Below are 72,089 nucleotides of genomic sequence, written 5' to 3' on the forward strand. Positions count from 1 at the left end.
TCGAGGCTATGATAATGTGCTGGTTCAAATGGATAGTCTTGAAGTGGCTACTGCCGTATAGGAGGGACTCACAGAATGATCTAACTCTGGTTTGATTAGGAGAATTCTTCAACGGCTTTCTCGACTTAAACATTGGAGCATCTGTTATATCCCTAGAGAAGAAAATCAGGAAGCTGATAGACTGGTTAAATTGTCCCATTTGAATAGTCAAGGATTACAAGTTTTTGAAGTATCTCTACTTGGGGAAACGAGTCTTTTGTGATGTAATTTGTATTTTTATTTTCTTCTTTGTCACCAAAAAATATATAAATATTATTTTACTTTAAAGATTAAAAATCTCGAAAACTAAAAAAGTATAAATTTAAAATTATATGAGAATATAAAATTTAGAAATATATATTAAAAATATAAAAATGAAATTATATATAGTTGGAAACAAATTATAAAAAGTAGTTAAAATTTTAGAAAATTTAAAAAAAGTTGGTAAATTCAAAGACATATAATTCAATTATATTCTACTGTTCCCAAATTTAAAAATAATTGGGGAGAGATTTGTGAGTTGGGTGGGGTAATATCTTATTTAGGCATGAAATAAAAAGAAAAATATTTATCTATTTTTTATTTAATATAGAAATAAAAAAGGAAGTAAAGTTGAATCTAATCACATTTCGTGGAGGAATTGAATATTTTTATTTTGGAAACCTTTATTTTTAAAGTTTATGCCTAGGTCCTTCCATACTTTACATTTTTTTTTTCTGAACAGATACTTTACATGTTTATATAATGGTTTTCAATTTGGTTTTAATTTAATTTGTTCTATTATTGATTTTCGTTTATATTTCTTTTATTTTTTTATGTTCTTGTATGTGTTTAACTTCGCTTTTTTATTCGAATAATATAAAAAATAATTAATTATGAAAAAGTATGGAAAACATATTAATTACAAAAATAAGTATTTGCTACAGTGTTTTGACAGTGTCGCTTGATATATTGACAGCACCAGATTAAATGTGATGACCTAAAATATTTAGGGACCTAATCTGTAAATTTCTCATTTTGATTGGCAGCTGAAAAAAAAAGGGTTTCAAGGGTGCCGTGTAGGGGTGTGCATAATTCGGGTAAAACCGAAAAAATTCGGTTAACCGACCGAATTCGGTTAATCGGTCGGTTAACCGAATTTTTTCGGTCGGGGGTCGGTTAATTTTTTTATGATTTTTCGGTTAACGGTTAATTCGGTTCGAAACCGGTCGGTTAACCGAAAATTTTCGGTTAACCGAAAAAATTAATAAATAAAATTATCCAACCCAACCCAAACTCAATTACCCAACCCAATAAAACTAAAACTAAAGTTTACCCAATTACCCAATCCAATAAAACTAAAACTAAAAGACAACCCAATTTACTAAAGTCTAAAACCCAATTTACTTTAATAATTTATAAATTTTTTAAATTTTAAAAATAAAAAATAAAAAAAATTCGGGTATTTTTCGGTAATTCGGTTAATTCGGTTAATTCGGGTAATTTGGGTAATTCGGGTAATTCGGGTAATTTTTAACCAAAAATAAAAAATACATAATTTTCGGTTAATTCGGTTAACCGACCTTATTAACCGAAAAAATTTCGGTTCGGTTAAATTTTTTTTAAAAAAAATCGGTTCGGTTAACGGTTAAAATTTTTGGAAGGTCGGTTAATTCGGTTATAGTAATTTCGGGTCAGTTAACCGAATGAACACCCCTAGTGCCGTGCGTAATCAAACTTTAAATAGGGTAAATTGCTTCATAAATCCCCCCTTTTTTATTATTTTCTTTTGTTCTCTTTTAACACCAAATATAGAGAGGTCTCTTACCAATTAGTCCAAAAAAATTTCTCTACCAAAAAGTATTTTTTATATAAAAAAGCCAATTCCAACTAAAAATAAATCTTATTTATTTTTCAAAAAATAATTATAATTTTATTATCAGTTTGATTTATAGACACGATATAAAGTTATAATTATAAAAGCTTTAGAAAAATCTTATTATGTATACATTATAATTACTAGTTAAATTTATTATTTCCAAATATAATGTGAACGAAAAAAAACTACTATCAATATCGCTAACTGCTATATCAGACATAGTTTAAACAAAAAAATATTTTTCTAAAAATAAATCAAATTTATTTCCAGTTGGAATCGGTTTTTTTACAAAAATATTTTTTGGTAAAATTTTTTTTGGACTAATTGGTAAGAGGCCTCTCTATTTTTGGTGTTAAAGGGGAATAAAAATAAAAATAAATAAGGGGAGTTTATGAAGCAATTTACCCTATTTAAAGTTTGGTGACGCCACACTGTGAGGCGACGCCTTAAAGCCTTTTCTCCAACTACCAATCAAAATGATAAATTTACAAAGCAGGTCTTTGAATATTTTAGGTCATCACATTTCAATCTGGTGTCACCAATATGTCAGACGGCACTGTCAGAACATTGTAGCAAATACTTATTTTCGTAATTAATCTATTTTCCATAACTTTTTCGTAATTAATTATTTTTAAATTGTTTGAGTAAAAAACCGATTCAATTATTATATAATTTAGCTTAAACTATGACGAATATATAAATGTTTATGTGTGATTATTTAATTTAATTTTTATAATTGAATGATTTTTTCAAAATCATTTTGAAGATGCTTAAATAATTATTTGGTAACAAAATTTGAAGGTGTTGAAGCAGAAAAAAATAAAGATATTCATCAGGTTTAAGATACATTCATCCAATATCGAGTATCAAGAATGTTCACAATTTTTTGTACTGTTTTAGCATCAATTTCTAAAGTTGTATAAAATTTTAAAAATAATTAAAACAAAGCTAAATAATAGAATTTGTAATCACTTGATTTTAATGGAGAAGTTTATGAGACAAATACGACTTAAACCAGAGAAATTAGATTAGAGATTAAGCGAGCCCTTTAATGTGAAATTTGAACAAGGACTTGGGTGCAAATTGACCATTATTAATAATTGTAGACATCCATTTTTATCCGAGCCCAATTGGAGGCTCTTATAAATTTTTGTTTTCTCTTGGACCATTCGAAGCCTACCCGATTTTGGTCAATTTAAGACTTTTATTTTTCTTTTCTTTTTTAGCCTGTTAAGGGCCTAAATTATTATTATTATCATTACTACTACTACTATTATTAAATATTATTATTATCTTTTTTTAAAAATAAACAAGTTTAACAAAACAATATATATAGATGAAATAAAATGAAAGAAAAAAAGAGGAGGCTTTTCATAGTTTTTTCTTAAAAGAAAAGGTAAAAAAAAAGCATTCTATTTCTTTTTCTTTTCATATACATATATTGAGGGATCGGGTTTGGGCTCCGATGAAGGGGACGTCACCGGAATGTTGGTCCTCCGCCCCTAGGAGCCTCAAAAATCCCGTTTTTTCCCTTCCCCTTTCTAAAATAAAGGTTTTTTTTTTGAAAAAAAGGCTTGATATTAGGAAAAGTTTTGATTTTTTTTAAAAAAAATAGAAAGTTTAGATTTTAAAAATAAAAATATAATTTTTTAGTCATTTCAATGGAAAGTTTAAAATTTTAAAATAAAATTTTTATTTTTTGTAACTATTTCGAAATAAAAACTTTGATTTTTAAGAAAAATAACGATTTTTTTAAAAAAGGAGAAAATTTAGATTTTTAAAATAAAAATCTATTTTTTAGTCATTTTTAAGGAAAATTTTAAATTTTTTAAAATAAAGTTTTTATTTTTTAACTATTTCGAAATAAAAGCTTTGGTTTTTAAGAAAAGTAGTGATTTAAAAAAAAATTTAATTTTACAAAAAAAAAAATTCCGACCACTATATGTGGCGGCTCCACCACCGGAGGCCGGAAAGCTGTTGGGCTCTCTAGTGGTGGAGTCATGACTAACATAGAAGAAGGAAGAGAAAGAGGAAGATGTTTTTTTTTTGAAAAAAAAAAGAGGTTAAAATTAAAGAATGGATAGTTTTTTTTCATTTATAGGTGCTAAAAATGGGTAATTTATTACCACCCATTATTTTTTAAATTTACAAAAAATACCCCTTTTTTACAGCACCGCCTTTACTCTCTGACCTATTTACACCATAATATTTTTATTTATTCAAACCTTCGATTTAATCCAAAATTTATAAATTAAAAGAAAATTAATTGCTACATCAGTCCTCTGTCTTCTATATTTTTTTTTATCTTTTAGTCCCCAAAATAAAGTTATATCATTTTGTTTCCATCTTTAATAAATTATTTACATTATATCTTCCCTTTCATTTGTATTTATACATTATATATTTAATGTAAATTATGCATTTTATTTTAATGTTTTACATTTATTCACACTTGTATAATTTTTATTTATTCTTATTTCGTCTTTATTTATTTTCATGTCTATTTATATTTATGTTTTTTACACATTCCCCTTAAATACATTTTAATATTATTTATTTATGTTACTTTGATTCTTTTGTTGTATTATGAATAAGGTGTAATATTGTTATTATTATCATCATCATGTCAATGTCTTATTTATTTCATTTATTTAAGCGTTCTTTTTATTATTATCATTTTGAAAGAGTTTTAACTTTTCATTAACTTTAGCCAATTTAATTAATTTTTCTATTTTATTACTATTCGTTTTAAAAGAGGGAACTTTAGGTCATTTTTTCATCCTATAATTATTGACATGAAGTTAGTTAAGTAGGTGTTACATTTTAATGAAACCATAAGATTTTTACATTTGGATTTAGGTTAGTCTTTAAGATCTTATCTACCATTTACCCTAAAAAAATATAAATAATATGTAGGAATTTTTTTTAAGATTTTAAACTAATTTTAAATATCGTATAGGATTCCTTTTTAGAATCTTAAATTAATATGTAATATTCTTTAGGACTTTATTCAAGATTAAAACTAAAGAATTTTGTAGGTGAATTGTAATCATGAGTAGGTCTTTCTAAGTATTTTATTTTAGAAACCTTTTAAGAAAGCTAATAATTATTATTTAAGATATATTATTTTAGAATTTTGACGAATTTAAACCCTAGATCAAGAATTTTAAAGTAAAATAAATCATAAACCCAACATAGGATACTTTCGTAAGATCTTGATAGGTTCAACATTATTAATTAATTAATTAATTAATTAATTAATTATTAATAATAATAAAAGATCGAATAAGTTGTAGATGAATTTTAATATTTCTCTTAATTCATTGGTAATTTCTAGTTTTTTTTTAGAATTCTAAAATAGAATTAATTTTAGGAATTGAAGGTATTTTACTAGAATTATTTAGGTATCTTTTAGGGTTCCCGTTAAAAGTAAAAATCTCTAATTTAAGTTTCAAATTAGATAAGTTTGGTGAACACATCTTAATTGAGTTACAAGTAAATCGGAGGCATTTTCTTTAGAGTTTTTATTTAAGATTTCTATAAGATTTTTGCTTAGATTAAGACATTAATATGCTTAAATAAAAAATCCTAGCTCCTAAGACCATGTAAGACTTTCCTTGAGAGGCGTTGTGGGGGTGCTATAACCTTCCCCACACGTAACTATACTCTCGAACCCGAAATTTGGTGATGAGATTGAGTCTAAACTTTTAGGATTTTTCCGTAGTAGTAATTCTAAACTTTTAGACAATAGGTGGCTAGCCAACCTAGCCCTAATTGGTTAGTGGCGACTCTACGTTAATTTAGGCCCTCCGTGTCTAGTTTTGCTTACTAAGCCCCTTCACTCTTATGTAGGAGCGTTATGACAATAATGACTTCGTTGATAATCATAATCATATCCATCAATTTCCACTAAGATTAGTAATACTAAACCATGTCCATTGATTTATTAACTAAGTTTAAATTAAGTTTTATGATAATGATAATAATATGGAAACATGAAAGAAAAATGAAAAAGATGAAGTTAGTGGACTTATTTTTTTTCATCTTCTCCAACGGCAACAAGGGAAAAAAGAGAGAGAAGATTTCGCATGCTTCCAAACACCATGGCCGTGAACCATCGATCTAGGTAAGAAGGTTTTTTCTTACATCTTTTAGTTAGATTATTAGTTTAGGAGATTAGATTCAACTAGCTTATCCATTAATGCTACATTTGGTAGGAGTGTTATTTTTTTACGTATATTTTAGTATATGTATTAACAATAAACTAATTCAATTGGTAATATTTAACTAATCTTATGATTTACTTTTAGCAAAGAGAAAGAAACTTTTTCGCTTATTTTGAATAAGTCTTATTTTTTTACAAAAGTTATTATTCATCTTTCTAATTTCAAGTTTATATTTGTAGTAACTATTCTTTATTTTATATCTAATTATTGCAATACATGTAATAAATAAGTTCTTTCCTCATGTTATTACATTAATAACCAAACGAGACATTATGATGAAATTGAGTAAGGTTTTGTTTAGATAATCATTGATGAACATATAGAAAACAAGAGAGAGGAAGCTTGATCTTGGATATTTAGTTGTTTCAAACTTGAATTATGTGGATATAAGCTTATATGTTAATGGGTTATGTTGTAGACAATGATATATTAAGGTTTGGTTATGTAATACCCCGAAAATTATTACAGTAAGAAAGTAAGATAATATCCTTAATATAGTAAAATAAGAAAATAAAGTGACAAAAAGAGAAATTTTGAGTTATGGCAACATTGGAAAGTATATTATGACATATTTATTCAAGAAAGGATTAAATCGCAAAACTGAGAAAAGTTTTGTTGCCCAAGAGTAAATACTCAAAATTTGAGGGGTCAAAGTGTAAATATGAAAAATTTGAAGGACCGATAGTGTAAATATTTTAAGGGTTGAATGATCTAGAAACTAAGAAAAATGAATGAATTAGGACCAAATTGAAAATGTGAAGAATTTTGAGGGACTAAATCACAATTTTACCAAATTAAGTGATGATTCAAGGATGAAATTTTAAAAGATTATAAAGGGCAAAATGGTCAATTAGAAGAGAAAGAAATCTAGAAGGCAATGATGATGTTAGTGATATTTTAGATTAATTAATTAAATAAATATTAGTTTATTAATATTTTAATGAGATTTTTATTATTTTATTATTATTGTATTTAATATATAAGGAGAGAAAGATGAAGAATTATCATCATCTTTCCCATGCACCAACGTGAGAAGAAGAAGAAAAAGAAAGAAAGTTTTCTTTTCTTTACAATTTGGTCCTTTCACCAAATACTCACCATTTCACTTAGAAATTAAAAGAATTTTCATATCCATCAAGAGAGAAAAATAGCAAGGAGACTATGTGGAGCTAGAATATCAAGTTAGATTCAAGAAATAGAAACTGGAGGAGAGAGAAAATCAAGTTAAATGTTGATACTAATAGGACAAGGTTAGAACATCAAGATTTCAATATATTTGTAAGTTTGATATTATTGAAAAAGCATAAAAATGATGTTATAGTAGAGTTTTCTTATATAAGGTCTTATGTTCTTGATATATTAGTGAATGGAAATAAGTGAAAGTGATGACAGATATTATAGAGAAAGGGAATAAGGGAGTTATAAACTTAGTAATTAACATCTTGCACTAAAACAGTTTTGGACAGCAGCAGTAGGTTAACTTTGAAAAATCACCATAAATTATGAAGATCGAATTAGAGGATGAAAAAAATATGAAATTAAATATTATTGAGTCTATTTTCTCAAAGAATAAATGGTGTAAGTAATGGAATTGTAAATCATGATATATAATAAATTTTGTGATACAAGGTCAAAATGAATTTAGGTTCCCCTGTTCTGAATTTGGAAAATCATTAAAAATTGTATAAAAATAATTGTGGGTTAGAATTTATATGTTTAAAATTTTTAATGAGTATATTTTCAATATAAACAAATGGGAACATCATCCGAATCCCGTACGAGGAGATAAATAATTTTTAGTGAAGAAGGGTCGAAACTGTTAGACAGCAGAACAGGGATGACTTTAAAGAATAAAATGTATTTATTGGCTAAACCATAAATTCTGAAAATTTTATGTTAAGAATATATGTTAGTCTAGTTTCATATAAATTTAATAGATCTTAATTCGGAGTTCCGTAGCTCAAGATATTAATAATTTAGTGTCTGTGACTCAAGTGGACAACTTTGAATGAACATATAAATAAATAGTGAAATTATAGATAATGTTACATATAAGCATGTTATATACATTAAGGATGTGGAATGGAGAGGAGGAGGAAAATATATGATTATTCAACTAGCATGAGTTTTCATTAAAAATGGCTAATTTGCATGTTTTAGATTTAGGGACTAAATTGAATAAAAGTAAAATTTTAAGGGTAATTTTGTAAAAATGTCAAAAAGTGACCAAATTGCATGAAATGAATTTTTTTATTATTTAAATTAATAAGTTCAATGAAGTATTAATTTAGATCAAGATCGGGTGGAAATTCGAGGAAAATAAAAAATTATCGAAATGACCCTGAATTATGGTATTTCTGCAATTTAGCCTTATAAGTTTGTATGAACTATATTCTGTATAATTTTAATTAAAGTGAATGTTATTTGGTGATGAATATTATATAAATATGTGTTTTATTATTGGAATTGAATTATTATTGGTAATATGTATAATTATTAGATGCATTGAAATGATTATCGAAAGCTCGATTAGGTTGGAAGCTTGTCGGAGATATATCACACTATCCATTGGTACTATCGGTAATTTTGGATGATTTGATTCTGGTTATAATGGCATGTATAAGTTAAATGGGCCAACGTTAGCTCATTAATGTTTTGATTTTGATTGGTTATAAATATGAATGCTTGATGAAATGAAATGTCTGTAAATTAATTTCTAAACTCCGGTAATACTCTATAATCCTATTCTGGCGATGGATACGGGTTAGGGGTGTTACAGGTTAAGTGGTTATATGGATGAAGCCGTAAGAGGTAAAGAGAGATAGATAACTTGAGGACTCTAAATTTCAATTCTAAAATCAAATTTTGATTTGAACGGTAAGATCAAAAGTTACGGGAAATCCAAATGTTAAAGCACTAAATGTTCAAGGTTGAGATATATATATATATTGTTAAATTTGAATGTAATCTATGTATGATTATATGAATCTAACATTGATTCCATACACTTTATTTTTTCCTTAGTGACCTCTTCAGCCAATTCAACATTTTGTTCAACAGAAACTAAAGTAGGCACAATCGTCTAAACATCCACTCCAACACTAATGTCTTCACTTTTATACAACTTCTCAAAATAACTACAAACCAAGTGTTGTATCTCACTTTCATCCTCCACACATACCCCTATATCATCTTTCAGTCCCAACATTTTGTAGGCTTGTCTCCTACATAAAGTTTGTCAATGGAAAATTCTTTTTGTATTACTATCACCTTCTTGCAACCATTTAACTCTTAAACATTAATGACAAAACTTCTTCTCATAACTCCATATTTTACCAATTTCCTCATTTAATTTAGTAACAACCTTCAAATCCTCAATATTTTTAACCTTGGAAGCTTTAAACAATGGCTTCTTATGTTTCTTGCTCTTGTTTTCGGTGGAAAGGAGAAAAGATGAACAATGTTCATCTTATTTTACTTTTAATGTTATTATTATTATTACTTACTTTAATTTTAATTAAAACTTTAATATAAAATATAAACAACTATACTTACCATCCATTATATAGCTAAATTGGTGAATTTTTCCTTTTAGGCCTTTGATTAATTTCTATTTAGTCCTTTAACACTTAAAAGCTCTAGCGATTAACTTTTACTATTATTATGATTTAGTCTTTGTACATTAATTAGCTATTCGTTCAATAAAATTATTAGACTGAAATCAGTATAACACTATAATAGACTCGTAAATATTATTATTGACTTAACCACTGAAAAATAGGATTCCGAGACCACCGTTGCCAGCACCACTAAAAAACAGGTTGTTACATCTCACATCCACTAGGCCAAACATCATGTACACTGTAAGTGTTTTGTCTAGATTTCTCCATTGTACAAGTAAAATTCATATGATTTTTGCAAATAGGGTATTAAGATATTTGAAGGGGATACTTGCATATGGAATCAATTTTAGCAAATTTGAAAAGTTCAAGCTGCAAGGCTATTCTGATAGTGATTGGGCTAGATCACTAGATGATATGAGAAGCACTTCTCTTGGTGTTCAAGAAAGCAAGAGATGGTGGCTCAATCAACTATAGATGCTGAATTCATTGTAGCTAAAATTGTTGTGAACCAAGCCTTATGGCTGAAGAAGCTAATGAATGACCTGCATTTGAAGCAAGAGGGAAGTATAGAGGTGTTTGTGGGTAATCAAGCTACTCTAGCTATTTCACTAAATCTTGTATTTCATGGAAGATCAAAGCATTTTAAAGTCAAGTATTATATGCTGAGGGAAGTACAGAAAATAGGTGAAGTGAAGCTAGTTTATTGCAGATCAGAGGACTAGATGGCAGATATTTTTATAAGTCCTTCCATGTTAGTCGATTTGAGGTTCTTAGGAACAAACTTGGTGCCTACAACACTTGAGTCAGGAGGAGAATGTTATTGTCTCAAAGGTTGCAAAGTCTTTTTTTTTTCATTTAGATGACTAAGTCATAAGGAGACTGTTAGCTTGTTAGTAGGAGTTGTTAGTTTGTTAGTAAGAGTAGGAAGCTAGGAGTTGTTAGCTTGTTAGTAAGAGTAAGAAGCTAAGTTTGTTAGCTTGAGTCATGTATATAAGTATTGCTTGGTTAATGAATTTATCATCCTTCCCCATTATTGATTTCTGTGCTTCAGTTAGTTCTCTGCTAAATTATCATTATATATCCCCTACCCTTTTTACCCCTCTGTCTACTACCAATCCGTCTATTACCTTAACTTTTCCTTCTAACTCTTTTATCCTTACCACCAAAATCATCCTCACGTTGATGATTTTCTAGATTTCTTCTAACTTTCTTACCCTTCCCCTTATCAACAAAAATATCTTCTTCATATCATTTCCTCTTCTATTTTAAATCCTCAATACCACTAGTAATAGAAATAATCCTTTCACTTGGACATAAATTTACCATTTCATCACCATATAAGCCCACCTCCTCTTCTAAAATCTCTACGAAGTAAGGCAAAAACTTTTTTTATTAACTTAACTTGCACCTACACCACTCATCCCAACCTCAAAACTACTTTGCCCCTTATGACCTTCCATTGTAGTCTCCCCCAGATCTTTACCACTGTTATTAATTGCCTTACCTTCCAACATTAATCCATCACAACTTTCATTAATACATTTTCTATCATACTAGAATTATACTAAAAAAAATCTTCCTTTATTCACATACTCAGAACTTCACCCCTCCTGAGACCCCACCCATAGTAAAAATTCATTAATTGCCTTCCAATTCACCCTTACCCTCCTAGAGGTATCAAGTTTACCACACTTTCTCATTCACTCCCTCATACACCACATCCACTGAGCTTTCTCTTCTGACACCCACTGACACATTTCTTTCTCTCTCCCCATAGACCTATCACCCTCTTACACACCATCTTTAGGCAAGAACTAAATATTCTCATTAAAAACTTCCCTACCTTCCATTTGTATCCCATAGTGGGGTTACCTTTAGAAAAGACCATATTTATATTATCAAACCCTTTCCTAAATAATTTTCTATCCTTAGTACATACTTTATCCCCATGCTTCAACCTACCACTACTAAAACAAAAGTTAGATAACTTCTCATATTTTACAATCACCCACACTTTCTCTTTATCCTTTTTATGAAGCCAAAAACCCTCTATAAATGGTTCCTTCCAATCCATTTCAACCCTAATTTTAAGAAAACATCTATTCATCCCCCTTATTTATTGGATCTTCAACATTAACAACCTTACCCAACATATTTCTTATTTTCTCAATATTATGTTTTGATAGCAACTCCACAAGTAAATGATGCACTTGAATCCAGAAAGAGACCTTTGAGAAATCAATATCCTTGATCGCAACTTCTAGTGATCAACATCTCAGAACCATACAACATCCCATAATCAACCATAGATAATTCTTAATTGTTGCCATCAAAGGCTCTTTTTCCCTAAATTGAATCCCATGCAAATTCTATCCAACATAGCTAACCGAAGACACCTTCTTAATAGATCACATACCCCTCAAAATAGCTAAAACCCCTCTTCGATTTTGATTTTTTTTATCATATATAATCTTCCCAATTATCATCAAATTTGAAACCCCAAAGCCTCATCCCTATCAATCTCCAATTCAATCTCTAACTCCTGTATGACATAACTCAACCTACTCAAGAATATTGAGAAGGTTTAGGAACAATTTCCTGAAATATGAATTTGATAAAATGTCAAAATTAGACCACGAATAATCTTAAAAATCTGGATCCAACTTAACAACAAAAACCAAGAATAATCAACACACTATGCAAGAATAATCAACACACTATACATACAAAATTAGAAATAATCAGAAACAAAAAATAAGGAATCAAGATTACTTATAAAAACACCTAAAAATCTAAGGGAGAAATCAAGAAAGACAAAAAAAAAAAACTAAGACGACTTTGGGAGACTCGTAAAAAGGTGAGAGAAAAATAGGAGAAGCATATGGACATGAATGTGTCTTTTAATTAATCGGTTCTTCAATAACTGATTTAGGGTGTTACATTGTTACTGTGCAAACCATCATAACCTTGTAATTAATTTTCAACCAACATCATCTTTGAATTTTTTTTTAAATCAATATATTGTTATAAGTTTCCCGAAACTAGTTATTAGTTGACCACTGAAAAATTCAAATGTTGCAAAGCCATTCTCTTAGTGCCATATATGCCTATTTGAAATGAAAATTATAAGATCTTATCCAAAAACATAAAAATTACAGGATACAAATACTAATTTCTTTATCAATATTTAATGTTGTCTAATATTGCATGACAACAAACATAGGACATGGCAGTAAAAGTACTATGAAGGTACTTTTACTAGGAGTTAGATTTCATTTTGCCCATCTACTCTAAAAATGGGCAAATTAGTCCTTGTATATTAGTTCAAAGAGCAAATTGCTCCTTTTTATTGAAAATTTCATCCATTTGTACTGTTAAAAACTAGCATAGCTGACGGTAGGGGTGAACGTTCGATTGAATTGAGTTGAATCGAGTGAAAATATTTTTAGTTAGTTGAGTTGACGAACCTTATTTTATCATCCTAACTTTATTTGAAATTTTTTTTCAAGTTGAGTGAAATTGTTCGAGTTAAATTAAAAATAAAAAATAAAACATGTCAGATTAAAATCTTGTTACAATATAACTAACTTCATGTTAGATTGCATAAATTTGAAACCATATATATTTGAAAAATCTTTCAAAGCAAAATAAGAGAAAAATAAGATACTTTAGTATGATAAACTTGAATTGGTAATTTACATGTTTAGGTCCTCAAAATTATTATTTTTAACTTCTTGTATATATTCTTTGCAATTTTTTTTTAAAAATTATGATAATTTTAAATTTTTTATAAATATTTTGAATTTTTGAAAATTATTTTGATTTTTTTGTTGAAAGAGATCAATTTGTTCATTTTTCAAAATTGATAGGGACCAAAGGGGTATTTTCACCAATTTGTTATTTGAGTTACTTGAATTAATCAAGGTATTCAAATTGTAAAATTCAACTTGCCTCAAACTCGAAAAATCAAATTACTTCTTTGAGTTTACTCGAAAAAAACGAATAAATCGATTTGATTAATTCAAATTTTAAAAAAAATGACTTTTTTAGTTTAACTGAGTTTTGCTTAGCGCTAGCTAATAGAATAAGCAAAGAATGATACATGGTGTGTAAGATCCCTAAAATTTCAAGAGTTTGGAACAGTGAACTAAATGATAATTCAGTTATAATATGAGAGAGTCAGAAATTAGAAATTGACAGTGTTACAAGATAGTGAAGACAAATACAAAAGATTATTGAAAAGATTTGTATTATGAGAGAAATAAATTCGGGGTATTGACTAAATTATAAGAGAGTGAAAAGTGTTGGGGCCAAACTAAGAAAATCAAGAGATGAAAATGATTAAATTGAATTAAGGAAAGAGGAAGAGGGACTAGAGGTGAAAATATACAAAAAAAAGGCATGAATCATATATGGAATTATAGGAAAAATTCAAAAGCAAAATGGTAAATATTTAAATGAGATAATTATGGAGACATAATGGTTAAGGACGAATATGTGTAAAAGTATAATTGGTGGGGCAAAATGGTAAATAATTAATTAATAGATTTTTTTATAGATATTTACATGGAAATGTCTAGAAAAATGTAGAAAAAGGTGGGACAAGATGATAAAAAGGTATCATCTCCATTTTGTCTCTCACTTCATTTCCATAGCTATCATCGTCAACTTTTGCTTTTCTTTCAAATCAGTCATTTTCACTATTTCTAAGCCAATTAAAGTAAAATCCTCCTATTTTCTTCCTGATCAGTGACTACCAAAATTTCATGTGAAGACCAACTATAGTTGTTTTGGAGGAGTGATAAAGTAGAGATTAGTGTTGAGTACAAGAAATTGAGGTAAGAAATGATAAATTTTCATGAAATACATGCTAGTTTTACTTGAATAACATAGATTATGATATGTGGGTATGATTTTAATGTGTAAATATTGTATGTTTTGATATGGAAAATGAAGAAAAAGTGAATAAATGTGGGAAATAAGTGGAGAATTAAAACAAGTGAGGAGCCAAAGAAAGAAGAAGAAGAAGAAGAAGAAAAAAGCTTGATACCAAACTTTGAGTTGTAAGTACAACTAAAGTTTCATTTATTTTAAACATGTTAATTGTTAAGGTCTATTAAGTGAATAAAAGTCTTGTTATGATATTTAATTATATACTTACTTGAAGAGTAAGACATGATAAGGGTTAAATATACGTAAATAATGAATTCATTTTATTTACTAAGTAATATGTAAAAGAGAAAATGAAAGAAAAGTAAGTAAAAGGACTAAATTGTAAAAAGATGATAAAGTTGATGGAATTGTAATCAACATAAGTAAATGAGTATACGAAGTAAAATATGAGAATGATTGATGTGTGGAATGATATAGTAATATTATGAGTATATTTGATGAAGTATGAAAAAGAAAGGACTAAATTGTAAGATATGTAAAAGTGACATGTGATAAATTTGATAAGAATCAATAGGGAATTATGGAAATTTTATTAAATTATGATATATGCTATGTGTATTAAAAATAATGAAAGTTCGGAATATTGTGTTACATTACAATGACTAATTTGAAATAAATGTAAAGTATTTGAATTCTGTTCTGAAATGTGAAAATATAATCGAATATGCCCAATTAGACAAGATAAGAAATAGTGGGATGTAGATGGCATGCCATTAAGGAAGATTTAGTACGCTATCTATTTATGCACTTTGGTGTTGTCCCATTACACGTTTCGACGTTGTTTTACTCTGTTCTGTATATCTTATGTGTTCTGTTAAGTCTACTGGGCTTCTATAAAAAGGTAAAAGGTTTCCTATGTTAAATGTTAAAGTATAGTATCTGTTAAATGAAGGAATAAGGATTAAATATATTGAAATGGGACTAAATTGTGATACGATAAACAATAGCAATAGATGAAAACATGTAACAATTGAATGGTAAGTTAAAGTTAATTATGAATACAAGTTCTGAATAATATTATGAAAATGATCATAAAAAAATTATTTTTTTAGTGTGGATAAAATGTTATTTATCTTTAGATTGTGCTTATTAAGCTAGCAATAGCTTAACAAGTGTTTTATATGTGTAGGTAAAGAGTAGAAGTAAGGACTTTTGAAGACCAAAAGTATCTCATCACATCACATCAGCTAATTCAAGGAAAAGAGTAAATTTTCTTCTCTGTTTTGTTTCTATAAATGGCGTGTACCTAGGTATGTTTAAAGGTTAAAAAAGCTTGAGGGACTTAAGTGTAAAACTTATACTTGTTTAAATTTGTGGTAAAACTTACTTGATTATGAGCAATATATTAGATTATAAGGAATTGAGCTTGAAATGCATAATGGATATGTGATTTGGTTGGTTTAAATTGTCAATTAAACAAGGGCTAGAATGGATAAAATATGAAGGATTAATCTAGTAAATAAACCTTTGTTTGAAAAAGAACACAGAACCTCATTTTGGTACCGATACTAGGTATAAAGTATCGATACTGAAGAGGAAGTATCGATACCTTATCCTATGTATAAATACTTTGGGTATTTTTTCTGAATTTTTCAAATTCCAAAGCTCAAAACGGTATCGATACCCAAGCCAATGTATCGATACCACTGGTAAAGGTATCGATACCAATCCCCTGAAACAACTCAAAAATTTCAAAAATACTGATATGTAAAGTTATTTGAAGATTTAACTAGTATTATTCAAATTGTTTCGAAAATGTTGTGTTAGTAAAATCAAATTGATTGCGGTAAATGAATCGGTTTATTAGTTCCAGACATGGTTGCTCTGCCATCAAATGTGACATTCCTATACTGTGACCCAATGATTAAGTCGGGTATAGGAATGTTACATTTAGTGGTACCAGAGTCTAAGTTTTTTAATCCTAAGGACGAAAATGAGTCTAGAGGTACATGCCATTTGATATATTTATGTGATAAAATGTGAATTTTGCTTATTGATAATGTTAAACTATGTTATATAGATTGAATATGTCATAAAATACTAGGGAAACTTCGAGTAAAGAAGTAGAGAGTAAGGCTTCTAATTCTAATAGAGAAGAACATATATCGAGATAACCTGTAAGAACAAGATCAGAACAAAGACAATAAGTCTAATAGAGAAAGAAGAAATGAACCAGAATTAGTAAATGTTAGAGGACAGACACAAGAAGCATTCTTTCAAACTTTAACTCAACTTCTGCAACAATTTATAAGAAGTAATGTCCCTTTAGTTCCTCCTCCATCTCTTTCCCCTTCTACACAAGAACCTTGGCTCTAACAACAAGCTTCTGTTTCAAGTCAACGACCTCCTTTCAAGAGAGTTAGAAAGCATGGAGGTAAAGACTTTCGAGGTAAGAAACAGATGATCCTATTATAGTTGAGTACTGGTTAGAAAACAGTTAGAGAATATTTGAATAATTAGAATGCTCAGATGAAGATAAGCTAAGATGTGTTGTGTCATTACATGATATTTCTTTTTATCAGAATTTAAAAAAAATTTTGTAGGTCGGTTGTATTTGGAAAACAAGAAGCGAGAACTCATTGAATTGAAGGAAAATTAAATGAATGTATCAAAATATGAGAAGGAATTTGTGAGATTGAGTAAATATGCTCAAAAACTGGTGACTACTGAATCTGATATGTATAGAAGATTTGAGTGGGGGTTGAATGAAGATCTTTATGTATATGTTGTGGGGCTGAATTTTGAAGATTTCTCATCTCTAGTTGAAAGAGCACAAAGAATAGAAGAAGGGATGAAAAGACAGAGTGATAAGAACTTGGGACAAAGAGTAGCAACAAGTTCTAAAGCTCCATCTGTAACAAAGAAAGTAAGAGATCTTCGAGAGTCTGGAAACATATCTTTTACTTCTGGGCAGAGATCGAAATGACAAGAAAGATGAAGTCAGCAAACTACATTAGTTAATAGTACTAAGGGAGTTAGAAGAAGGCCTATTCCGACATGTGAACATTGTGGCAAATCATATTATAGAGAATGACGATTGATTACAGGAGCTTGCTTTAGGATTGTCCAATAATGACAAAGAATAATGCCGAATACCCTATGAACATTGCCCAAGTTCAGTCAAAAGGTAAACAATCAGGAACAGTAAGTGAGAAACATGGAAAATAAGCAACAAATCGATCAAAGTTTCAAATTATACCACGAGCTTATGCCATTCAAACTTGAGGAGGAAAAGATGATGATCTTGATATGATGACGGGTATTATTTCTTAAATTGATACTTTTATGCTTGCATTAATTGATAATGATTTTGTTCATTTATACATATTAGTGCTGCATTGATAAAAGCATCATTAGTAGAGTATGCTAGAAAGGATGATCTGAATATTAATCTTTCTGGGTGAAGTGAAATGGAAGGAAAACATATGAATAGTGGTTTTGAGAAGTTTTAGATTATGAACTCTTTATTAGTCTTACGGATTTATTGCCGTACTTGACATGATTTGAACATTGGAATGTGGATAAAGACTTGGTTGAAATTTTATTTCTGCTTGGAAATTCTTTCTATAATTCGATGGTTAGCTTAAATTAGTAAATCAAATACAGGTATAGAAATTATATTATTGAATCTGGGGATTTTTAGACTACATGAGAATTCTGAAGTAAATGGTATTAATGGTCAGTGATTTGAAAATGATTTATGATATTTCATGCATGATATTGGAAAGTACTGGTTTAAATTATTATATGTGATAGCTTTAGAAGATACTGAAGGCATTTGGAAAAGTTTGTATATTGAGAAAAATCTAGCCGGGATTTTAGTATCGCTTTGTAAAAATTTCTTTTAAATTTGATGAATTAGTTTAAATTAATGGTTCAGAAATTGAGAGACAAGTTTAGAAATTACATTATTGAGTCTGGAGATTATTGAACTGCATGAGTATTTTTCAAAAATTTCAAATTTTGAAGCTCAAAACGGTATTGATACTTGACATGGGTATTGATACCTGATGTGTGTCACGTTACTAATTAAATGTAACACCCCAGAATTTGGGGTTAGAAGTTTTGAGATTTGTGTTTAGGGTCAGTGAGTAGGTTGATTGGGTTGATTTTCACGTTTTAATGTTAGGATAAGCTTGTTGGTTCGGTGGTTGGATGTGTGTTAGTTTACCTTTAGGTTATGGGTTCAAATCCTCATGTGTGTTTGAGGAATTTTTTTTTTGAGTTTTGTTTTTTAAGTTATATATATATAATTTATTTTATTGCATTTTTATTTTTGGAAAAAAAAATAAGTTGTTTCTAAAATTCTTTTGAACGTTCTCTTTCCCCATTTTTTTTTTGGTTTCCTCTCTTTTTCCACATTCTTGCTATTCTTTTTGGTTATTCTACCTTTCTCTCTTTTGTGGTTGGTGAATTAATTACCGCTGTATTTTTGTTCTCTAAACAAATTTTGGGTTTTAGTATCGACGTTGTTGGCTGATTATCCTTATGTGTTACGTTTGATTGGGTGCGAAATTGGGTTTTCGAATGGTTTGGTGGAGCGAATCGAGCAGTTCTCGGTGCTTGTTATTGCATTCTAAGGTGTGTGTTCTGAAACTGTTCAATTTCGGTATCAAATTGTTGTTGGATTCTATGGAATTCGGCAACTTGTTGTATGTTCCTGAAACTGTTGATTTTGGGTATTGGATTACATGTTATTCTATAAATTCTGGTATAATTCTGAGTTACTAAGTGTTGGGGGCCATTTTGATGTCAAAACCATGATTTTTAGCCTGTTTCAGTGTGGTTTCATGACCACACTGGTGGTAACATGGGCGTGTACTGCACACGGGGCGGTCCACACGGCCTTGTGAAATTTATAATTAGGGTTTTTGGGTGATTTTTGGTGCTACATGATCTTGTGGGTACAATTTGGGGATTTTATCGATTTTCACACGGGCGTGTGAGATTTCCACACGATCATGTCCACTCTACACTTAATTTTAGCACTTTTAGATAGTGAGTTACATGAGCTGCTCACACGGGCGTGTGTGGCCTTCATATGGACGTGTGAGCTGGGCACTTCCATACAGCCGAGACACACGATCGTGTGGCTTTATTTTGTCAAATTTTATACTGTGTTTGTTTTTGTTCTGATTATGATTCTGTGTGTTCCGACCCTTGACTAGGTCTTAGTAAGGGTGGTCGAGACTTTGTTTCGGCCTGGATATGTGCGTTATTCGCAATCATAGCTCTAATTAAGCGATTCGATTGAGTGTTAATTGATGTTATGTTATATCTAATTCTGATTCTAGGCATTTGAATGTGTGCATTTTTTATTTCATATTTTGTTTCTGTAAGTTTGTCTATGAATGGTGTGCATTTTGCATTTGCATTAATCTTTTTGGGTTGGGTTGTGAAGAGAAGGAAGATTAATTCTGATCTGGCAGTTTAACTACAACTTATCGGTACAGCGATTTACCGCAATACACTGTACTGCATATACGCCAGCCTTGCTACGTATTATTATCTGAGTGGCTTAGTCCACATACATGGTGTGTAGCGCTGGATGGGCCTTTCGAGGTCCTATGTGGTGTATTTGGTTGGATGAGCTTATATGTGGTGTATTTGGTTGGATGAGCTTAAACAACTCTTTTGGGGTGTGATCGAGGGATGAAGAGGTGTTTTGGTTGGACGGGTGGGGTTTTTTTTATTGCTTATTGCATTCATTTCGTATTTTGTCTGTATGTCTGGTTACGAGACTAACTGTTTATAGATCGAGGTGTTTCAGTACTGATACGTTTGATTTGTTTGTGAAGACTATTCGTATATCGGATTGCCATTGAGATATTTTTTTATTGTGACACTTTGGTGTTCATTTTTTTGTCGTTTTCGAAGTCTCATTAAGCTCGTGTATCTCACCCCCTTAGTTGATTCCTTTGCAGGTACCCTCATTTTCTATAGCTGGACTTGGCATGCTGGAGGTCTCGGAGTGATATGTTCTACACGGACTAATAAAACGACTTTTAAAACTTTTTAAATTTGTGAACTGTTTAGGACTGTAAACATCTATAAAGACTGTGGTACAATCAAATTTTGGATTTTCGTAAATAGTTTTGTTTTTAATTCTAGAAACTTGAAACTTTACTTCTGAACGCCTTCAACATGACTTGAATTCTCTGTTTTGAATCCTAAAAGGGCTAAACGATTTAGTTCGATTTTAATAATTGTGTTCGTATAAGATTTTAACAACTCGTTTGTAAAATTGTTTCAAATCACTTCGGTGATCAATGTAACCTCCGGGATTCGATCTAAACTTCTAGGCCGTGTTTTGGGTCGTTACACTAAAAATACAACAAAGACAAGTGTATCTATCGATAAATAGTATAGCTATGGTGAGTAAAGATGTCGTATCTACGAGGACTAAAAGTACTAGTAATTACCATTTTCCTATTATTTAGCAGAAAAATTGGAGTGATTGGTTTAACTAAAATTACTAAATTAATTTAACTAAAGGACTCAACAGAAAATAAATCAAGAAAATAACCGAATGAGAACCAATGAGAGAGACAATACCCAGAAAAGAATCCACCTAGACTTCATCTATTATTAGGAATCTGAATTACACGATTTATTCACTTGGTATCTTGATCCGTAGAAATCCCTAAACCATGCTAATATCTCTTTCGAGAGTAAGAATAACAGACTCTAGGTTGATTAATTGAAATTTCTTTATAATTAAAACCCCTATTGTCGTATTAACTTGATATATGGATTCCCTTATTAGATTTGACTCTAATTTGGTAGATTTATGTCATCCTATTTCTAGGATTGCATGCAACTCTACTCAATTATGCTAGATATACGCTTAAACATAGACTTTTCCTCCTCTGATTTAAGCACATTAAACATGAATTAATATCCCAGAAATATTAAAATAAGAGATAAGCACACATAACTGAGAACAATAATCAAGTATTTATCGCGTAAAACAGAAATCAAATAATAGAATTCATCATAGGGTTCATCTTCCCTAGGTATCTAGGGAATTAGTTCATAATTGTGAATAAAAACATCTCAAAGTTAGAATAACCACAAGAAATAAAGAAACTCATAAAAACTTCAAAAGAAATTAAAAGGAGGTTTTCGATCTTGATGGAAATCTACTTTAGAGTTGGCTCCGATGGTGTTCTTCGTGTTGTTTTCTTCAATCTTCTTTGATGGTCCTCTATTCTCTTCTTCTATTTGGTATTTAAAGAATTTAGAATGCTCAGAAAGCCTAAAAATTACGTTTTTCTGTGTGTTTGGGATGCAAGTCGTGAAATCGACACGGTCTGGCACATGGCCATGTGTCCAGCCCATGTGGCTCACACGGCCGTGTGTCTAGCCCGTGTGGCCCCTGAAATCTTCTCTTTTTGTTTGTTTTCACTCTTTTTGCTCTCAAATGCTCTTCTAAGTGTAGAAACATGAGTTCAAAGGATTAGGAGCATAAAATTCATCAATTTGCATAAAGAATCATCCAAAAACACATTAAAACATGTTACCTTTATCACTTATCAATACCCAAGCCAATGTATCGATACCACTAGCAGAGGTATCAATAAATCTCCGCTGAAATAGCTCAAAAATGTCAAAAATACTGATATGTGAAGTTATTTGAAGATTTAACTGGTTTTATTCAAATTGTTTCGAAAATATTGTGTTAGTAACATCAAATGATTGCAATAAATTAATTGGTTTATTAATTCTGACCATGGTTGCTTTGGTATCAAATGTAACATTCCCATACCATGACTCAGTGATTAAGTCACGTATAGGGGTGTTATCTGGTGTACCACATGTACATTATGCTACCATACAAGGACCAATTTTTAAAAACAGAAATGGATGAAATTTTTAATAGAAGGACCAGTTTGCTCTTTGATCTAACATATAATGACTAATTTACCTATTCTTTGAATAAAAGAGACAAAATGTAATTCAACTCCTAATACAAGATTTCCATACTTTTACCATGACGTGACTCAATTGTTCATCTTGATACTTAATATTATCTACTCAATATTTTATCTCACAAATTTTAAATATGCATGGATCCCATTTATTATTATTATTATATAGGATTCCATTTAATATTATAGTATTCAGCTTTTTTTTAAAAGTCTTATACTCGTAAATATATTTGTATTAAAGTATAATAATTTAAAAAGAAAAAATTAAGCATATATATATATTTGTATATTATTAATTAAAAACAGATGGCATTAGCCAAACTTGAATCCTAACCTTTAAATATCAATTAATTGTTGGTAAATATATCTCTATCAAGTACTGACATAATATGGATTCCATGTCCACCCAAGCACCAATTCATATAGACAAAAAAAAAATTTCTAGTACAAATTTAATACCATGACGAGACCGAAGATTTTAGCTATTATCTAACAAAACCATAGCAAACACTGTCAACCATAATTTTCCAAAAGACGAAATTCATGTGAAAATCACCACAACAATCTGAGGATATTTTTCCGGAAATTTAGTCAATCCTTGCAGTTCTATCCAATTGGGTGAGCTGACACATCATCTTTATCTCTATGATTGAACCATATTTTAGACTAACAACAGTACTACTCTATTAACTTTGCTGTTAAATGGTATGCAATTTGCTTATAATTTATGGAATTAGAACCCCACCTCTTTCCTGGAAAATTAATGGGAATTTTGACAAAGTTGAAATGCGGATAAGAGAGTGCTTTATTCTTGATGGAAAAACTAATACCTTTTTCATAATTCTCTTCAATCAACCACTTCAGTGACTTATCAGGCAAGAAAGCAAATCAGAAGAGGTAAAGGGCAAAGGTATCTGGTAATGCATGCATGCATTTTAGTGTCTTCTTCATGACAAAATAAATAAATAAACAGTATGATAGTTTAAGGTATAAATGGTATCATTTCCATGATATTTAAAAGAGAATAACTAAGGCCAACAAGGGCAAAAATAGGTTGAGAGGGGAAAACAACCTTACGTCCTTATCTTGTTGTGGGATGGAAGTGAAGTTGTCACCTCTTATAAAGGGCTGCATAATTTAACTAGAAAGAGTGAAGCTGAGGTTTTTTTGACACCAGAGGGACAAGAAAAGCTGCATTTATCCATTAGAGGAAGATGGCAGTAAACAGTTGGCCAATTGGGATGCCAAGTGGACCCCTGCTGGCACTTATCCGCTGTGTATAGTTGAAGAAAAAGTAAGATTAATATTATATGCAGAGAACCATATATGTGAATGAGAGAGGAAACTGCACTGCAATTTTTTACCATAAAATAGTGTCATAGATCAACTTTTTTGGTTGATGATGATAGGCACATGGGCTGCTGCACTGAAATACCAGTTTGTTTAGTCATTTTATATAATTCTTTACATTTTGATGACTACTGAGACAGTTTTGAGATATTCCCTCCCATATACTTTGATCTTCACCTGCACTGCTGTTTCCCCTTTTTCTTTTTTGATGTTCTTTCTCTGGGAATTCACTTCTTTTGTATACAGAGAAGGAAAGGAAATGGAGAGTAAGAAACAAAATGGTTCTTGTTCCTCATTCACTGCTCACCTATTTGGTTCCAAGGAATCATCACCATCGTCAAAAGGGATTTTCAGTTCCATTTTCCCACCTCCATCAATGGTACATGTAAATATACAGTTTCTTTATATATTGGATTCTGCTGATTGGACATGATTTAGTTCATACATCTGATAGGGGACTTTCTTTATTTGAAATGTCAGGTGGGTGGGAGGAACTCTTCAAGCTCTCAGGTGTTAGAATCATGGCCAAAACAACCTTTAGAAGGATCAGACTGGAGACATGGAATGCAAGGTTATTGATCAATGATAAAGCTAATGTTCTGTGCTGATAGTATTGTCTGATATGTTTTTTTTGAAATCTTATAATGTAGCTCCACTTGCAGAGAGTGCAACATATACCAAAGCCAACAAAGACAGTAACTCTGTTTTTCAGGAAGAAAGGATGGAACCATTCCATTTAAGTTCATCTCTTTACTATGGAGGCCGAGACATATATCGTCATTCTTCAAGTACACAAACTTCTACATCATATCCTATTGTGAGTTACGAGACTTGTTGAATCCGATATATATATATATAATATTTACTTTGTGATCGATGCATGAAAGTACTCGTAAGTTTTTCTGATGCATGTAAGTAATTGAACTATATATTGTGAATGAATAGTTTAAGAAAGATGGAGAACATGGCCCTAATGGAAGCAACTCACAAGATGCTTCTACAGGAAACTGGTGGCAAGGTACTCACTGTTCTAATGCCACTATTAATTCATACTTATCGATGTCTCAAAACTTGACTTTGGTTTCTGCAGGTTCGGTTTATTATTAGAGCTATATAGCCTTCTAATGCATATGCATCGTCCGGTCTGAGGTACTTCCATTTTGAGAACTTAAACTACTGTTCTTTACTTAACCAAACCCTTTCATTTACTCTTTGTTAATCTTGACATTTTGCAGGAATTATCATAAAAGCATGAAAATAATCATGGAAGATAATAAGTAAATAAGGTTTTGACATGGACAGATCCCACGTCACTCCATCATAGGCTCTTCCCTGGGATAAGTTTTGTTTGGCTGAGGAGAGTGGACTATGTTTATATGATCCTCCCCTCTCCCCCTAATGTGTGTAAGGGCTGAGAATTGATAGATAAGTTAGGATTTCCTTTTCTGAAAGTCGATATCTATTATTGAGGTATCCTTTTCAAGTATTCATATGTAAGGATTGGCCTTTGCTAGAAAAAGATATTAAATGCAAGATCGGTGAAGTGGATATAGAATATCTACGTATTTCCAGTACAAGTAAAAGCTAATTTTACTTGTATATTTTTACTGATGACTGCAACTTCATATGGTTCCAAGTACATATATGAGATATGCAACTCTTCTTAATGATATTTGCATATGGCAACACTTCTTGTACATGGCTGAAAGAAACTACAGCCCATAAATTCAAAAAATAAAATAGGTTTAATGAAAAATTTCCCCATTAAGATCCAGCACTAGAAAGATTAGTGATACCATTTCCTTCAAGAAATGAAGCAATTCAGTTCAGTTATATATTCAACGTTCTTAAGGGTGACTTTTGCCAGAAACTTTGTTGGCTACTGCTGCTACTGCAGACAGATATGTTGTAAAAAACTTCTTCAGGTCTCTGGATGATCAATGAGATAGAGATTCAAAGAAGTTCAACAAGTCTCGAAAGAGATACCATCTTAAAGAGAATGTAATTGATTCTTGCGCCACTTGCTGTTACAAACTTTGAATATGAAACAATCATTACTATGCTAAACTAATAGATTTTGATATCTGCAGTATTATTTTGAAATGAAGAAGTCTTTCATATGGAGCTAACATTTCATTGGCAGCCTTCCTTTTCTTCTCCAAAACCTCTCTGACACTATTCCAAACCTTATAGAGTGCATATTCTAAGGAAACAACACTAGGTGAGAAAGTGTAACCGATTTCCAATCCGATGATTACTTAACCTGTGATTCCAGGAAGTCTTGTAGAGATAACCAGTTCCCCAGGGAGCATTTTTTCTAAGAATGTTTGATTCAGTCCTTGAGTTTGTAGAGTTGGATTCACAAAAATATCTATTGCATTATAAAACCTTTGCTAATTGAGCTTGTTCCAGAGGACCCAAAACAAGCATATTGGCTCCTACATCTTTTTATCTAGCACCCATCACCAGAAACAAGAACAATAACAGCTTCAGCAGCTTTCATCACTCTGTTAGTCAGCACATGAGCCTGTTCTTTGGGAGTGCGCAGAAGCTCTTGAACACAATATCAGAATGGAATGGTTTCATATGCAATTTTATGCCTTGCCAAGTAACAGCTAGATTTCCTAGCTGAAGTATGCAACAATCTCATGCTTTCCGTAAGGATCACACAGAACTGTCCTCCAGTTTAGTTTTGAGTTTGAAATTGCTTCCATACAATGGCCTGCTCCAGATAACCATCAGCTGTTGTCTTTGGAGGATGAAAAACCAAATAGGTAACTGGATATCTTGGAAAGGTTGAGTTTGGAGAAGAAGTGAAAATGTGAAGTTCATGGCCTCCTTCTGCAAGGGGCAAGGTGTTCAGTCAAGGCATGCCATTCTACTCCTGCAATAGTTATGTCATGGCCAATCACCATTTGATTAGTCTCATGCCACGTCACCCAGGCATCGTGGCCATAGGCTGGCATTGTCCTCTTGGATGCACACCGGCTCTTTGTCACCCTAAGATGCACCTCCCAAAGTTTGAATCAGTGACCTCCCCATATAGGAGCCATTTTCTCTACTCTAGTACCATTTGATCTTGTCACAACCCATCACCACTTATTGGCCTCAGGCTGAGTCACACAAGCATCGTGTCCATAAGTTAGTATTATCCTCTTTGGAAGACAAATCCTTACGGAGCAACAGTAGCTGCTTATGGACACAATGCATGCGCAATGCAGCCTGGGGCTGACTGAATGGTGATAGGTCGTGACAGGCCATTTATTGACAAAAATTACAATTTTAAAGTACAATGTAAGAAGTTAAAGTCTTCCTTTGGCTTTTGGTCATTGTTTGGTTTCTCAAATAACAATTGCTCCAAAAATGACACCAATAAAAGATTAAGACGAAAGAAACTGCTGAAAGGATTGCAATTGTGCAGCAGAAATAATGGAACCTGAAGATTGTAGTATGATCCTTTGTAATGAAAATGGGAGACTTGTTTAATCAGATGAAAACTTCAAACAAAATTTCCCCTGGAAAAGCCGTTTAATCAAAATGCAGATCAATAAGTTTCTGATCCAAGGTATTGGCATATGGGCCCTTATTAGAATAAGAGAAGCAGAATTCAGGAAATCAGCCATTTCCAATGAACTACTTTTCAAGAGTAAACAAAAAAGCTTTAGCAAGTTATCATTGAAAAATACATTTTACTTCATGGGTTAATCTAATCCCCGTATCTTGATTTATTCTATAAACAACAAGAGAATCTGGAAACTCCTCAAGTCAGTGCACTGCATTTAATATAAGAAAAACCAAGTGAGCTATTCCCAATCCCATCAATTAAAATATTTTAACATGCCAAATCTACCAAATTATGCATCTAAAGTAGACCACCAGATCAGCCTCAAGATTTCTAAACTACGGAATGTATTAGTGTACTAGGAGATCTCATAGTCACCTTTTAGTTTAGAATATAATTGAAGTAAATGAATTTCATTTAAATTTAAAGCTGTAGTGTTTGATAAATCAAACAATATATCCGTTATTTTCTAACGAGTTAAGGCATAAAGAACAATACAAATATAGATAACAAGAGCCGAAGGGACCAAAACTACCAGAGGACCAATGGCAGCAAAAGTGTAGATACTCCCACAACCCAAAGTCCCCAGCTTAATCTGAACCAGAGCCACCAAAGCCATCATCAAAAACCCACATCCCAAAACCGAACCGAAACTCGAAACCAACATCCCAACCCTCAATGCCATCAAGTTCACATCCACAAGACTGGCACCAACCCCATGCGCTGCCAAGTCATTGCTGTCTTTACTTATCTTTATGGCTTGTTTGATGGCTAATGCAATTAAGCTGGAGAAGAGGAAAGAACTGAAGGAGTAGACGTGGCATGAAATGAGGTTCTCAGCGATGTTGGAACCAGCAGCGCAGGAGGCGGGGGAGCTGGGGTCTATGAGGGTGGGGATGGGGTACCATGCAAGGCCAAGGAATATAGCGAAGGTGAAGAGTGAGTTGACGTTGACTATCCCGTCTAGTGCCATTACATGGATGGTGGTGATACTGATCTTGTGGCCTAGCCGGACCGACGGAGATGGGGCGGAGGAAGGTGGAGGAGAAAACATATATTTCGGCCGAAACATTGCGTTGGTTTTGGAATTAATGGTTGCTTCCAGAGATTGAAATAAGAATTGAAGAAAAAGTGAATGAAACTTTTGGGATTTGTTTTTCTGTTGGCGTGGATTTCCCGCCACGGAAAGGTATTTGCAGTTATCTGGAAAATAAATAAACATAATATAAATTTTTTATAAACAAAATCCCCAAAGAGAAGCTTCTTCTTCACCAGAAATCCTAGTTTAAATTTTGCACTGGACATTTAAGAGCTGATTAGCTGTAAGATTAAAATTAGTGAAAAAATATGTGATTGGGTAGAAATGCAATGATAGTGATGAGATGAAAATGACCATTACCTAAAAATATATTTATTTAATAATAATTAAAATTATAATATATTTAATTTTATATAAATTTATTTAAATATTTTGATTAGTTAACTAATTAAAAATTTTAAAATTTATTTAAGAAAATAAATATAATTAAAATAATTAAAAGTTAAATGTAATATATATACATATGAAGAAAAAGCTCCATTATCATCGTCCAATGCTGGGATGAAAAGGGGTTGGAGTTCTGAAGCTCTACCATTGCATAACGATGGCGTAAAGAGGCATGGGAATTCTACTCGGTGTATGTTTTCTAACAACCCCATTCTTTCTCCCTCAGCACTTTCTTTCTCACCCCATTATCGGTTGCGCTTCAAATAACGGCATGTTCACTATTATAATAAGGAACTATTAAGTATTAACCAGTATTACTAGAATATTGAAAGAAAGAAATAAAGCTTGCTTCCAAAGTGGAAATAGCGTGAGAAAGAATGGTTAAAAAATTAATTTCAATCTCCACGGGAGGTTTAGTTGCTAACTGGGCACTTCTTCCCCCAGTTGAAAATAGAGGGATCAGGATCAGTGGGAGAAAAAGCCCAATGGATGCTGCTACAACTGATCCTGCAATTTTTTTTTTCCTTTTAGGAGAGGTGAAGTTTCTCAGAACTTTTGCAATTGGTCCTGGTTGTCCCACTGGCATGAATTAAAGGTGGAAGAAGAGGGACATGGCCAGTATGCAAGATGTTTGCATCAATGATGTTGACCAAAGGCTTGAATTCATATTGATCCGAGGCACCAAGGTTTGTGTATAAACATCCATGCTGGTTTCAGAATACTATGAAAGAATGCAATACTCTCAATCAAGTTGAAACAAAGAGAAAGTAAAACATGATCTGAAAAGTGTTTTCAAGGATTTATAGGAAAAAACAAATCCAAATTTGCCTACAATATAGTGCCAAATTCTACTGCGCTTTAAAATCAAATAAACATTTGGTTCATTCAGAACAATGAATAGTTTAACAAACCAAATACAAATACGAATACAAAAAGGGTACACCTAAGAGCAAATTTCACAATATCTTATAATTGTTGATCGTGGCACTTGTGTAACAATTCGTGCAGTGTCAATATTCATAAGTCATTTCTAAAACTCGGTATACATCTTGGAGTTGGTTTTAGTCTTTGAGCAAAACCATTTTGTGTGTTTGCATTGAAGCTAAAAGAATACATATCAAGTCGGCTGATGTCTCAATTAAAAGCTGATAGCAATCGCAGTAACACTCTAACTATATTTTTCAAAAAATTAATAATAACCTAACTAGCTACATTGTTAAATGGCCACCTGCTACTGCTACTGCTACTGCTACTTGGAACCTAATATTATCGATCCCTCAAACCAATGCCATAATGTCTCCCTTGGCAACCAGTTTTGCAGTGCTCTGCAGATTTGCATGTTGCATGACTCTTTCCATATAAACCAGAGCACAAATAGCTGAATCCATAAGATCTGCAGCTGTAAGCTGCATAGTGAAAACTTATAATTGGTCTCAGATAGCTGGTCCATTATAAACCATAATTTAACTGCATTTAGGTTTTGAATGCCATTTTGATAGCTCCTGCTTTCTTGCAACTGAAAAGAGACAAATTACAATGCTTCTCATTCCCAAACCAAGATTATTTCTAAAAATCCCAAGCGGTTACAATGCTTTCTTGCCACAGAGAAAATGATACTATATATTGTTCACGTTTTACAAGTACCATCAGAAGCACAACCTAATTCTTATGAGAAGTAGTTCATTCAAGTAAGTTAAAAAGTAAAACAGGGAAGGTAACCAGAAAGCTCTATTGGCCATGCACTTAAAAATCAGATGGGCAATAGCCTTTAGTTCAATTAGAAATCAAATCATGACATTCAACATTGATAGCTAAAAAGTACCTCAAGATACATGCTTGTCAAGAAATGCTTTAGCCAGGTTACTGAAGCTTGCATTTACAGTTTGAGCTGCAGCATACCTCTCGATGACATCAATTACTTCAGGCTTCAGAATCTCCTCCCTGTTAGACTTGTTACAAAGATAATAAAGGGCTCCCAGAGCATAATTCACCTGATAATCAATTGTTTCTCAGATGTGTAAGCATTTACAGAACCAAACAAGCAGATTTAATTGAATTCCAGAGTAACTTCACATCAGGTAAATTAATGTAGTTTACTAGTATGAGAATGCCTCAGGGAGTTCCCTTAAACAATTTTGTCTTAAACCACCCCAACTCACTTCAAGGAAAAACTAGATTTTCCCCACTCACTGTATTTCTGACTGGGCTTGATAAACACTTAATGACAAGAGGGATTCCACCGCACTGAGTGATAATAGCAGCATTAGCTGGATCTGCAAGGGAAAAGAAAGTACTCATGATGAAACAGTCATCATATTTCATAAAGAAAGAAAACCATATGTTTAGAACTAAAAGCCAGACTTACCCACACAAGAATTGCAGATGCCTCCAATTCCAAATTCCATAAGCTTCTCGTTTGGTTCTGTTATGCAATCTAGGAAGAGTTCCAAAACATTGAGCTGCTAAGAATGTAAGATGTTAATGCAGCAAAACAAGTACATGAAAGACACTGATCAAATTTGAGAAGAAATTATTTGACATAAAACTGAAGTTTGGACCTGGCGCAAGAAAGAATAATTATATGGATCATAAGCAAAGTTTGCCAAGTTTGCAGCAATCTTTTCTTTTGTTTCTGTGGCAACAAGGAACCATTCAGTTAAGGAAATATGAATGGGATCTGAGAATAATACAAAAATCGAAATGCGCTAAGTCTAACGAGTCAGGAATTATTGACATTGTATGTACTTAGATTATAAACAAACTACTAGTATTAAACAAGCATAAAAACCAGAACTATCTGATGTTGTTTTCACTCATTCTAGAAAAGCAATTAAATCCCCGAGTATGAAACTTTAGTTGAAAAAAAATAGTGTATTAGCTCTTACAACCGTCGAATTAATCTACAGAAAGATTATTGGCAAAGGGTCTCTAAGATAAGCAATGAATTATCCTGAAAATGAAGCATACCTTCATCAGACGTGTTCTGAAACTGATTCACCAATTCCTAAAGCGAAATGGATAACCAAGAATTAATGAATTGTTTTCCTCTATGCTCTTTAACATGAGACTTTATGCCCAGAAACCCAAATATTAAAATTGAAGACCAAAAAAAATACCTGAAGATATTGTTGCCTTGAAGTTCCATATTGTCCAGTTCTTTCTTGCTGCCTTTGATCATTGGTAAACATGTTTCCTGTTTATATAAATCTCACGCAGGAAAAAGAAAAGCTGCAATTTTAGATAGAAAAGTTTCGTAGTTTGCACTTCTGTTTTGTAACCAACTTTGACAAGAAAACTTACAAAATTGATTTGGAGAGGGTAAGGTTCCAACTCCCAAGTGGTTTACCAACTGGCTCCAAAAATGGGTTTTTGGAAGCTTTTTTTACTATAGCTTTGCTGGGTTTTGCTTGCCGTGAGATTCCACAGAATTACAAGAAAAATGGAAGGGAATGAGAAAAAAGAAAAATTAGGAACAATTTTTTTCGACTCGGAGTTTCTTTGAGATAAAAAACAACACCAATGGTGAGTTAATTACTTGAGATATGTGTTGGAATTTAATGGGATTAAAATAGAAAATATTGTTATATTTAATAAAAGGATAAATATCAAAACTATACATTAAATTTGATTTAGTGTGTAATTTTATGTATAAACTTTGATTTTGTGTAAAATTATACATGAAATTTTGATTTTGTTTAATTCTCACAAATTATTAATATAATTATTGATATAGCATTGTTTTATGTTTATATATTACATATAAATATAATTATGTTTATCCAATATAAAAATAAATTAATATATTTATTTCTTTAAATGTATACAATTGAATCAAAATCAAAGTTTCATGTATGTAATTGCACCAAATCAAAGTTCATGTATCATATTGCACATTGAATCAAAATTCATATATAATTTTGAGACTTATCCCAATAATAAAACATAAATTAAAATTTATCTTTTATAAAACAATAGTTAAAAATATTAAAATCATATCTATTAAAATTTATCCAATTATTGTATAAAAAATTATAACAATATTAACTTTTTATAATTTTTTAACAATATTTTCTATAATTATTAAACTTATATATACTAGTTTTCTTATCCACACGATATTGCACAATTGAATAACTATATTCTTAAATTGTTATGGTATAAAACATAAATGAACTAAAATTTTACATCGTATATCGTATATCGTATGCTCGAAATATAAAATTTGTGATCATATTTTAATATTAGTAATGGTTTCAATACTTAATATCTTATCAAAATTCACATACAATTAAATAATATTTTTATGAAACAATATATAAAATATTTAATAACTAACAATATAAAATTTGGTTTAAAAAGTAATGTAAAGTTGTAATAAAAATATAAAAATATATAAAGTTGTATCATAATTGTATAACACAATTACATAAATAATTGAAATCAAAAAATAATTAATCATTTGCTAGTGTTGGGAGATCGATGACGAAGGTAAGACGAAGGACGGATAAACCACCAGATCCTGATGATTTAGTGGTGAATGAGATAGGAGTGAAAGTGGACTCTGTTGAGGTTCGACCCGTATCATGGAGGATAAACTCTTGGGGAATACCTCTGAAGGGATTCATTCACAGAAAGAGAACGATTTTGAACTCGGTGAGGGAGGCGCTAAGAAGGAGATCATTGATGGCATTCCATTCATAACTTTCTCCGATCGAGTATACAACTTCATTGCGAAATGCATGGCTAGAACAATAATTGTTAAGCTTCTGGGGAGACAGATATCATATCTCAATATGGTGAACATATTGCAATCAATTTGGAGAACAAATCAGCCCCTACAAATAATTGATTTGGAAAACGATCATTTCTCCGTCAAATTCCAAAATGAAGAGGAGTCTCTAACTGTGTTTTCCGGCGAACCGTGGGCTATTTACGGGCATTATCTTACTATACAACCGTGGACACTTGACCTGACATCAAATGTAATAGTTATTTTAGTATACTTTCGCACTTAAGGAGCCTGTTTTCAAGTAATTTTATATTTATTTATTGCATTTTCTGTATTTAGTAGTTAGGTAGTAAAAGTTAATAAAATAAGTGTTTCTAACACATTTGTGAGTGTTAGTGACCTATTAGGCCGACACGGGCCTTAGGTAGTTTTAATCTGTTAATTTGAGTGTGTACAGGATGCTGAATTTAGGGCCCAATGGATGTAGGGATTTGGGACAAGTGATGCACAAACTTCTCGAGCCGCAAAAGCATGATAATGACTTCCAAGCCCATAAAATGCATGTTATGTCGTGTCATGGCTTGTGTATGGCGCAATATAGGACCAATGTGGAGCCCAAGTATTTCAAGGTTATTTTTCATCCACACAATCAACTTTATACGAAGACCTAGGACATGCTAAAGACCTAATTCGGGTTGGTACCACTTTTATAAATTAGACCTTAGGGGTTTGATGTAACGAAGTAGTCTTAGACGCATCCAAAAACCCTTGTAGTTTAAGAGTAAGATTTAGATTTAGTTTTCTCTTATTTTTCTAAAATGCTTTGTTCTTTCCTTTTGGAATCGATTTCTATCCAAGATTTCTTTTATGCAATTGAAGTATTTCAATTTATTTTCCTTTACAAACGACAAGATTCATTATCCCAATCGAGAGATTCACTATTCCATTCTTAATCGATACAAATCAAGATTATTCTAAATCTCTTTTCTCTTTCGGTTTATTCATGTCATTTACATGTTTACATCAATTGAGTTTGAGATTATGAATGTCATGAGTAGCTAATTCCTTTAGGGGAGATCAACGAGTGGATAGGGAATTGATTAACGGAGGATTAAGGGCTTGTCAATCAAATTAGTTGGTATAAATTACACATACTTAAACCCTAGGCTTGACAACCCTAGAAAGTAATCAAAGGTTAATCAAGGTCGAGAGATAAGTTTTCCGAGTAAATCGTAATTTATCCTAGTTGAGAAAGTGAGGTCGAAAGATAAACGAGTTTCAATAATTAATTAATCAATTAGAGGTCGAGAGGTAATAATTGGTTAGTTAATAGCTAATTCTCCCTAAAACCTGAATCTAAAGTTAATTACAACCTTTGAAATGAGTTAATCTTCTTAATTGGTTTATCTGTGTGTTTATTTCATTTTTTATTTATTATAGTTATTTAATTTCTGATATTCATCCCTTTTATAATTTATCGTAATATAGAATTTAATTATTACTATTTAGACTTATTATTGCAAAGAGATTTTTAATAGATTTAATTCACCCTCCCTTAGGTATAATCCTCAAAATATTTCTTTGTATTCCGTGTAACACAATACCATATTACAATTTGACCTGTATACTTGCAACACTGCTTCTTTAATTTCATATATATTTGGTGTAGTATTTTTTAGTCAAATGTTCGCACATTTGGCGGCAATCAACACTAGCGTTCTCGACAGATCAACTTCATCCTAATAACTTGATGGTTTGGATCCGATCACCCAGGTTGCCGAAAGGCTTGTACACTAAGAGCTTGTTGAAATTTATTGGAAGCACAATTGGTCCCATTGCTAAAATAAACCGTAATAGAGACAATAATTCTAGAGGGCAATTCACGAGACTTGTGGTTCACATCTATTTGGGTAAACCATCGGTATCAAGAATAATGATCGACAAGAAGATGTAGCAGGTGGAGTACGAATCGTGCCGTTAGTGTGTTTTGACTGTAGGAGGTTCAACCACACCCGTGAAAGTTGTCCAGACAATTTTGAGAAAGAAAAAACAAATGAAGTGGCGGATTGTCGTACTGGCAAAGAACCATCAACTCAAGAATGGATGGGGTTTTTTACCAAATAGTATAGAAAAAAAATACTGAAATAGGATGTCAGAAAAAAAATTTACCAAAATAGGTTACTTTTTTCATTGAAGCCTATTAGATAGACACCAATAAATAAAAAAATAATAATTTTTTTTTGAATAAAATATTTTTTTATATTTTTTAATAATTTTTTTTAAAAAATACGGGTCAAAATACGGTCAACGGGTCGGGTCGGGTCGGGTGGCGCCTATCAGGTAGGCGCCAATGAAGGTGCCTCATAGAGAGGCGCCAATGAAGGTGCCTTATAGAGAGGCGCCAATGAAATTTATGTTATAAATTTTTGTGTTTGTAATTATTTAACATTTAATTTATTAGTAATAAATTACAAAATTACTAATAAGTTACTAATAAATTTATAACATAATCCTAAATTATTAACAAATTAATTATAAAATAATTACAATATTCATACAAAAAATTACAATATTACAATATATCCCGACATTACAATATTCATACAAAATTATAATATTACAATATTCATACAAAAAAATTACAATATTCATACTAAATATAGATAATCTATAATTAATAATTAATAACAAAAAAATATTGCAATTTTATATGAATATTATAATATTGTAATTTTGTGTGAATATTGTAATGTCGGGATATATTGTAATATTGTAATTTTTTGTATGAATATTGAAATTATTTTATAATTAATTTGTTAGTAATTTAGGATTATGTTATAAATTTATTAGTAACTTATTAGTAATTTTGTAATTTATTACTAATAAATTAAATTTTAAATAATTACAAACACAAAAATTTATAACATAATCCTAAATTTATAACATAATCCTAAATTTTAAATAATTTGTATGAATATTGTAATTTTGGATGAATATTGTAATGTCGGGATATATTGTAATATTGTAATTTTTTGTATGAATATTGTAATTATTTTATAATTAATTTGTTAGTAATTTAGGATTATGTTATAAATTTATTAGTATAACTTATTAATAATTTTGTAATTTATTACTAATAAATTAAATTTTAAATAATTACAAACACAAAAATTTATAACATAATCCTAAATTTATAACATAACCCTAAACTCGAAAAAATCAGAGCATTGGCGCCTCCCAGATAGGCACCACCATTGGCGCCTCCTAGATAGGTACCACCATTGGCGCCTCTCAAATAGGCGCCAATACTATGTATTATACGGGTTATATACTGACCCGGGAAAGTATAAAATTATATTTTATTCAAAAAAAATTATTATTATTTTATTTATTGGCGCCTATCTAATAGGCTCCAATAAAAAAGTAACCTATTTTAATAAATTTTTTTTCTGACATCCTATTTCAGTATTTTTTTTTCCTATATTATTTAGATAAAAAACCCAATGGATGGAATAAGAAAATTATAGGCCATAGATGTTGGTCAAACGTAGAATGAGATAGAATACCAAACTGGCGGCGAATTCAAAAGAGGGCAGTGAGAATCAACTGACTAGAAGATCGAGATCCAGGGTGCTTAGCAAAAATTAGAGGTTATGATTGGGAAGAATTTAAATGGTGTAATTGAGAGAGAGGAAATTAAGGATTTTGGAGAGCGAACTAGGATAAAGAAAAATTGGCAAGGGTGGAAAAGTCAACTGCTACATGTTTCAAGGCATTGGGCAGTAAAAAAGGGGTTACTAAAAAAGTAAAGGTAAAGGGATTGGCGTGGCAAATGGGTTGCATGGTTTTTCCAAAGTTTTGAAGCCCAATAATAGCCATGGCTCATCATTTGGGTTGATAGGCAATCATTTTGATGATGGCTCAAGGATGGACCCATAGATCTTGGACAAAGGGTTGGAGCCGATCCAGTTTAAAGGGTTGTTAGCCTTGTGGCAAAAAGAGGAGACTCATCTGGAAAAGGGATTTTAGAAATTTCAACCGACAGTAGTGCAAAAGGAAATATGGGGGAGGTTTTTGGGCAGCGACCGATGATCGTGACTAGTAAAACCAGTGAGAACACGGGACAAAAACCAATGGGAATGATGGAAGAAGAACACCTATCCCTTTTTATGGTCGTGGTGATTGAAGATATTGTTCAGAATCTTAGCCATGAGGTTGCGAGAGATGCAGCGAGAATAGGAAAAGACAAGGAGACGTTTGGATCGAACGATGAGACATTGGCGGACACAGAGACGACGTGATTAGGTTGGTAGTTTTCAAATTTTTCCTCCTTTTGCTAATGGTATTTCCAAATTTTAGAATATTTTTCTGGAATTGTCAACCAAACCAAACTTAGTTGCATTGTTTGAAATAAGAATCAGTAAGAATAAGACGAATTTGATTATTGTTAAGTTGAGGTTTGAAAACTCCTTTTGGGTTGAAGTTGTGGGGTTCGTAAGGGGAATTTGGTTACTGTGGAATGACGAGGTTGAAATTGATATACTGAAGGTTCACTTACAATTTGTCCACATGAGAATTTGAGTCAACTGAAACCATCGTACTTTTATGTGCACTGCCATTTATGCTAGCCCTCAATGGAAAAGAAGGGTGCAGTAATGGAATAGCTTGGGGGAGATAGAAGTTGGATTTGAAGAGTTGTGATTGTTTTTCGGAGACTTTAACACCATCTTGAGTTATGATGAAAGACAATGAGGGAGAAAATAACGTAGTGTGGGCTATAGCAGATTCAATTCTTTCGTTTCTCAGTAGAATTCATCTGATTTGGGTTTTCAGGGATCCATGTATACTTAGAGCAGGAGGAGCCTTTTCCAAAGGTTGGATCGGGCGCTTTGTAATGATCGTTGGCTAACAATGATGCCCAATACATTTGTCTGTCATTTGCACAAGCTGAAATATGATCACCAACCAGTTCTCATGTCAATTAATGAAGTAATAGGAAAAGAGGGGGAGAGACCCTTTTGGTTTCTAGCTAGCTGGCTAGTTTATCCTAAATTTCATTATAGTCACTAAATCATGGAGAGTTGAAGCCGACATTGGAGAAAATTTTGGAAACTTTACGCAACTGGTCCAATAATGGAATAAAGTTGTCATTGGTAATATTTTTGCACGGAAAAGAAGATTGATGAAAAGGTTAGACCATGTCTAAAGAGCATTGGAGCGTTGTAATTCGTTACTAATAAAATAGAGGGAAGTAGACATCCGATCTGTACCAAGAGGAATTGTTGTGGTTTCAAAAGTCCCATTGTGATTGCTCACTAATAGGGACCATAACACAAAAGTCTTTCATAGTCGCACCTTAAAAAAGTGAAGGCAGAACAGGATAAAAGCTTTGAAAATCGATAGTAATGAATGGTGCCATGATAATGAACTTCTAAAAAGGCATGTTATTGAACATTTTTCCAAACTGTATACAGTAGACAACTATTCGATCGGTGATTTTTTGGTCAAAGAGTGCTTTCCGAGTTTGGGAGATGATCTTTTGGGTGTCTTCACTTTTGAGATAGTATGGCACCGTTTAAAGCTCTTGGAATTGACGAGATTCATGCCAAGTTTTATCAAGTTAGTTGGGCCATTACCGGTGAAAGTGTTTATAAACTGGTGATAAATGTCTATTTGGGAGGGACCTTGAATTCAAGTATTAACAAATCGTTGCTGGTCCTCATCCCTAAAAACATCGGTGCAAAAATGATATGTCAGTTAGACTGATCAATTTGTCTATTGTGTTGTACAAGATCATCAGCAAATCAATTGTGATTCAACTTCGATGGCTCATGCAAGTCTTGGTCAAACAAAATCAGTCTAGTTCCAAACCGTCACGCAATATTTCAGATAATATCATCATTGCTCAAGAGGCAATTTATACAATGAAGAACACTAAGAGTAAGAAGGGATTGACAGTAGTGCAGGTTGATCTAGAGAAAGTTTATGATCGGGTCCAATAGGACTTTCTGAAAGACACGCTGACTGATGTTGGCTTTTCGAAATCCTTTGTGAGACTCATTATGAGTTGCATTTCCTCGTCATCCATGCAATTGCTTTGGAATGGTTCTCTAACTGAGTCGTTCATTCCAACCAGAGGTGTGCGCTAGGGAGATCCTCTATCTCCGTATCTTTTCATTTTGGGAATGGAATGATTAGGACATTTGATTGAATCAAATATAGAACAGAAGCTATGGGAACCTCTTATTCTCTTGTAGAAGCCTTGGGGTGTCCTATATTTTCTTCGTAGACGGTTTAGTTCTCTTTTGTAGAGCGGACAATAAGGAAGTAGGATGTCTCAAAAAGGTTCTTAATACTTTCTATCATTTATCTAGGCATTGGGTTAAACAGCAAAAGACCCAGGTTTTCTTCTCTAGTAATGTGACGAAGGAGGAAATGGTAAGGCTTTGTGCTAAGCTCGACTTTATTAGAGTAAGATATTTTGAGAGATATCTAGGAATGCCTTTTTTTCATGACAAAGTTGGGATTAACACTTTCCAGTTCATCATTGATAAAGTCAATAGTCAGCTTAATGGATTGGACGTTCGCAAGCTTTCTCTAGTTGGATGGCTCATCTTGGTTAAGTTTGTGTTGTTGGTGATTCCTAATTATTTTATGGCTATTGCAAAAATTTTCATTACAATATGCAAATAAATTAATAAGTTGGCTCACGATTTCTTGTGGGGGTCATCTTCTTTAGGTTAAAAGACATCTTTTATTAGTTGGAACGATTGTTGTAAGTCTATAAAGAATGGGGGTTTGGGATCTGACAGTTACATGCTTAGGATAAGCTTTTCCTTTTGAAGCTCGGTTTCAGTTTGATTGCAAATATAGATGTCTTATGGGTCAGGGTGTTACGAAATCAATATAGCATCTATAGCTTAATTTTGAATGATATTCATTGTTCTAGTTGTTCTTATCTATGGCAATCTTTATCTAAGGTTTGGGATGAGGTGAAGAAGGGGCCCATTTGGGCTGTTGGTTAACTTTTGAAATGATGATTGGCTGAAGGAGATGAAGCACTTGAAGCAACACTATATCGACTATGGAATCCTAGATGAGACAATCTCAGTTTGTGATGTTATTGTATCAGATAATGTATGGAATTTACAGTTGGAAGATAGCACCCACATGCTCTAGAGTGGGTTAAAGTCAACGTGGATGGATCGATTTCAAGAAATATCACGAAGGCAGTAATTGTCGGGGTGATTAGAAGACCAAGTGGAGGGTGGTTGGAGGGCTTCAAAAATGTCAACAAGTGTGAAAAATATTTTTCAATTTGTTGGGTTATAAACTTGTACTTGGCTCAAGCCATACATGGGTTATTTTATTTGCTATAACAAGTAGTTGGGTTATAAACTTATACTTGGCTCAAGTTATAAATGGGTTATACTACAAGCACAACACCATAACCCAACTTCCTCAAATGCTGCAAAATCTTCAAAATATTATTTGCCTTGATGGCGTACCCAATAATGGAATTATTCTAGCCTTCAAGAGCCTCCTTATAAGCTTCCACATTCCCTGTAATCCAAAGCTTACTATACAAATAAAAAAATCATTTTTTTCACTTTTTCCATGATGTCTCGAACCTTGGTATCTTCACAGTAGAGAAACCCATCAAGGGATTTTGTGAAGTAGAGTTGAAAAGTGAGGTTGAGGGTCTTAACAGGGTTCTAGGAGAGCATAGCTTTGAGGGAGAGAGAGTGGGAAGAGATTTTTGGAGGGCTTGAGGGGCAAAACAAGTAGTCGAGAAAATAGGTTTTGTGTCAAAGGATAGTTTAAGGTATTGGAAAATGATGGCACATGAGTAGTCGTCGCCATTGATGGTGAAAAGCAGCAACGTGTGCGTTTGTTAATTGTTGGTGCCACAGAAAAAATTGGTTTTCACTTTTGGGTTAATTAGTGAAAATAATTAGTCTTGCTTAGGAGGATTTCAATTTTGTAAGAAGCATTTTAAGAGGAGTGTGTATTCGATCAATTCGGGTTTTATAGAACTAATATGTACAAACTGAGATAACTGAACGGATTTGAATATATTTTGCAGCGGTCTAAAAAACCTCCAAAGAATAGTATAATCACGGCAACTCAAAAACCATAAAAAAGGTACTTTTTTTTAGAATGGACCTAAAAAATTAGATAATTTAGTGGTACCTATATTTTTCGAAAGTTGGGTATATAAGTTGAGAAATGACAAGCTAATTTGGTATTGATTGTCCAAGCGATATTGATATCGCTTGAGAGAATTATCGATACCACTCTTCTAGTATTGATATCTACGTAACAGATTTGGTAAATTTTGTTAAATGGCCTTAATGCATATTTAGTACTTATTTTATGTTTATTTAATGAATGCTTGATAAAAAAAGTAAATGTATGACTTACAATTCACATGAATGCTATGTTAATAAAAAAAACTGCATACGTAATATCGTGATAATTTAAGAAGAACATGATGCGAGACAGTGGTGTAGTGTCTTAGTATTCGAGCTTGGCAATCGGGTCGGATATAAGGTGTTACAATTGAAAATTAACATTAATGCATATCTAAACATAGGTATAAGAATATGATCCTTTAACCTTTTGAATGGAAAATTTAAAAAAATTGAACAGATTTGTGTTAGATGTATACTTGTCACACCCGGTTTTTTTTAAGTTCAAAAATTTGGAATAATTTGGGGTTAAATTGAAAGAAACCAAAAGTTAATGGTTTTTATTGAAAGTCAAGAAAAATTTAGTGGCTGATTTGGATATAGTTAAATTCCAATTCTGGTGTGGTTGGATGAGAATCGATTAGTTTGTTAATGGGAGACAAAATGATTACCAATAGATGATTTCAATAGGGTTAATAATCATGCGTAAAGGGCTATAAATAGCTGAGAAATAAATCCCCAGGGTGAGTTCTTCTCTATTTTGTTTTGTTTTGTTTTGTTTTTCATCTTTTTCTTTGGTTGCACTGAAGAAGAGATAATTACAGGGAGCTCTGCATGGAGTGACAATCAAGAGGTTTGAGTTATAAAAGTAGAGAATCCAATGAATTGGTAAGGTTCTAAGTCCTTCAGTGTTAGTAGGATTAAGAAATAAAGTTAAGAATTTTCAGAACCTTTGAGAGGTTCTGCATGTTTTTGGAAACTGAGTTTTAAGCTAGAATGCTAAGTTTAATTTATGATTTTGGTTGTCTTGCTTAGCTTCCAGGAGAATGAAAGCTCTAGCGTTTGGAAAAGCTAAAATAAGGTGGCAGAGAAACATCAAGTGAGTTCCTGTACTCCATTCTTGGGATGTTGTGTAGTTGGCACAAATCTGTGTTTAGTTTTGTGATAATGTATAGTCTCTACTGATTGAGAATGCTAAGCATGTATAAGATTGTATAGGTATATAAGTATCCACTAATGTAGTTCACCATGCATGAAATAATTATGATTTCATATCTAAATGATAGAGTACTTGTAACACTCCTAACTTGTATTCATCGTTGGAAGGTTACTGAGCATTACCGGGAAACCATAACTTAAAAACTTTTATTCTTAAACATTTCATATATCATAGCATAATTCATTCAAACATATGCATAATGTCCCTTATTCAAGCCCTCGGTGCTTTAGAATCACTTTAGAAACAATTTGGGACTAAATCAGAAACATTTATAATTTCATAGAAAAAGATAATTTTTTTTCAAACTATAGGGTTCACACGGCCGTGTGGCCAAGTTGTGTGATTCACACGACTAAGACACACGCCCGTGTCTCAGGCCGTGTAACATTTGAAATAGGGACACATGGTCGTATGTCAGCCCGTGTCTGTGCCCGTGTAACTTACCAACTTGTCCCACACGGCCAAGCCGCATGCCCGTATGCCAGGCCGTGTAACACTCGAAATGGCCTCACACGCCCGTGTGTCAGGCTGTGTGCTGGGCCATGTAACTAGCTTACTTGAAACCTTTAGAAATTATAGGGGACACACGACCGTGTCACATGGCCGTGTGTCACACATGACTGAGACACACGCCTGTGTCTTAGGCCGTGTGGACAAGAAAATGACCACTTTCAAGCCATTTTTTCACCCCTTTCAAGCATGAACCTACAAGAAATTTGTACATGTATACAAGGCCTTTAAACATACTCAAATTATGCAAAGAATTATTAATCTCCATACCAAATGTTCATACAATCAATATGCCAAAAGACACCTCAATCATCAAGCATCAAACTTATATATATACATGAGCATATTAGTTCAAACCTTAACCATACATACCTAATTAATCTCAATACTATTTCCATGCTATATCAAAAATAATCTCACCACATTTGACCACATTTATACCATTTACCAACTGATTTGTTACCAACTGATTTGTTACCAACTGATTTGTTACCAACTTATATATATACATGAGCATATTTGTTCAAACCTTAACCATACATACCTAATTAATCTCAATACTATTTCCATGCTATATAAAAAATAATCTCAGCACATTTAACCACATTTATACCATTTACCAACTGATTTGTTTCCATACCAATACATAACACAATTGACACATACCAACCTTACCATATTAGGCATACCATATTTTAGTCATGCACATCTATTCAAGACTTCTCCAAAACATACCATGTCTTGGCCATATTGAGATTGATACAGCATTTACCAAATTTGGTTATTTCTAAACATGCATCAAATTGATCATATTAACCACAACCAATAAGATACCAATAGTACCTTGAGTACATCAAATTCAAGGCAACATTTCATGCCATAATTATCAACCAAAATGACATATATATACCAAACTCATCAATTAAACATTAGACATAATCCACCTATACATACCATTATAACATTAACCAAGACATCAAAATTTACCGATATAATAGTTGGTGTAATGGCCCAAATTCAAAATTATCAGAATAGTGGTTTTGTAACCACAAATCCGATTTAAAGAGAAATTTATTTTAATATTTTTGCATGAATATTGATATGATAGGAAAAATCGTATGAAAATATCGATAGAAAAATTTTACTGATTAAGTGGTTAGTTAGAAAAAAGAAATTATTGAAGGAATTAGGTAAAAATAAGATATCGAGACTTCGATCTCGTAAAACCGAGTCAAAAATATTTTTATAAATATTTATGAATTGTTAGTAATATGGTATTAAAATTTCGTTAGAAAATATTCATGTTTGGGTAGTCAATTAAGTGAAAAGGACTAAATTGAAAAAAATGTAAAAGTTACTAGAGAGACTAAATAGCTCAATTGTGGAATGAGGAGGGACATAAATTGCAAATAACCCCAAAAGGAGATATTTTGGGCGGCATACGCTGAGAAAAATCAGGAGAATTGAAGAAATAAGGGTAAAATTGGAATATTACAAAATTTGCTTTAAAAGTTAGGACTAAAGTGGAATTATCTAGATTTCTCTTTAATTTTCTGCACTCTCATCAGCCAAAAACGTCCTAAGGGTTTCTTCAAGTTGGTTTTTCATAATTTTTGCACCAAGTGAGTTAATTCTTGCCTTTTTCTTGTAATTTTTGCGTTTCTAAGACTTTTACAACTAGGTCCTATTACTTAATTCATTATTTTTTGATTTTATGAATGATATTGAAAGTTGATATGAATATGTGCTGGAATTTTATGACGAAATAGGATGAAATTGATGCTTTTAATTTGTTTATGAGATGATTTTATTAGGTAATTCCAATAGAAATTGATTTGTAGGACCTAATTGTAAAAAGGTTTGGAATTAAAGTTTAGTGCTGAAATTCTGATTTCCAAAGGTTATAAGGTAGTTTAAAGTGATATAATAAAGTGTTGATTGAGAAAAATCAGCTCAATTTAGAGGTTAATTGAGCAGGGACGAAATTATCATTGTTGAAAGTTTAGGGGGAAAATGGTAATTAACACCATGCACTAAAACAGTTTTGGACAGTAGCAGTACTCTAACTTTGAAAAATCACCAAAAATTGTAGAGATCGAATTATAGGATGAATAAAATATGAAATTAAAGCTTATTGAGTCTAGTTTCTTATAAAAGAAACAGTGTAAGCAATGGAATTGTAAATCATGAGATATAATAGATTTTGTGAGACAAGGTCAGAATGAATTCGGGTTCCCCTGTTCTGAATTTGGAAAATCATTAAAAATTGTAAAAAAATTATTATGAGTTATAATTTATATGCTTAGAATCCTTAATGAGTCTAATTTCTGAGGAAATAAAGGGAAGCATCATCCTAATTCTGTACAGTGAGATAATTAATTTTTAGTGAAGAGGGGTCAGAACTGTCATACAGTGAAATAGGGGAAACTTTAAAGAATAAACTGTACTTATTGGCTAAACCAAAAATTCTTAAATTTTTATGGTAATAAGATATGTGAGTCTAGTTTCAGGTAAAATTAACGGATCTTAATTTGGAGTTCTGTAGCTCAAGATATAAATAATTTAGTGACTGTGACTCAGTGAGGCAGTTTTGAATGCACTATAAATAATAATGGAATTGTAGAGAAAGTTACATATGAACATGGAATGTATTAGATTAATGATTAAATTTATTTATTTAGATCCGGAAAATTCAAATACGAAGCAAGATCGAGGAAAAGAAAAAGTTTGGGATTAGTAGATTTTTGTTTACGAACAATTGTCGAGGTAAGTTCATGTAACTTGAATTATATTTATAAATGCTTGAAATGTTTGTTATTGATGTGAATATGATTTGGATGTTTAATGTATGATAATTGATGAAGTATTGATATTCTTGATGAAAAGAGGAAATAAATCCCGGTTGAATGAAAGGAAAAATTCGATGGATCTCTGAAAAAGGAATTGACGGTAAAAAGGATCTAGCCCGGACGGGTGATCCTATCCTGATATAGTCCTCCCGAAGAATATGTGGAAAATAGATTTAGCCCGGACGGGTAATCCGAATTAGGGTCTGAATTTAGCCTGGACTGGTAATTCAGATCCAAGCTTATTAGAGTAATTGTCGTTGCAGGGGATTTAGCCTGGACTGGTAATCCCGACAATACTCTATGAGTTTATATTACAGGGGATTTAGCCTGGACTGGTAATCCCGCTGTAAGGATGAGGTTCGCGGGAGTGTGCTCTCTGAAATGGAAATGTGCGCACATGAATATGAATTGACGGACCCGGATTTGTACACTAAAGTGTACCTCTGAAAATCCATCGAAATTCCAAGTAATTCAACGGGATAAATATGGAAAAATAACAAGGAAATGGAAATCATGGAATTGATGAGCTCATCAATCATTTATCTTTGTAATGAATTTGCATGAGGTTGAGTTTGTATGTGATAGGTATATGTTTATGTGAATTGGATGTGTGCTTGTGTTATTAAATGATGGATGTATAAGTATGGTAAGTATAATTCCTGTTGCATGAACTTACTAAGCACAAAGTGCTTACCCTGTTTCTTTTTCCCCTGTTTGTAGAGTTAAGAGCTCGGAGGTCGGATTTGGTCGGAGACACATCACACTATCAATCTCGAGATCTCGGTACATAAAGGAACTTATTTTGGAAATCAATGGCATGTATAAGCTAGTAAATTAGATGTTAATGTGAAATGAATTTATGGTTAGCCGTTGGTATGACAAACAAATTTTGGTTTTGGTATGTGATGAAATTATCTTATGAATATGATAAATCTATCTTGAAAAAAAAATTCGGTAAAATCTGGTAATGCCTCATACTATATTTCGGCGACGAATACGGGTAGGGGGTATTACATTTGTTGGTATCAGAGCTATGGTTTAGCCGATTCTCGGACTGACGTAGCAAATATGAGATTAGATATACATGCCATTTAAATTATTATTGATAGTGTGATATCTCCTGACCATTTAAAATGTGATTTTCTTATAGTATATGTCTGCCGATCGAGCTCAACCCGAGGAAGCCGGGAGTCATGCTCCGGCTTCAGAACAAAGAGAAGTTGAAGTTACTAGTAGTAAAAGATCCAAGATAAGGGACCAAAGTGAAGAGGCTAAAATGGCCTTTTACCAAATGATGAATGAATGGTTTGCTCAGTATATAAGAACTAACCCTGTAGTGCAGCAAGCTCAAGCTGCTGCTCCTCCTCCTCCACCGGTTTCCGAGATTCCATAGGGTACAGGTACTGAATCTATCAGAAAAGGGAAAGCTCCGGTTGATAAAATCAAAAAATATGGGGCAGAAGAATTCAGAGCTGCAGTTGATGATGATCCTGAACAGGCTGAGTTTTGGTTAGAGAATACTATTCGGGTTTTGGAGGAATTATCTTGCACACTAGAAGAGTGTCTGAAATGTGCAGTATCATTGCTAAAAGATACAGCTTACCACTGGTGGAACACTAAAGCTTCGGTGGTTCCAAAAGAAGAAATTACTTGAGAGTTCTTTCAGAATGAATTTAAAAAGAAATATATCAGCCAGAGGTTCCTTGATCAGAAGAGAAAAGAATTTCTTGAGCTGAAACAGGGCAACAGATCGGTATCTGAGTATGAAAGAGAATTTGTCTGATTGAGTAAATATGCTCGAGAATGGGTACAGTCAGAGGCTAAAATGTGCAAACGTTTCGAAGAAGGGCTGAATGAAGAAATTAAGTTATTGATTGGAATTCTTGAAATTCGAGAGTTTGCTATATTGGCTGAGCGAGCTTATAAAGCAGAAGAATTAAGTAAAGAAAAGAAACAAGCTGAAAGAGAAGCTCGGGTTTTCAGTAAAAGATCAATGGAAAAATCCCAGTTTTCTGCTTCAAAGAAATTGAAGAAATACCAGGATCGTTCTACCTCAGCTACTGGTTATTTGGGTAGAGAGCGAGGTTTTCAACGTACTAATCCAAGACCTTCCACTCCATCAGTGACCAGTGTTGGCAGTGTTGGCACCCCTAAGCCGAGATGTCAGTACTATAATAAACTTCATTTTGGTGAATGCCGATCAAAGAGCGGGGCTTGTTACCGATGTGGTTCTTTCGATCATTTCCTTAGAGATTGTCCAAAAAGAGGTGAAAAAGAAGTTGAACAGACATCGAGGCCGAGTAATCCAGTTTCGAGGGGTAGACCACCTCGACCATTTGGTGATGTCAGTGGTAGTCGATGAACTACGAAAGATACTGCAGGCAGGCCTGAGACACGAGCACCTGCTAGGACATATGCCATTCGTGCTAGAGAAGAGGCCTCAGCACATGATGTTATTATTGGTACATTTTCTTTACTTGATACTAATATAACTGTATTGATTGATTCTGGTTCTACGCATTCATATATATGTGTTAAACTTGCACTTGTTAAAAATTTATCTATTGAACCTACTGAATTTGTGGTTAAAGTCTCGAACCCCCTGGGCCAGTCTGTGTTAGTGGATAAAATTTGTAAAAATTGTCCACTGATGGTAAGAGGTTATTGTTTCTCGGCTGACTTGATGTTACTCCCTTTTGATGAGTTCGATGTGATATTGGGTATGGATTGGCTAACTCAGCATGATGCAGTAGTAAATTGTAAACAGAAATATATTGTTCTGAAGTGTCCGAATGGAGAATTACTTCGGGTTAAATCTGAACAGACAGAGGAATTATCTAATGTGATTTCAATGATGACAGCTCAGAGGTGTATCAGAAAAGGGTGTGATGCTTATTTGGCATATGTGTTAGACACTAAGGTATCCGAGTCAAAGATACAGGCAGTGCCAGTTGTATGTGAATTTTCTGATGTATTTCCAGAGAAATTACCGGGGTTGCCACTAGAAAGAGAAGTAGAATTTTCTGTAGATCTGATTCCGGGAACTACTCCGATCTCTATAGCTCCGTATCGTATGGCTCCTACGGAATTAAAGGAGTTAAAGACACAGTTGCAAGAACTTGTTGACAGGGGTTTTGTCCGACCGAGTCATTCACCTTGGGGTGCTCCGGTTTTATTTTTAAAAAAGAAAGACGGGTCTTTGAGATTGTGTATCGACTACCGACAGCTCAACAAAGTCACTATAAAGAATAAGTACCCATTGCCTCGGATTGATGATCTGTTTGACCAGTTGAAGAGTGCCACTGTATTTTCAAAGATTGATCTCCGATCGGGCTACTATCAGTTACGGGTAAAGGAGTCAGATGTACCGAAGACAGCTTTTAGAACTAGGTATGGGCATTACGAGTTTATGGTTATGCCGTTTGGGCTGACTAATACACCTGTAGTATTTATGGACCTGATGAATCGAATATTCAGACCGTATTTAGACAGGTTTGTGGTAGTTTTTATTGATGATATCCTGGTCTATTCCCGAGATGAAAATAAGCATGCAGAACATTTGAGAATTGTGTTGCAAACTCTGCGAGAAAAGCAGCTATATGCTAAATTCAATAAATGTGAATTTTGGCTTCGAGAAGTGGGTTTTCTTGGACATATTGTATCCGCAGAAGGCATCAGAGTAGATCCGAGTAAAATTTCAGCTATTGTCAATTGGAGTCCACCGAAAAATGTATCTGAAGTTTGAAGTTTCTTAGGTTTAGCTGGTTATTATCGGAGATTTGTACAGGGGTTCTCTATGATAGCTTCTCCGATGACCCGTTTATTACAGAAAGATGTTAAATTCGAGTGGACTGATGAATGCCAGCAGAGTTTCGACCGATTGAAAGATTTGTTGACGAAAGCACCTGTGTTGGTACAACCTGAATCGGGTAAAGAATTTATTATTTATAGTGATGCATCATTAAATGGTTTAGGTTGTGTTTTGATGCAAGAATGTAAAGTTATAGCCTATGCTTCGAGACAACTTAAGCTACATGAAAGAAATTACCCGGTGCATGATCTTGAATTAGCTGCTATTGTATTTGCATTAAAAATATGGCGGCATTATTTGTATGGTGAAAAATGTCATATTTATACTGATCATAAAAGCCTGAAATATTTGATGACACAGAAAGATTTGAATTTGAGACAACGCAGGTGGCTTGAACTGATAAAAGACTATGATTTAGTTATTGATTATCATCCGGGTAAGGCTAATGTTGTAGCTGATGCTCTGAGTCGAAAATCTCTGTTTGCTTTACGAGCTATGAATACCCGATTATCTTTAGTTGATGATGGTTCAGTTGTAGCTGAGTTGAGAGTTAAACCGACATTTCTACAACAAATATATGAAGCTCAGAAAAATGATGAGAAGCTACAGGTTAAACGGATGCAATGTGAGTCAGGTGATGATTCAGAATTTCAGATTGGGACTAATGGTTGTTTATTATTCAGAGGCAGAATATGTGTACCAAAGAATTCAGAGCTTGTACAGAATATTTTACACGAGGCACACAGTGGTATTATGTCCGTACATCCGGGAGGTAATAAAATGTATAATGATTTGAAGAAATGTACTGGTGGCCAGGTATGAAACGTGATATTTCTGAGTTTGTATCAAGATGTCTGATATGTCAACAGGTCAAAGCTGAACATCAGGTACCTTCGGGATTGCTCCAGCCAATTACTATACCGGAATGGAAATGGGAAAGAATTACTATGGATTTTGTGTGAGGATTACCATTGTCACCGAAAAAGAAAGATGCCATTTGGGTGATCGTTGACCGATTAACAAAATCAGCACATTTTATCCCGGTACGTATGGATTATTCTCTAGATAAATTGGCTGAACTGTATATGTCTGAGATTGTCAGGCTACATGGAGTGCCAATCTCCATTATATCAGATAGAGATCCCCGATTTACATATCGTTTCTGGGACAAATTACAAGAAGCCTTGGTTACTCAATTGTATTTCAGCATTGCATTTCATCCTCAGACAGATGGCCAATCTGAGCGTGTAATTCAGGTACTCGAAGATATGCTCCGATGTTGTATATTAGAGTTTGAAGGTAATTGGGAGAGGTATCTACCTTTGATTGAATTTGCTTATAATAATAGTTATCAGTCCAGTATTAAAATGGCTCCGTATGAAGCTTTGTATGGTAGAAAATGTAGAACACCATTATATTGGACAGAGCTCAGTGAAAAGAAGATACATGGGGTTGATTTAATCCGGGAAACAGAAGAAAAAGTCAAGGTGATTTGAGATAGTCTAAAAGCAGCTTCCGATCGTCAGAAGTCATATGCTGATCTTAAACGAAAAGAGATTGAATTTCAGGTGGGTGATAAGGTATTCTTAAAAGTTTCTCCTTGGAAGAAAGTTCTCAGGTTCGGTCGAAAGGGTAAATTGAGTCCAAGATTCATCGGGTCATATGAAATCATAGAAAGAATTGGACCAGTCGCTTATCGATTGGCGTTAGAATTCACAATGTTGTTCATGTGTCTATGTTACGACGGTACGATCAGATCCTTCACATGTTATTTCTCCGACAGAAGTGGAGATTCAGCCAGATATGACTTACAACGAAGAACCGGTCAAGATATTGGCACGAGAAACAAATGAGCTTAGAAATAAAAAGATAAATTTGGTGAAAGTATTATGGCAAAAGCACGGGATTGAGGAAACGACATGGGAACCGGAGGAGGCAATGAGGAAACAATACCCGAATCTCTTTACTGGTAAGATTTTCGAGGATGAAAATCCTTAAAGGGGGGAGACTTGTAATGGCCCAAATTCAAAATTATCGGAATAGTGGTTTTGTAACCACAAATTCGATTTAAAGAGAAATTTATTTTAATATTTTTGCATGAATATTGATATGATAGGAAAAATCGTATGAAAATATCGATAGAAAAATTTTACTGATTAAGTGGTTAGTTAGAAAAAAGAAATTATTGAAGGAATTAGGTAAAAATAAGATATCGAGACTTCGATCTCGTAAAACCGAGTCAAAAATATTTTTATAAATATTTATGAATTGTTAGTAATATGGTATTAAAATTTCGTTAGAAAATATTCATGTTTGGGTAGTCAATTAAGTGAAAAGGACTAAATTGAAAAAAATGTAAAAGTTACTAGAGAGACTAAATAGCTCAATTGTGGAATGAGGAGGGACATAAATTGCAAATAACCCCAAAAGGAGATATTTTGGGCGGCATACGCTGAGAAAAATCAGGAGAATTGAAGAAATAAGGGTAAAATTGGAATATTACAAAATTTGCTTTAAAAGTTAGGACTAAAGTGGAATTATCTAGATTTCTCTTTAATTTTCTGCACTCTCATCAGCCAAAAACGTCCTAAGGGTTTCTTCAAGTTGGTTTTTCATAATTTTTGCACCAAGTGAGTTAATTCTTGCCTTTTTCTTGTAATTTTTGCGTTTCTAAGACTTTTACAACTAGGTCCTATTACTTAATTCATTATTTTTTGATTTTATGAATGATATTGAAAGTTGATATGAATATGTGCTGGAATTTTATGACGAAATAGGATGAAATTGATGCTTTTAATTTGTTTATGAGATGATTTTATTAGGTAATTCCAATAGAAATTGATTTGTAGGACCTAATTGTAAAAAGGTTTGGAATTAAAGTTTAGTGCTGAAATTCTGATTTCCAAAGGTTATAAGGTAGTTTAAAGTGATATAATAAAGTGTTGATTGAGAAAAATCAGCTCAATTGAGAGGTTAATTGAGCAGGGACGAAATTATCATTGTTGAAAGTTTAGGGGGAAAATGGTAATTAACACCATGCACTAAAACAGTTTTGGACAGTAGCAGTACTCTAACTTTGAAAAATCACCAAAAATTGTAGAGATCGAATTATAGGATGAATAAAATATGAAATTAAAGCTTATTGAGTCTAGTTTCTTATAAAAGAAACAGTGTAAGTAATGGAATTGTAAATCATGAGATATAATAGATTTTGTGAGACAAGGTCAGAATGAATTCGGGTTCCCCTGTTCTGAATTTGGAAAATCATTAAAAATTGTAAAAAAATTATTATGAGTTATAATTTATATGCTTAGAATCCTTAATGAGTCTATTTTCTGAGGAAATAAAGGGAAGCATCATCCTAATTCTGTACAGTGAGATAATTAATTTTTAGTGAAGAGGGGTCAGAACTGTCATACAGTGAAATAGGGGAAACTTTAAAGAATAAACTGTACTTATTGGCTAAACCAAAAATTCTTAAATTTTTATGGTAATAAGATATGTGAGTCTAGTTTCAGGTAAAATTAACGGATCTTAATTTGGAGTTCTGTAGCTCAAGATATAAATAATTTAGTGACTATGACTCAGTGAGGCAGTTTTGAATGCACTATAAATAATAATGGAATTGTAGAGAAAGTTACATATGAACATGGAATGTATTAGATTAATGATTAAATTTATTTATTTAGATCCGGAAAATTCAAATACGAAGCAAGATCGAGGAAAAGAAAAAGTTTGGGATTAGTATATTTTTGTTTACGAACAATTGTCGAGGTAAGTTCATGTAACTTGAATTATATTTATAAATGCTTGAAATGTTTGTTATTGATGTGAATATGATTTGGATGTTTAATGTATGATAATTGATGAAGTATTGATATTCTTGATGAAAAGAGGAAATAAATCCCGGTTGAATGAAAGGAAAAATTCGATGGATCTCTGAAAAAGGAATTGACGGTAAAAAGGATCTAGCCCGGACGGGTGATCCTATCCTGATATAGTCCTCCCGAAGAATATGTGAAAAATGGATTTAGCCCGGACGGGTAATCCGAATTAGGGTCTGAATTTAGCCTGGACTGGTAATTCAGATCCAAGCTCATTAGAGTAATTGTCGTTGCAGGGGATTTAGCCTGGACTGGTAATCCCGACAATACTCTATGAGTTTATATTACAGGGGATTTAGCCTGGACTGGTAATCCCGCTGTAAGGATGAGGTTCGCGGGAGTGTGCTCTCTGAAATGGAAATGTGCGCACATGAATATGAATTGACGGACCCGGATTTGTAAACTAAAGTGTACCTCTGAAAATCCATCGAAATTCCAAGTAATTCAACGGGATAAATATGGAAAAATAACAAGGAAATGGAAATCATGGAATTGATGAGCTCATCAATCATTTATCTTTGTAATGAATTTGCATGAGGTTGAGTTTGTATGTGATAGGTATATGTTTATGTGAATTGGATGTGTGCTTGTGTTATTAGATGATGGATGTATAAGTATGGTAAGTATAATTCCTGTTGCATGAACTTACTAAGCACAAAGTGCTTACCCTGTTTCTTTTTCCCCTGTTTGTAGAGTTAAGAGCTCGGAGGTCGGATTTGGTCGGAGACACATCACACTATCAATCTCGAGATCTCGGTACATAAAGGAACTTATTTTGGAAATCAATGGCATGTATAAGCTAGTAAATTAGATGTTAATGTGAAATGAATTTATGATTAGCCATTGGTATGGCTAACAAATTTTGGTTTTGGTATGTGATGAAATTATCTTATGAATATGATAAATCTATCTTGAAAAAAAAATTCGGTAAAATCTGGTAATGCCTCATACTATATTTCAGCGACGAATACGGGTATGGGGTATTACATTTGTTGGTATCAGAGTTACGGTTTAGCCGATTCGGTAAAATTTGGTAACGCCTCATACTATATTTCAGCGACGAATACGGGTAGGAGGTATTACATTTGTTGGTATCAGAGCTACTTCTGATAATCTGTAAAGTAAGGGATAAACAACTACATAAGCAATGAATGCTTAGTAAGCTCGTGCAAACTTTAAACATAATATTCCAATTCAATAATAAATTTTATATGATAAATATAAAATTATACCAATGCCTCAAGATTTATCAACTACATAACCACCAACTCATAAATGAGTAAGTCTATCAACATCATATATATATTCATTCCTAACATAATAAGATTTTCTAAAACATTTTACACCATCATTAACCTTTTCATAAAATTACGAATAACTTCCTTTACTTACTTTCCATTCCATTTACTAAATATAAACTTAAATAACAATATCAATTAACTAATTAATGTATTTATTCATAACATAGGTAAGTTTAACCATAACATACGTAATTTCTCATTTATAAGTACATTATTCAACTCATCAATCCCTTTTTCATCACATCACATTTCAATTATAAACTTACCGTTTCATTTGTATAATACCAGACATAAGCATATACATCAATCATAATCTCAAGCTTGACATAAGCCTAATCACTATCATCAATACACAAGTTAGTGCATTTATGTATATAACTCATTTGGGGTTAATCACATGATAAACCATTTTATAAGAAATTACACCTTTTTAATCTTACCACCTTTTCATGAACATAATCATATTTCCATTTAACCAATTACCATGTCAATGTATATTATTAATATTCAACATGATATAATGCAACCAAAAGCTTAACACAAACCTAAGCACTATCCACAATCTCAATAGATGAATTCATTTATGTTCAGGTGAATATTCAATAAATAACAAAAATTTCAAATTCATTAAACAAATTACCTTACCAAGATTTTTTAAATTCAGGTCAATATTCAGTAAATGCCAACTTACCAAAGTCATTTTGGGCTGAAGCAACCTCTATTGCATGTTTTTTGATCAACCAATCTCCATCTGTTGCCATTGAGAAAAGGACTCCACAAGAGGTATGGTCTGGTAATTCTGTTGAAGATCTTTGGGTGTCCTACGTATGCTCATGTTGATAATGAAAAATTGGAACCGAGATCTATTAAATGTGTTTTTCTTGGTTATAAAGCTGGTGTAAAAGGGTATAAGTTATGGTGTCTTGAAAATAGAAAAGTTATGGTTAGCAAAGGTGTTTTTGATGAAACTGCTATGCTACCTAACTTATTTCTTAAGGCTCTTCCAATAAAGTAAATTAAAAGCAGGTGGAACATCAGATTAATTTAGAATCTACAACATAGTTAACTTCTCAAGCCAGTACAAAAATTTAAAATAGAGTTGCTTTTTCACCACAACACTCTATCGTCAAAAACAAAACTAAAAGAGAAATTAAACCTCAAAAGAAGTATGCCGAGGCTGATCTAGTTGCTTATGCTTTAAATGTGGCTGAAGATATAGATGCAAACCAAGAGTCATCTAATTATTTTGAAGCGGTTAGCTGTGAAGACTCAGAAAAGTGGATGTTTGCTATGCAAGAGGAGATGGAATAGGGGACTTGTGAAACTTCCTAAAGGTAAAAAGATTTTTCATTGTAAATGGGTTTTAAAAAAGAAATAAGGGACTCCAGGAGTTGAAGAACCTAGATATAAAGCAAGGCTTGTTGCAAAGGGTTACAGTCAAATTTTAGGAGTGGACTTCACAGATGAGTTCTCCTAGTTGTGAAGCATAGTTTAATTTGAGTTTTGCTTAGTATTATGGTCATGCATGATTTGGAGTTTGAGTAGTTAGATGTAAAAATTACATTTTTGCATGGAGAACTTGAGGAGGATATTTACATGCAACAACCAGATGGTTTTATAGTCTCAGAAAAAGAGGACAATGTTTGCTTGCTGAAAGTCCCTTTATAGTTTGAAACAGTCACCAAGACAGTGGTACAAGAGGTTTGATTCCTTTATGACTTCTCATGATTTCAAAAGAAGTAGCTTTGATAGTTGTGTTTACTTTAAGAAAAACAGGATGGCTTTTTTGTGTATCTACTCCTTTATGTTGATGACATGTTGATAGCAGCGAATGATAAATGAGAGATAAGAAAGGTCAAAGCCTAACTAAGTGAAGAATTTGAGATGAAAGATTTGGGACCAGCAAAGAAGATACTTGGTATGAAGATTCTCAGATATAGAAAAACAAGTAAATTGTACATAAGTTAGAAGGGGTATATTGAGAAAGTTCTTTGCAGGTTAAATATGCAGAGTGCTAAGCCTGTTAGTACTCCTTTAGTAGCCCATTTCAAATTTTCATCGGCTGTCTCCACAATCAAATGATGAGATTGAATACATGTCACATGTTCCATACTTTAGTGCAGTGGGATCTTTCATGTATGCTATGGTTTGTTCACGTCTAAATTTATCATATGCAGTCAGTGCAGTTAGCAGATACATGACGAATCTCGGTAAAGAACATTGGAAAGCAATTCAGTGGATTTTAAGATACTTATGAGGTACTACTGATGTTTTCTTACAGTTTGGAAGAACTAGAGATGGAGTCATTGGGTATGTTAATGTTGATTTTGCTGGAGACCTTGATAGAATAAGATCTCTTACAGGTTATGTCTTTACAATTGGAGGTTGTGCAATCAGTTGGAAAGCCACTTTGCAAACTACAGTCGTTTTGTCTAGCACTGAAGCTGAGTACATGGCGATTACTGAGGCTTGTAAAGAAGCTATTTGGTTGAAAGGACTTTTTAGTGAACTCAATGAAGACCTTCAAATCAATACAGTATTTTGTGATAGTTAGAGTGCCATCTTCCTTACAAAAGATCAAATGTTTCATGAGAGAACAAAACACATTGATGTTCGGTACCATTTTGTTCATGATATTAATGCTCGTGGTGATATTGTTGTGAGCAAAATTAGTACTCATGAAAATCCTACAGATATGATGACTAAGTCACTTCCTATAATCAAGTTTGAGCATTGCTTAGACTTGATTGGTGTTCATTATTGAAGTTAAACCCTTAAGGGATTTTATGGAAGATGTGGAGAACTTGTTCGTTGAGAGTTCACGATGAAGAACGTGTTCATTGAGAATTCGTGTCAATGTGGAGATTGTTAAAATTAAGTGACCCGAATCCTTATTTAAATAAAATACAGTGGCAAAAAAAATAAAAGTAAAATCCCTATAAAACTACTCTTCTTTTATTTTATTTTAGAATAAAATTTTTTAAATCTTATTAAACTCCATCTATTTTATATTGATTAGAATAAGGTGTTTCAATCTTACTACACTCCTATTAGAATATGGTTTTACAAGCCTATAAATAGACATAATCTACTCCTCTTATAATTATTTGAATTCGACATAGTGAACTTTCTTCTTCTCTGCCCGTGGTTTTTTTCCGAAAGGGTTTTCACATAAAAATCTATGTGTTCTTTAATTTTATCACTTTTCTTTGCAATATATTGTCACTTTATTACTACCAAATATGGCACTTAACACATTTAAAATTGATATAACCCCATAAAGGTTCATAATACTATCCAACCATACAAAATTTACATTTTAATCCTTTCTAGGCTAAAAATAAAAAATTTGTAACTTGGTCCTTCTACTTTTTATTTTATTCAATTTAGCCTAAACTCATGTTTCTTGATACAAGTACCTCTCCCATGTCATCTCAATATCAACAAATCATTATCAATCTATAATTTCTCTAATTGATCACTTTATACTTTGGTCATCATAAATTTCCAACTTTTCTATTTATTCATTTCTCCATATTTTCACATCCATGATCTTCTTCATAAATTTCTAACCACAACCTATTATAATTCCTCTAAAAGTTCCCTCAATAGTCTCATTTTCGAATTTTCTCGAAATTTCATTGTAGCGCTTGGAACAATGCCACTTACTATACCAGAAAATTTGAGGTGTTACAACTACGATGATAAAATAAAAATAGACTAAATAGAAGACACAAAGGATTGTTTATGTAGTTTGATTTTCCTATGTTTGTGGAGCCCGACTTGATGAATAAATCCACTATCTTTTCACCAATGCAATAAGTGAATCCTTTCGTAACACCCTTTAGTTTAAAAACCTTACTTTTATACCTAAAGACTAGATCACTCACCTCTAGATTCTCCCTCTGAGAATTTATGTTGTAAACACAAATTGTTTACTCTCAATTGCACTCACAAAATACATTCCTCTATGAACAATGAAGTTCTTTTTATGCTCTATATAAAAACTTATAAAAGTCTCTCAATATATAGAAGTTTTAAAGAGTTGCAATATATTGGAGATTAATTACAATCCAACCCTTTAATTATAAAATACAATATATTACTAAAGACCAATGTAAAGCTGATTGTTGAAGTTTCATTTTTCAATGGTATCTTCAACGTGACCTCGATCCGTTCTCCACAATCTAATGGATTTAATTTCTTGATCCAAACCAATCCGATCTTCAAGGAAAGTTACTTTAAATGGATTGAACTTCATAGTTGAGTTTGCATATATCTAGAATATCAATATCATTCAAAGCTAAAATTTGTTTCAATAAACTGCCAACATTAAATTTGGAAAATATCAAGTTGTTATAGGGATCATGGAAGTGGCCACTTTTAATTGGCACTTAGCTGGTCACTTTAAAAACTTGCCTCAATAGTACGAAACATACACACTCCACAAGCCTCCTTACATAAAAGAGGTATTATATAGTTCGAAGGGGGGATCACAAATACAAAGCAAGTTACAAAAATATAAGCATCCATATTTGAAGAGTGGTGAAAATTTCTCTTCAAACAAGCAAGAGCTTTCCCGTACATTTGTTTCCCTCCTTGAATGTGTGTTGCTCAAACCTCTCCAAGAGAGTCTTGCAATCACGAATTTGTTGGAAATTGTAGATTGCAAATTTAATTATTGATGAGTGCTTATTCAAATTTAGAAAGTGATGATTTATCATTCAATAGATACATTTCAATGGAACATATTTCTTCTAAGAAGTATGTCCAACATGAAGGGTTGTGACTCCTCAAAATAGTATCTATTAAGGGCATATAAATAAAGGGTCTATGGTGCTCACAAAATCATTACAATCAATCCTATTTTCAGAAATTAGAGTAAGAGTTAGGGAATTCCTCGATTTTGCTAATCAAAGGAAATTCAAAAGCTTTGTTGTATCCTGGGAGGACCTTTGTCTTAACCCTCTATCAACTTTGTGTGGGGGCAAATAGTTCTCTTTGGAAAACGTCACTCGCGCCTCAAAGTCTGTTGTTTAATTCAATATCGTCTTCGGTTCTATCTTCTCCACTCAATATATCCATTAGAATCATGGCAGAGAGGTAATGTTTAGTCAAACTAACATTAGTTATAAGCGAAATAACCACAATAGCGTTCAACTCGATCCCAATATTCCTAATGTTATTTTTGTCATAAGCCTCAACCCATCATGGAGGGTCGATACTTTGCTTTGGACATTAGTGTCAAAAGAGATATGCCTATAAGATCCAATCACTCATTTACCAAAGTGATCTTTGATGATGGTGTCGGCTCGCACAACTCTTAAGTTGCTTAAGAGTCATCATCTTTTAATTTAAATCATGCCACATGTGAAATTCTCTACGATAATATGGTACTCTTAGTAATCAAAGCAAGTTTCCAAAGAAAATCAAGATGATGAGATTGAATTTCCATATTTAATTCTCTACACAAGGAATTTTCCTTAATGATGTATCCTATGTCATAAACATAACATAATTTCATTATAATTGTCACTCAATTTAATTTTTTAAAAAAAGTAATCAAAATTATTTTCAACAAATTGTTTCCTTTTTTTCTTATAAGTTATTTTAAAGGCGCATAAGCATACAATTTTGAAATGTATGCCTATAAAATAATAAATATGATGCTAATTTTTTTGTAACAAATATGGTTAAATTTGAAAAAAAAAAGATGTTGATTTTAAATAATATTTAGGGAGATGTATCATTTTTTCTGACATTTAGGGGAATATACTGATTTTGGTGAGGGAAACGGAAAATGCATCTTACTAGACGTACTTTTTGACTTTTTAACACATTAATTCCTTTGGTTAGACGGTTAAATATTAGTGATTTTGCCTTTGAGTCTTGAGTTTGATTCCTCTCCAACTCATATTTGTATTTTTATTTCATTTTGTTTCAAGCTTTACTTTTATTTTTAATTACTATTTTTAACACATTAGCTCCTTTAGTTAGATGGCCAAATAATAGTGACTTTATCCTTGAATAATTTTTTAACACATTAATTCATTTTTAATTAATAATTTTTTAGTTATAAAATCAAATAATTATTGTCAAATATAATTATTTTTAGTAAACATAATTCTTACAAGTGTAAAATTTATTCTTCAATTCATATCATAAGTGTATTAAGTTTTAGTATTATATATTTTTGTATGTGTATTTGGAATAATTATTTGATTTTATAATATTGGAAATCATCATACCCGCAATATAAGTGTAGAAAATAAATATTTGACATATAAATATTATATATAAAAAAATATATAAAAAATTTGTTGATGTTTTTAAAAAATAAAATATATTTAACATAATGATAAATATCAATATTATAAAAAAATATTTTTATTATATAATAGGCAATAAGTATTTTATTTTATAAATAAAAGAGTTATTAACTAAAAAGATAATTAAAAATAAAAAAATTGAAAACAATATATTTATTAATTAAAAAAATTAATTAAAACTAATAAAAAAACTTGAAGTAACATAAAATTAAAAAAAATACAAATGTGCTTAGAAGATGTATTGAACTTGAGACTCAAGAATAAAATTATTATTTAACCATCTAATCAAAAGAGCAAACATGTTAAAATGGTAATTAAAAATAAAAATAAAACTTGAAACAACATAAAATAAAAAATAAAAATGTGAATAAGAGATGAATTAAACTTAAGATACAAAGATAAAGTCTAACATTTAACCAAAAAGATTAATATATCAAAAAATCAATAAGTGTGCCCTATTGGATGTTGAAAACACTGAAATATATTATTTATTTTTCTCTTTAATTAACCTATTTTCTTAAATATTAAAAACAATCCTATATTTTCTTAAATATTTTTTAAAATCAACATTTTTTTCAAATTTAGCCGTGCTAATTGATTCCTGGATAGTATTTCCATTTTCAAAAGATTATGTCGTGGCTCATTAGCCACCAACCAAACTCATTTCAAATCAAATCGGGTAGACCGCTTTCGTGTAAAACACAACTACCGATGTAAAGATCCAAGCAAGCATCTCAGTTTTCTTTTCTAGATATGAATGGTCGGATTGGGGTTTTCTTTTCCATTAAACTGTCGTGAAGCCTGGCGGTGCTGAACCCTCAAGAGCAAAAGAAATGGAGAAACAAGCGGAAAACTCCAGCAGGTTGGTGCTTGTCTTATATCCATTTCAAGGCCATATAAATCCCATGCTCCAGCTAGCCACTATATTTCATGCAAAAGGCTACTCAATCACCATAATTCACCCTGAATTCAACTCTCCAAACCCTTCAAACCATCCTCAATTCACCTTCATATCCGTCCCAGATAAGCTGCTTGAGTCCAAAGTCTCCCTCTCACCCGGGGATTTTATGAATTTGGTTTTGGCTCTCAACAAGAACTGTGCAGCACCGTTTAAGAAATGCTTGAAACAAATGTTGGATGACGAGCATCCCTGTGAACGTATTGCTGGTGTAATATATGATGGTCTCATGTACTTCGCTCAAACGGTCGCCGATGATCTTGGTTTACCAGGCATTAGCATGCGTCCCACTGCTGCAGCAATGTTACTCTTTGCTGTTATTCCTCAAATTGAGCAAGGTATGTCTGGCAAATTCAAAATTTCTGCTTTTCAGTTATCTGGTATCAATCAATCAAATCAAATATTCTCAGTGACTTCCTCTAATTAATAGCTTTATTCCTTTTAATGTAATAGAGTCCGTCTTTGACAGACAAATACCGGAGCTTCAACCCCTTGAGCTTACACAAATGGTTACATCTATGTCAAAGAGTCCAACGGACGCCATGACAGAGGTGAGAGCTGTTTCCTTAAATGCAATGAAGAGATCGGCCGGTATGATTGCCAACTCAATAGAATTCCTTGAACATGCAGCACTGTCAAAGATTAGAGAATACTCTCCTGTTCCAGTTTTCACAATTGGCCCTTTTCACAAATTAGCTCCATCCAGTTCCAGCTCATTACTGCAGGAAGAAGCTGACTGCATTTCTTGGCTCGACAAGCAAGCCCCGAAATCTGTTATCTATGTCAGCTTTGGAAGCATGGCCAGCTTGAGTAAGCAAGACATTGTTGAGATAGCTTGGGGGTTAGCCAACAGTGAACAGCCATTTTTGTGGGTGATTAGGCCTGGTTTGGTTCTTGGGTCCGAGGGCACGGAGCTGTTGCCAGATGGTTTCCTAGAGACAGTTGGGGACAGAGGTTGCATCGTCAAATGGGCACCTCAAAAGGAGGTGTTGGCGCATTGTGCAGTGGGCGGATTTTGGACTCACTGTGGATGGAATTCAACACTTGAGAGTGTCTCCGAAGGGGTACCGATGTTATGCAGGCCTTGTTTCGGGGACCAGTTTCTTAACATGAGGTACATCTGTTACATATGGAAGACAGGCCTGGAATTGGAGAATGAATTGGAGAGGGGAAAGATAGAAGGAGCTATAAAAACACTACTAGTCAATATAGAAGGAAAGGAGATGAGAAATAAAGCTATGGAATTTAAGGGGAAAACAGAACTTTGTCTAAGAGAAGGCGGATCTTCATCGATCTCCTTGGATGAGTTCACAAAGAGTATCTTATCGGTTTGATCACTTGAGGAGATGCTCTAACATTAAGTAGTAGCTTTTTCCTGTTTGGTTTGTTCTTTAATGGCGTTTTCTGCATTTAATTTTAAAGTTGGGAGTCTATTGTATACGTCATGGTTTCTAGTTCATGACAATCAGTGATGATAATTTGTTGGTTAGGGTTTCTAGTCTGCACAATGATATGGTAAACGCTCTGTGATTGAAAATGTATTTATTATCAAAATTTAAACCTTTTTCCTTCTTGTTTTGATCAGATTGATTGAGCTTCATTATAATATGAAGCTATATATCTGCCTAGACCAGTTTATGGTGTCCAAGCTCAAAAGTGGATGGGTTTGATAAAAATATAAGTTTGAAAAATAAGTTTGGACAAAAAAAAAGTTTAGTTTTTAAATGGGTCGAATTTCAGGTAAGGTTTTTTTGGCTCGGGTCTGGTCTGATCCAAATTTGTAAAAATAAAACTTGCTGCTGTTTCCATTGTTTTGGTGCTGTTTTGGTGCTGTTTTGCTGTCATTTCGCTATTATATTACTACTATTTTGTATTGTTTGAATATTATATAAATCTTATTTTATTGTTAGTTTTGTTACTATTTTCAAGGTCGACTTTGGAGGCTATTTTTGAGGTGCAGCCACCCAAGGCCCAAAGATAAAAAAGGCCCAAAAAATATTTATTTTATTAATGATAAAAGGGCCCAAAATATAAAAATATCTTTAAAATAATATTTATTTCAAATAAAAAAATTTTAAAATATTATTTATTGTTTGGTATAAATAATAGATTCTTAGTTGGGTAATTATTCTGTCCAATATTAACGGAGTAAAAAACTCAACAAGCAGATCTAAATTAATGCCAAGTGTTTTTTTAATTATTATTTTATTATACTCTAAAAACAAATGACATCAATCTAGACAAAAAAACTTTTACTCTAGTAACAATATATAAAATAATTATTTTTTAATAAATTCACAACTAAATTGAGGTTGGATTAATTTATCATATAGTTAATTAAAATTCTTTTTTTTTTGATAAAATGACCGGGTGTTTTATTGGAAAAAGAAGAAAACAACTGGAGGCCCAACAGACCATTGGACCCAGACCTATTACATCAAAAACTGAAGCAAATCTGGCCTCACTATAATGTTGATAGTGAATACCTCCTAACCAGCAATTAACATGCAATTTAATGGAAACGGAAAGCAATAAATGAAAAGGAAGAAAAAGGAACCTAAATATCTACCCCAGTCAATTCAAAAACGGCTGGATACCATTAATTCTCTTGATTTGTTATTTCAAAATTCAATCCGTTCTGACGATAGTAGTTTCCAAGGATAAGACTTTACTTGATATCATCTTTTGAAATCATTTCCCTCAAACACTCCTTCAGTCTGTATTTTTTAGCCATCTTCTCTGCAAAGCGAAAATATGGTGCTTTAGCTCTTCTCCCATCAGGTAAAAGGTTTCTCCTCTATCAAGAGCGTCTTTTGCTAGTTTATATGCATGCGAGTTCCCTAATCTGTGAATATGCTGAAAGATAATCTCTTGAAAACAAGGTTTCTTATTCTGAATGTCTTTGATAATAGCTTCAATCACTGATTTATTTGTTAAAGTCGTTTGGTATTTTTTGATTATTATTTTGGAGTCCCTATAAGTTTAACCGATTGAAGTCCCAGTGAGATCCCTAACTTTGTGCCTTCTAAACATGCATACGCTTTTGCTGCAAATGGGGAGGAAATATTATTGTGAATGATCGTCTTTAAGACCAGTAGTTCCCCCTTCAGATCCTAACCCACCAGACCTGCTGCTGATTTGAAGTTTCTACTATCAAACGCTGCATCGAAATGGATCGTTATTCTCGGTATGTCCTCCTGGATTCTGTAATTTCTGTTCATATTAGCAGGAATCTTAATTGCTTTCATTCCTTCATATTTTGCCATATGCCTCTGTATGTTTTGTGCTAAAACTACTCCTGTTGTACTTTTCCCCTCATGTATGAATTGATTTCTGGAAAACCATATTAACCATAAAGCATAACAGAAGAGTCGGCATTGAGCGTCGTTACCTCTCTTGAAAATCCAAGTTAGCCACTCCCTTAGAATTTGATTCATATTATTCATGACCCAGGACAAATTTAAAAACTGCCAAACTTCTGTTGTTGTAGGACATTCACGGAAGATATGAAGGCTATCTTCTGCCCAGGAGCAGCAACGGGGACATCTGTCGTTTGAAATGACTTCTCTGTACCTGAGATTAGCAAGATTAGGAATAAAATCCCAGGAAATTCGCCAAATAGTGATTACGATTTTTGAAGGTAGCTGGAGGCTCCATAATTTCCTGTAAAATTCTTTAGTTTCGGTCTATAATAAATAATTAGTAGGATCCAGAATAGCATATTGTAACTGCGTATTGAATACTCGCCGGATAATTCTCCTTTCCAAACTTGAGTATCCTCGTGATCAGTCTCTGCAAGAGGGATCTGTAGAATTTTTTGAGCAATTTCTGCTTGAAAGGTACTATTAATCAAATCCGACCTCCATTTTCTGTTTGTATTATCAATAAGATCCGAGACTAACTGTAATTCCCTATTGTTTGATCTATTATGTCCATCAACTGTATCAATCCCCCGTATCCAGCTATCTTCCCAAATAGAAATTTTGTCTCCTTTGCCCACTCTCCAGCACATCCCTTTTTGGAGAAGTCCCTTTGCTGCCCAAATACTCTTCAGGTAAGTGAAGGTAAATTTCCCAAACTCTGCATTTAGAAAACTTGATTGCGGATAGTACTTTGCTTTTAAAACTCTGGCTAATAAAGAATTTGGATAATTAATAAGGCGCTAACCCAGTTTGGCTAATAATGCAATATTAAATTGACCAAGATTTCGAAAACCTAAACCACCATTTTCTTTTAAGGAACAAAGGTTTTTCCAAATGCACCAATAAATTCCCCTTTTTCCATGTCCCTTTTGCCACCAGAACCTCGCAACGATACTTTTGAGTTCATCACATAAAACTTTAAGTAATAAAAAACAAGCCATCGTGTAAGTTGGTATAGCTTGAAGAATGACCTTTATAAATACTTCCTTTCCACCCTGAGATAAATTGTAACACCTCTTACCCGTATTCGACACCGAAATAGGGTACGAGGAATTACTAGAACACATACACTTATAAACATGTTAAACCAAGTTATAAAATTTTATTCAAATTTAAACTCTTCACGTTATAACTTCAAAATACTATATTTGTAACAAATAGGACATCTAAGACCTAATACATATTCATGCAATCCAATAGTTCATTTCCATTTCATTTAATTTACGATTCTCATGTTCACGATTTAATTCAATTTCTCAATCCCAATATACATTTCAATACCACATTAATCATTTAATTTACGTACAGTTCAATTTCATAAAGTTCAATACTAATACATATTTATCGTTTAACTTAATGTCCCCTTTTTACGTCATTTTACACTTCAAGCATGAACTTAGTATTTCGTTTCTTTTCCACTCCCGTTTTCTATGCATATCGCACAAGATATAAATATATCATTCAACCATAGTCACAAGCTAATGCATTTAACCATAGTATTTTTTGAATTGATCACATGATAAGTCATTTCATAAAAAATTGCATAATCTAAACCTTACCACTTTTTAGTGAGCGCTAGCATACTTTCACTTAAATACTTTCCAATTCAATGCATTATATAAAAAATCATAATACCATTCAACCAATAGCTTGGCACTTGCCTAATCATCAAGCAAGAATACTAGTTAGTGTACTTGCACACATTACATATAAACTCATCATGTATAATTTTCTTGCTTCAACATATTAAAGATAATCATACATTTACATGTCATGATACATATCATTCTCTTATCATTTCTTAATAGGCATATATCATTCATTTCATTATTTCGATATTTCATGTACCATCATTTTCATGAATTTCGCGTACATACCGGTAATAGTTTATTTTAAACTCATGTTATCTCACTTCAGAACTTTACCCGTTATATCATTTAAATATCAATGGTTACATTTATTTTAGATCAATACCAATAATAATCTTTCAATCTTTCAATTCAACCACATAAGTCTTTTACCATTTCTTTCTGTATCGAAGAACGACTTACGAATATGAGTACATCGTTTTTAGAAGCTCGAAGGCCGAACTTAAGCTCATGAGAGCTAAGTAGATAGTAAACACGAAAGTCCGCAACAAATGCTAAACCTCGGTTTACTTTGGTAATTTGCCGTCAATTCATCCTTTACATTTGTAATGCCATAACCCAGTTATGGTCTTATCCGTCAATTCATCCTTTGGTACAGAACGATTGTACTCAATCCCGCGTTCAATCCAAACTGGGTATTAAATTCGATAATATATTTCCAATAACAATTCAATTCCATGTTTTCTATTACCTTTATTATTTACCAAATTTATCCCGTTGAATTTCTTGGAAATTCGATAGATTTTCAGAGGTACACTTTTAGTGTACAAATTCGAGTCCGTCAATTCATATTCATGTGTGCACATTTCCATTTCAGATAGCACACTCTCGCGAACCTCGTCCTTATAGCGGGATTACCAATCTAGGCTAAATCCCCTGCAAGAGAGCACATTCCCACGAACCTTATTCCTTACAGTGGGATTACCAGTCCAGGCTAAATCCCCTGTAATATAAACTCATAGAGTATTGTCGGGATTACCAGTCCAGGCTAAATCCTCTGCAACGACAATTACTCTAATGAGCTTGGATCTGAATTACCAGTCCAGGCTAAATTCAAACCCTAATTCGGATTGCTCGTCCGGGCTAAATCCATTTCCACATATTCTTTGGGAGGGCTATATCAAGATCATCTGTCCGGGCTAGATCTTTTTCACACATATTCTTCGGGAGGGCTATATCAGGATAGGATCACCCGTTCGGGCTAGATCCTTTTTACCGTCAATTCATTTTCAGAGATCCATCGAATTTTCCTTCCATTCAACCGGGATTTCTTCCCCTTTTTATCAAATATATCAATGTTTCATCAATTTTCATACAATCAACATTCAAATCATATTCACATCAATAACAAACATTTCAAGCATTTAAGAATATAATTCGAGTTACACGAATTTACCTCGTTACTTGTTCGTGTTTACAATTTCACTAATCCGATGTCTTTTCTTTTCCACGTTCAAGTCTCGTATTTGAGTCATTCGGATCTTTCTAAACAAATTTGATCATCGTTTCATTCATTTCATATTCTGATATATTCAATTAATGCTCTAGGCAAGATTACCATTTTACCCTTAAACTTTTAATTAATGACGATTTTAATCCTTGGGCTCAGAAAAATAAATTATTGTAATTTTAGTCATTGTTTTAAACCTAATTATTCCCATACATATTGATAACAACTCATGAATTCTATAAGATATCAGAATTTTTCATAATTTCAACACTTTTCAATTTAATCCCTAAAACATGTTTTCATCCGATCTTGTTCTAAATTTCATTCAATTTTGTAATTTAAATAAATAAACAATTCATTTCATGCAATTTGGTCATTTTTGACATTTTTTAATAAATTACCTATAAAGTTTTACTTTTATTCAATTTAGTCCCTGAATCTAAAACGTGTAAATTATCCATGCTAACTGAATATTAATATATTTTCCTCCTCCTCTCCATTCCACATCCTTAATTTATATAACATGTTTATAAATAACATTGTCTATGATTTCACAATTTACTTGTAAATTTATTCAAAGCTGTCCATTTGAATCATAGTTGTAAAACCCAATTTTAGCACGGGCTCACGTATGGAAACATAATTTTTGAGGATATGCAATCTTAGATATGATATGCAATCCTAGATATGATATGCAATCTTAGATATGATATATGCAATCTTAGATATGATATGTAATCTTAGAAGATATGATTTTGTAATCTTAGAAATTTAATTTGTAGATACCTTTTAATCTTAGCCGTTGATGTAATTGATCTGTACCGTTGGATTTGGGGAGTCTCAACTATAAATAGAGGCCTCTCCCTTCAAATTTAAAGAGGGGGGAGAAAAAGAGGAGGAATAAAAAAAAAACGATTGGTAGTTTTTTAAAGGTGGTTTACTATTTTTTTCTTTCGATTATTTTTTTACTTATTTACAATTTTAAAAAAGGGAGAAGGTGATACCATTGCGAATTTTATTTAGCCCCTTCGCCTTTTAATGTTTTTGTAATTAATTTTTCTTTATTTTTTTAATTTACCCTTTTATTTATTTTAAATTCCAATTTAATCCTTTTGAACGACACCGTTTTAGAGGAGAAGGGAAAATTTCCCTTCCAGCCCCTCTATGTAATTTGCGCGTTCAAATTAGTCCTTTTACTTTTATTTATTTGCAGATTTACCCCAAATTTTTAAATTGCGATTCAATTTAGTTTTTTATGTTCTTTTTATTTATTTTATTAATTAATAGTGTAATTATTATTTTTATTCTATTTTTTATCTATATATATTTCTTTTATATGTACACATATATATATATTTTAAACGAATATTTTTCTATATTCTTTTTAATGAATATTTTCATATTTATATGTATATATTTACATTTTTTAAGTGATTAAATACTCACCCTTTTTTTTCTTTTTTAAAATATACTTATTTTTATTATTTTATATATGTACGTATAATTATATTTTTTTTTCTTTATTTTCATAAGTATATTATGTATTGTATTTATATATAAATTCTATGACCTAAAAATTTTATTTGTAAATTATATGTATATTTTTAATCTTCATAATTTCCATGTGTACATCTTTTGATCCTTATTTGTTTGTTTGCTATCCCATCCATTGTATAATTGTGTTTACATTTAATATTTTGCATGTCGTGGATTACCTTTTTTTATTTCGTTTATTCATTTGCTTATATTATTTTTATGTCGATGATGTATTTATTATTGTTATTGTTATTATAGCATTTGCATGTATAAAATCACGTTACATCATTTTTTTACTCAAATTTAAAGATAGAAAATTTTTTAAAATTGAGATAATGTTCGTGTTTAGGATTTTCAAGGGAATTGAGCCCTAATGTATTGGGTTCCAATTTTCTTCGTTAAATCCGATAATCGAGCATTTCTCTTCAATCAAAATATAAAAACTCATTATTGGGAATTTAACACGTTGTGTCCTAACGTATTGGATGTGACGCATTGATTTCTCGAAATGAAGATTTTTTAAAAATAATAAATGAAATATTCCGAATTTGGGATTTTAAAGGAATTTTACCCTAACGTATTGGGTGTGATTTCTTAAATCTTGGATAAGTGGATGTTCTTTTAAAGTAAATGAAATATTCCGAGTTTGGGATTTTAAAGGAATCGTGCCCTAACGTATTGGGTGTGATTTCTTAAATCTTGGATAAGTGAATGTTCTTTTAAAATTTTATTGTACAAGTATTTTGGCCCAAGTCATTTTGCGGAAAATTAGAATGCTGTGCCCTAACGCATTGGGTGTGGTATCTTCTTTCTCTGAAATAATAAGGGTCTTAATACGTAGCCTTTTAAGTTTTGCTAAGGATTACGTTTTTTTTTCCAAATTCTCGACCTTAAGACACTAATTAATTAACTAGGTACCAATTTTGGGCGTTACGAGGGTGCTAATCCTTTCTCATACGTAACTGACTCCCGGATCCGTTTTTCTAAAAATCGTAGACCAAAGCCGTTTTTTTAGGTGATCCAATCACACCCTAATAAGGATTGGTGGCGACTCCCAATTTTAATTTTTTAAAAGGTCGACAACCTTGAAACTTTTATTTTTCAAAAAAATGGTTTTAACAGCTTGGCGACTCAACTGGGGACATTTTTTTTAAAAAAGAGAGTCGAGCCGTAAAGTTGATTAATTTTTGTCTTACGGTCAAGAAAAATATTTTTTTAAAAA

The 72,089-nt window shown here is 32.3% G+C and overlaps 4 protein-coding genes and 1 long non-coding RNA gene across 23 annotated transcripts; 3 read left to right on the top strand and 2 right to left on the bottom strand.

Annotated features, from left to right (window-relative positions):
* The first annotated feature begins 23,354 nt into the window (after positions 1 to 23,354).
* LOC107954218 (uncharacterized) lies at positions 23,355 to 25,528 on the top strand. Of its 10 annotated transcripts, none has more exons than XM_041097548.1 (7): positions 23,355 to 23,540; positions 24,227 to 24,365; positions 24,461 to 24,551; positions 24,631 to 24,797; positions 24,926 to 24,998; positions 25,071 to 25,129; positions 25,216 to 25,528. In XM_041097548.1, exons 2-6 carry the CDS (start codon positions 24,240 to 24,242, stop codon positions 25,085 to 25,087), a joined length of 474 nt encoding a protein of 157 aa, XP_040953482.1. In that variant the 5' UTR covers positions 23,355 to 23,540; positions 24,227 to 24,239; the 3' UTR covers positions 25,088 to 25,129; positions 25,216 to 25,528. The 10 variants fall into 10 exon arrangements, with proteins under 10 accessions (XP_040953482.1, XP_040953481.1, XP_016745199.1 ...); XM_041097547.1 differs by having other exon boundaries at positions 23,355 to 23,527; XM_016889710.2 differs by having other exon boundaries at positions 23,364 to 23,527; positions 24,227 to 24,359.
* A 2,411-nt stretch (positions 25,529 to 27,939) lies between these two features.
* Positions 27,940 to 28,751, bottom strand: LOC107954217 (uncharacterized). Its single transcript, XM_041097544.1, has one exon. It carries the CDS (start codon positions 28,612 to 28,614, stop codon positions 28,012 to 28,014), a length of 603 nt encoding a protein of 200 aa, XP_040953478.1. The 5' UTR covers positions 28,615 to 28,751; the 3' UTR covers positions 27,940 to 28,011.
* A 1,141-nt stretch (positions 28,752 to 29,892) lies between these two features.
* Positions 29,893 to 32,565, bottom strand: LOC107954216 (armadillo repeat-containing protein 7). 9 transcript variants are annotated; one of them, XM_016889702.2, is made up of 8 exons: positions 32,329 to 32,565; positions 32,145 to 32,221; positions 31,996 to 32,032; positions 31,587 to 31,660; positions 31,394 to 31,487; positions 31,219 to 31,301; positions 30,851 to 31,019; positions 29,893 to 30,544 (listed from the first exon to the last, which is right to left on the bottom strand). In XM_016889702.2, the coding sequence occupies exons 2-7, from the start codon at positions 32,214 to 32,216 to the stop codon at positions 30,852 to 30,854; spliced, it is 528 nt and encodes a 175-aa protein (XP_016745191.1). In that variant the 5' UTR covers positions 32,217 to 32,221; positions 32,329 to 32,565; the 3' UTR covers positions 29,893 to 30,544; position 30,851. The 9 variants fall into 9 exon arrangements, 8 of the variants coding, with proteins under 8 accessions (XP_016745191.1, XP_016745192.1, XP_016745194.1 ...); XM_016889703.2 differs by having other exon boundaries at positions 29,893 to 30,434; positions 32,329 to 32,552; XM_016889705.2 differs by having other exon boundaries at positions 32,145 to 32,256; positions 32,329 to 32,550.
* A 29,879-nt stretch (positions 32,566 to 62,444) lies between these two features.
* Positions 62,445 to 64,374, top strand: LOC107954213 (UDP-glycosyltransferase 76B1). The gene is made up of 2 exons (XM_016889701.2): positions 62,445 to 63,148; positions 63,264 to 64,374. Exons 1-2 carry the CDS (start codon positions 62,686 to 62,688, stop codon positions 64,142 to 64,144), a joined length of 1,344 nt encoding a protein of 447 aa, XP_016745190.1. The 5' UTR covers positions 62,445 to 62,685; the 3' UTR covers positions 64,145 to 64,374.
* A 934-nt stretch (positions 64,375 to 65,308) lies between these two features.
* On the top strand, positions 65,309 to 70,262 carry LOC107954214 (uncharacterized). 2 transcript variants are annotated; one of them, XR_001699452.2, is made up of 3 exons: positions 65,318 to 65,997; positions 66,301 to 66,649; positions 66,773 to 70,262. It is a non-coding gene; the product is annotated as an uncharacterized lncRNA (long non-coding RNA). The 2 variants fall into 2 exon arrangements; XR_005916146.1 differs by lacking the exon at positions 66,773 to 70,262 and having other exon boundaries at positions 65,309 to 65,997; positions 66,301 to 66,691.
* Positions 70,263 to 72,089: the final 1,827 nt, after the last annotated feature.

The sequence above is a fragment of the Gossypium hirsutum genome, chromosome D07 (genome assembly GCF_007990345.1).
Source record: "Gossypium hirsutum isolate 1008001.06 chromosome D07, Gossypium_hirsutum_v2.1, whole genome shotgun sequence".
Classification (NCBI taxonomy): domain Eukaryota; kingdom Viridiplantae; phylum Streptophyta; class Magnoliopsida; order Malvales; family Malvaceae; genus Gossypium; species Gossypium hirsutum.

Coding starts and splice junctions, on each gene's coding strand:
- LOC107954216 (XM_016889702.2), bottom strand. CDS start 32,216: ATGTTTACCAATGATCAAAGGCAGCAAGAAAGAACTGGACAATATGGA. Junction 32,033..32,144: donor CAAGGCAACAATATCTTCAG/GTATTTTTTTTG, acceptor ATTTCGCTTTAG/GAATTGGTGAATCAGTTTCA. Junction 31,661..31,995: donor TCAGAACACGTCTGATGAAG/GTATGCTTCATT, acceptor TTGTTGCCACAG/AAACAAAAGAAAAGATTGCT.
- LOC107954218 (XM_041097545.1), top strand. CDS start 24,105: ATGACTACTGAGACAGTTTTGAGATATTCCCTCCCATATACTTTGATC. Junction 24,366..24,460: donor CACCTCCATCAATGGTACAT/GTAAATATACAG, acceptor TTGAAATGTCAG/GTGGGTGGGAGGAACTCTTC. Junction 24,798..24,925: donor CTTCTACATCATATCCTATT/GTGAGTTACGAG, acceptor GTGAATGAATAG/TTTAAGAAAGATGGAGAACA.
- LOC107954213 (XM_016889701.2), top strand. CDS start 62,686: ATGGAGAAACAAGCGGAAAACTCCAGCAGGTTGGTGCTTGTCTTATAT. Junction 63,149..63,263: donor TATTCCTCAAATTGAGCAAG/GTATGTCTGGCA, acceptor TTAATGTAATAG/AGTCCGTCTTTGACAGACAA.
- LOC107954217 (XM_041097544.1), bottom strand. CDS start 28,614: ATGTTTCGGCCGAAATATATGTTTTCTCCTCCACCTTCCTCCGCCCCA.